The 60,948-nt window shown below is 34.9% G+C and overlaps 5 protein-coding genes and 1 long non-coding RNA gene across 7 annotated transcripts; 5 read left to right on the top strand and 1 right to left on the bottom strand.

Annotated features, from left to right (window-relative positions):
- The first annotated feature begins 2,107 nt into the window (after positions 1-2,107).
- On the top strand, positions 2,108-4,770 carry LOC140015055 (uncharacterized). Its single transcript, XR_011821815.1, has 2 exons — positions 2,108-2,584; positions 2,723-4,770. It is a non-coding gene; the product is annotated as an uncharacterized lncRNA (long non-coding RNA).
- Positions 4,771-8,978: 4,208 nt separating this feature from the next.
- On the top strand, positions 8,979-22,152 carry LOC113713929 (protein TIC 40, chloroplastic-like). Of its 2 annotated transcripts, none has more exons than XM_072066880.1 (14): positions 8,979-9,471; positions 10,788-10,899; positions 11,044-11,101; positions 11,207-11,224; positions 13,807-14,086; positions 15,018-15,124; positions 15,234-15,297; positions 15,688-15,766; positions 17,340-17,380; positions 17,887-17,932; positions 18,939-19,033; positions 21,071-21,174; positions 21,345-21,392; positions 21,693-22,152. In XM_072066880.1, exons 1-14 carry the CDS (start codon positions 9,276-9,278, stop codon positions 21,750-21,752), a joined length of 1,308 nt encoding a protein of 435 aa, XP_071922981.1. In that variant the 5' UTR covers positions 8,979-9,275; the 3' UTR covers positions 21,753-22,152. The 2 variants fall into 2 exon arrangements, with proteins under 2 accessions (XP_071922981.1, XP_071922982.1); XM_072066881.1 differs by having other exon boundaries at positions 9,015-9,459.
- A 14,969-nt stretch (positions 22,153-37,121) lies between these two features.
- Positions 37,122-41,934, top strand: LOC113713041 (receptor protein-tyrosine kinase CEPR2-like). Its single transcript, XM_027236741.2, has 3 exons — positions 37,122-37,417; positions 38,275-40,969; positions 41,288-41,934. Exons 2-3 carry the CDS (start codon positions 38,413-38,415, stop codon positions 41,653-41,655), a joined length of 2,925 nt encoding a protein of 974 aa, XP_027092542.1. The 5' UTR covers positions 37,122-37,417; positions 38,275-38,412; the 3' UTR covers positions 41,656-41,934.
- A 5,076-nt stretch (positions 41,935-47,010) lies between these two features.
- Positions 47,011-47,836, top strand: LOC140015112 (uncharacterized). Its single transcript, XM_072066998.1, has 2 exons — positions 47,011-47,459; positions 47,548-47,836. The coding sequence occupies exons 1-2, from the start codon at positions 47,011-47,013 to the stop codon at positions 47,834-47,836; spliced, it is 738 nt and encodes a 245-aa protein (XP_071923099.1).
- Positions 47,837-48,079: 243 nt separating this feature from the next.
- LOC113711293 (uncharacterized) lies at positions 48,080-49,337 on the top strand. The gene is made up of 2 exons (XM_027234456.1): positions 48,080-48,677; positions 48,826-49,337. Exons 1-2 carry the CDS (start codon positions 48,080-48,082, stop codon positions 49,335-49,337), a joined length of 1,110 nt encoding a protein of 369 aa, XP_027090257.1.
- Positions 49,338-50,730: 1,393 nt separating this feature from the next.
- On the bottom strand, positions 50,731-56,826 carry LOC140015113 (uncharacterized). The gene is made up of 6 exons (XM_072067000.1): positions 56,164-56,826; positions 55,336-55,484; positions 54,697-54,909; positions 53,705-54,204; positions 52,854-52,910; positions 50,731-50,936 (listed from the first exon to the last, which is right to left on the bottom strand). Exons 1-6 carry the CDS (start codon positions 56,824-56,826, stop codon positions 50,731-50,733), a joined length of 1,788 nt encoding a protein of 595 aa, XP_071923101.1.
- Between the last annotated feature and the right edge of the window lie 4,122 nt (positions 56,827-60,948).

The raw sequence follows: 60,948 nt of genomic DNA on the forward strand, positions 1-60,948 counted from the left end.
AATGCTTTTTCCTCCAAAATCTCTTCACTCAAGCCTTTAATCTTCCTTAGTGATCAACTTTTGTGGAGTAATTAGCAAAATGGTTGGCTAAACTCAAGATTCAAGCAAATTTTTGAGGTTGAAGATGAAGTTTCTTCACTTGTTTTCCTTCTCAAAGTTTTGGCTAAAGCAAGGTGCAAAGTGAAGAAATTTTGGTCAATTTTTTGTTAATTAAAGAGGTAAGATAGTCTTAGTCAAAGTCCAACTTCCAAAGGTTTCGCGACACATGGCATCTCTAAGGTTTATTCTTATCTCTTTGTCTTCCAAAGCTAATCTATCTAGTTAACTTCTAATTATTCTTTAGCACCTTATAAAATAATATCCTTTTATGCAAACTCCTCCTAGTTGTCAAAAATTTATCACACTTACCGCATTAGCGGGTCCCACATCCATAATGCAATTCAAACTTAACATGAACCAACTTATACAAGAAAAATGATTTAAAAACTTAACTCACTTATAAAAATATCTAATAAATTAAGGTAATAAAGTAAAGTAAAGAAAATGTATTCAAAGAAATAAAATGAAGTAGAAAATTTTTTCCGGGTCCTCACAGAATGAGAATTGATGAATTGGAATAAAAAAAGAGAAGGAAGTAAGTTGAAGTAAACGTCATAAGATTCCCATTACTAATGTTTGAGGATAGTACAGAAGTTATGGTATCATATCTGCAATTATTACCTACCAAATTCTCAGAGTTTCATGTGTAGCTACCAAAGCTACAAGCTGTATTTGAGCTTTAAGTAATCTCAGTTTCCAAGATGAAACTCAGTTTAACCATGAAAGAAATAGTTTTTTAGCAGAATATGTTTACACATGAACATTTTTCACCTAAACAAGCAATCAATGCAAGACAATCTGGAATTAGCAATAATTTAGAGAAAGAAAAAAAAAGATGCAAACCTGCACTATCATGATTGTCATTAAACCTATTGTACACTTTGGCCCCTTGTTTGGGTCCCTATTTTCTTCTCATCCCTATCAAAGTTTGTTTGTACAAATTTAAATTTCAACTTTACAACCTTTAATCCAAAACAAAAGGGAACCAAAAGACATAAAAAGTACTCTATTAAAAAGTACAAATGAGTCAAGTAAATCAAGTGATGAATTTTGCTTCTTGTGTCAATATAGAAAGATCCAAAAAAGAAAAGAACAAAAGTTGCGTCAGAAGCGCAAATAATACAACTTCAAAGTAGAAGTTATAGTCTTGAAATGCCAATTAGTTGAATAAATACATGGAAATTTGTTAGTTGCAGGCTCATAAAAACTTGTAGATTTTATGGATTCACTAATGCTTGTTTGAAAGACCTTAGCCAACGCATTGTCATAAATTCACATTTCATAGGCCAAGATTGTAATTGTTTATTCAAATAGCATGTTTGTCTACACAATTCATCCAGTAACAATAGTTTAAACCAAAGGCGCCTTTAGGAAGAAGAAGAGATCTTAAGGATTAACCATAGCTGAGCATTTTAGTAGTTCGAAAATGAATATTAGATAGAGAGAAAATAGCACACCTTAAAGTACCATATATGCCTTTGCAAGACCAATGATAGAGCCGAAGATAAGTACAATTTTTCTACACAAAAAAAAAAATTCAAACTTTACATGAACCAATATAAGTTGAAATCAGGGGAATAACAACTTCAAAATAGCTCATTATCATATGGTTGTCATGCAAAACATGCACCCTTAAATTTAAGGATAAAATACAAAAAAAACCCCTTGTGATCTGAGATGTGATCATGATACCTTCTTATTATTTAAAAACACTTATATAACACTCCTGTGCTTTGGACTTGTTTGGATCTTGGATGAAAATCATCCAATTTAGTGGAGTGGGAGTTACATTCGTGTATCAAGCGAGTATTAAGTTACACTATGAAGGATAATTTAGTATTTTGCAATTTTTTATCCTTTTCATTTGTTTTTTACTTTATTTTTTCCTTCCATTTATTTTTTCCTTCTCTTTTTTTTTCTTTCATTTTTTACTTCTTTTTTCCATTCCTTTTTCCTTTCTTTAGTTTACGAGTTTATATGTTTCTTTTTTCCTTTGATGCACCCTTATTTCAAATCTAGAAGCCAGAAACATTTTCTTTAGTTTACAAGTTTTTTTTCTTTTCCTTCTCTCTTGCTCCAAAACCAAAATCTAGAAATTTTAGCAGCAAAGAGGAATAAAAAATTCCCCCAAAATTAGTCTATGGACTCTTCAGAAAAAGAAAAAGGAAAATTCCTTCATGAATATGAAAATTCCTCCATGAATATCAAAACCAAAAACTAAAATTTTGATATGAAAATAAGATATGGACTTCATGAATCGGCATCCAAGATTAGGGTCTAGATTTGAAGTTCATAGAAGACAAAGGATGAAGTGAAGTTCATAGAAGACAAAGGATGAAGGGCTTATAATTGTTCCTCTTTCTTGTGGCTGTTGCAGAGAACGATAATGACGATGATTGTTCTTTTAGCTTGTCGCTGCTGCAAAGAACAATAAGACAATGATGAAACCTTGACACTGGCGGCGTCGGTTCCAGTAGTACCGCAAGTGAGTATGAATTTGTTGAGGGATTTGGGATTTGTTTTATTCATTTATGGAGTTTTCAGATTTTGGGTGATAACAATGATATATTTCGGATTAAGAAACCCAATGTTGGATCTTGTCTTGATTTGGATTTTTGAACAGTGGCAGTGGTATTGGTAGAGATGGCGGTGGTGTTAGGGTGTGGTGCACTGATTTCAAACTCGGACCGAATCTGTCAATTCAACTGGTTTTATCGAAAACTGATCAGGCATCCAGTCCGAGCTCCCTTGTAAAATCCGCCAATTAAAACTCGGTCAAATCTAGCCAAAAATCAGGGTTGACCACGAACCTGCAGAATAGGTAAGAACTTGGTTTTTCATTTTTTGCCTTTTTTTTGGGCTTTCTTCCTTCTTCTACACCATGTCCGAGCACCAATGAATAGAATTCACATATCTACAAAGCTCAATTTTCTCATTGAATTAGCCAATCTCAAATCCATTAAAATCACCCTTAAAATGCATTTGCTAAACAATATCTAATCACAAATCTCATTTTTAAAATTTTAAAAAGAGAGAGAGAAAAAAAGAAGAAGGGGAGATTGAGAAGAGAGAAGTTGAAAACGTGCAAGAATAAAAGTTCAAATTTTGTGAGTTTGAGAAAAAAGTTAACAAAAATGAAACTTAAAAAAAGGAGAAAAGAAAAGAAAAAAAAGATGTTAAGAATTGAGAAGTTGGGGAAGGAGAGACTAGGAAACAAGATGGGGCGGGTGTAGTGTAAGTAAGGAGCGGAAAAGGAGGAGAAAACCTATGAAAGTTAGTTTAGGGTTTCAATGTTTTGCCATTTTCATGTTTTGACCCTAGAGTGCTAGAAAACTATCAGCACACTTAGAAACATTTTACAACTTATAGTATCAGTCCAAAATTCAACTGCTATTTTCAAATAAGTCCTCAAATTTATTTTTAAACTTGTTAATATAGATTAAAGTCTATGGATAGCTACTTGATTATTTTATTTTATTTATATTTTCTTGTAAAATATCTTTGAAACATCAAACAAACATGAACAAATCTTTCTTGACACTAACATGTTTTTGGGTAACTTACATGTACGTTTATTTTTAATCAAATTATATTAATGACATCATGCTGATGTCATCTAGTTTTTATACCGGTCTAATCCTGATTGAACCCTTTAACCCCTGATCCATAACCTAAACCAAGTTGATATCCAGTCCGAGTTTCAAAACACTGTGTGGTAGAGACGGTATTAGTGTTGGAGTTTTGAACTGTGGTAGTGGGTAGTGGCCCTGGTTGTGTTTTGGGCTATCTTTTGTCATCAAAAAAAAAAAAGAGAAGGAGAAGATGACAAGTCTTTAAAATTTTCAAATGAGCCACTTAATTTTTCTTTCTTCTTAAATGAAACAAGAAAGTTTTTAATATCTTAACTAAACACTGAACTAATTTTTAGTATAGTTTAAAAGCCAGGTTAATATAGGAATTTTGCATTCTTCTGTTAAATTGGATGATTTTCATCCAAGAACCAAACAAATCCAAAGTACAGGGGGTTATGTGGGAGTTTTTAAACAATGAAGAGGTATCATGACCGAACCCAAACCAAAAGGGGGATTTTTGTATTTTACCCTAAATTCAACTATGAAGGTTATATGAAAAAATAGAAGTTTCACCTCATTTTCTTTCTACACATGAATAACTAAAACCAATACGGGTTGAATTCAGACAAACAAAAACTTCACATAAAAGGTCTCAAATGAAATACATTATACACAGACCGATGTATAACCTACTAAAATGCCTAGCCTGATCAGAAACAAAGACAATACACCTAGCCATGCAGTGAGCAAATCTAAGACATAGAGTTGAGAGATAACTTGAACCAGGCAATGTAAAATAGATACATATACTCACACTAATTTATATTCTAAGCTGTATAATAAAAGGCCTAAAAGTTAAGTTACTGATGATCCTTTTTTTTTGTCACCGTGAGCTTCTTTCATAAGCCACACAGGGAAGAAAGGCTTCCACCTAGTATCTTCAACAAGGTTAACGGTGAATTTTGCCAAACCATGACTTGTGCGATTATATTCCTTTCCAATATATATGAAGCTAGAATTCAATAATTTTGTTTCTTGAGTCATACGAAGAGAAAACTTCCTGTACATTTCTAGGAGAGGTATTGTTCATCTACATCTATCTCAATGAGTTGTCTTTTGAATTGTTGCAATTGGTGTTTAGTCCCAAAGACAAGGAAAAGATCTACAGAAAGTGGGTTTTTATGATCCGATAAAGAATCAAACTTATTTAAACGTTACTGCACAAAATGGGTTGGGGCACAGTAGTTTACTGGACATTTAGCAGTAAAGCACTATTTTGGTGCGAGCAGCAAAAGTGGAAAATCGAGGCAAACTTTAAATACTAGATATAACCTCAAATAATAGGGGTTAAGGTCGCCAGTGAGATGATGAGGGATAAGATTCATCATCGAGAGGAAAACAGCCCAAATCACAAGTTAAGGCTCCTAAATGACCGCTTAGAGATAAAGAAGGTAGGGATGCAAAGACAGCCATGAGGTTTCGCCAAAAGGACTTATTTAAGTGTAGATTATCTTCTACCATGACATCTTACCGAGAAATTTCTTTACATCCCATATTGATTCTATCAACTAAAATTTTAAGGTCAAACTGGATTAAGATTGAAATCCATTACAATATTTTTGTGTATTGTTGGTAGAAGCTTTTCCTTTATTTTCATTGTAGTTTAACTTGTGATTTGATGTAAGTTACTTGTATATGTACTTTTCTTACTTCTCATCTTTCATTTGTTTTAAAAAATAGTAGTTTTTCTTTGTTTTTTTGTTCTCTTTTTAATCTTTGATTTTTTTTCGTAAGCTATTGTTCTAAGTAATGTTTGTGTTTTTTTAAATTCAAATTTTATAAAAGCTATTTTTACTTTTTAGTTATCGGAACATAGATTTTGCTTTTACATTTTTCTGTATTAGTCATGGTTTTCCTAACACACCTATTGAAAAATAGCTCCCTTTGTCTATTCCATGGGTGTTTAGGTAACTTAAAAAAGCTTTTTATTTGAAAGTTACAATATTCCGGCTCATAACTCTCCTAGGCTTTTGGTCTTTTCTCAAAGTTCCATTATTGAGATTTAATAGAAGTTATATTCAAGGGGTAATTGTTGTTTGGTGAAATAAAACTATCCATTTGATAGTTTTGCCGAAGTTCAGGAAGGTAGATGTAATGAGCCCTTTTGTATTTGGTCTCAAAAGTATCCACTTTAACTGAATTTTTTTTACCAAAATAACATACCTATCAAAAAAATCCACAAAATGATTCATTTGCAAATTATATTCCCTTTTTAATATATATTGCCATATAGACTCCAAATCACCCAAGGAAAATTAATCATGTTGATTTTTTTTTCAGTCTTAACATTCTCATTATTCCTGTTTTTCATCATTGTGATTTTTCATCTCTATTTTCTAGTCTCTCTTCTATAGAGCTGTTAATCGAGTCGAGTCAAGGTCGAGCACATGATAATTGCATGGTTCACATTAGCAAAATTTTTCATTTTAAATAATAGTAAACAACCAAGGTAAGATGCATGCATTTCCAAATAAAAAGCTTCAAAGTTTTAGATTATCTTAATTGGGTATTTCTCTAGTGGGCCTTTTTTTAGTTTAATCATTGCAAATAGGACGTGATAAGGCAAGAAAAAAAATCATAATGGAAATAAATTATGGAAGTGCATTACATGGGTAATATTTTTTGAAAAGAATATTACTTTGGCAAAACTTCTCTTTAACTTCTTGTTAGTTTTGTCATGTAGCCACACAATCGCAACCAATCCTACTGTCTCGCAAAATCATGGTTAATTGGATGGTTCGCATTTAATTTTATAAAAGATGCATCAATCGTGATTCGCATATTACCTATGATTTTAAACTCGGACCGTACTAGTCGGTCCAACCAATCAAATCGAGAACCGACCAACCATCCAGTTCGAGTCTTTTTAAAAAACCGCTAGTCAAAGACTAGATCAAACTCAGTCAAAGAGGTTTGATGGGGAACTGGTAAAACTGATTAGAATTGAGTTTTTTTCCAACTTTTCCATTCTGATGATTTTTTTTTTTTTTTTTTTTGGAAAAACAAGCAATACAAAATAGATTAATCAAAAGCAAAGTAGAATCAAGTTAATGAGAAGGCATTGTGTTTTGTTAGAATCTCATGCGACATCCTCTATACTAAATTGAGGGAATTTTTTTTAAAAGTCACTGAGAAAGCATATAACTTCAAAATACCCAAATTTTAAAAAAGAAAAGAAAAGAAGAAACCGGACTCATTGCCATTCTGATGGATTCTTTTTCTCTTTTTTTTTTTGTCATTCTTTTAATCTTTGAACAGCGCCAAGAATAAGTGTCAAATGAACTTAGAAACCCAGATTATGAGGAAATTTTCATTCTCCAAATTCACTAAGCCTGATTTCATGCAACTAAGTTTTGAATTTGAAATCAAATAGGAGGGAAAAAAGGAAAAGAACAAGGAAGGGAAGAGAATAGAGAGGAGGGAAAAAGGAAAATAATGAAGAAGAAAAGAGTTTTCATATGTGTGAGATAAAAGAAAAGAAGAGAGTTATGGACCTTATAGTGAAGAGAAAGAAAAAGGAACAAAGAAGAAGAAGCAAAGACAAGATGAAAAAGAAAGGAAGAGATAGATGGCTAACAAAAAGGAAACATTAGGTTTAGCATTTGTTAGCTTTAGATGCCCTAAAATTTTTTAATAAGTTCATTTTGACCCTATATTGTTTTAATAAAATATAAAATTAATCTGTTACCTTTCCTAAATTTCATTTTTTACCTATAACTTTTAAGTTTTTAAAAGTGAAATCCTTTGGGGCTAAATCTGAACTCATCAAATATGTATGCAAAAAACCACCAATTTCAAGGGCATTTTTATATATTATATTGATTATAGAGTAAATCTTATATGCACTGATAGTATACACACTATCATCATTGGATTCATGACATGTGTGCAAAAGTTGAATTTCAAATTCAAATTTTGTATAGTTGTCATTCATCCAATGCTGATAGTGTATACACTGTCAGTGTAGGAAAGATTAATCCTTGATTATATGTTATTTATATATATTTATGATGTATTTATGATGTTATCCGGTTTGAGTCCCGATCTAACAGGTTGAACCCATCGACTTCTAAATTCTACCAAGTCATTGCCCAGTTCGAGTTTCAAAACATAGCATATTACTAATCTGAAATGTTGGTTTTTCAAAATAAAAATGAGCGATTTTAACTATAATAAATAAAAATGCTCACTTTTAGGCCCTATTCACAATAATACTTGAATTTTGATTGACTTTAGTCATAGATACATCACGTGGTCAATTTTTAAGGTATAAACTTGACAACTCACTCAATTGCTGACCCAAAAATTTAGAAAAAAAATCCTAAAATCTTTCCCTCTTCTACCACCATCCTTCTCCACCATGCCCACTTCTACTACTAGCATACCTCACACTTCTCCCTTGTTACCTCTTTCCCTTCTCCCTTCCACATCCTTTTCTTTCCTTAACTTCCCTATATTCTTCCTTCCCCTTTTTACCCACCACCACCCCTCTTTCTCCCATCCCTTATTGGTGTTATTCCTTCCTCCTCTTTCTATCTCTATCACCACCTTACCCCTTTCTCTTTCTTCTCTCCTCTATTACCTCTTTAATCCCAACCCACCTACTTGCTTTCTCCTCATCCTAATTTGGTCTAGTGACCAAACTGGAGGGAGGAGAGTGGGCAGGAGAGTTGGAGAGAATAGGTGAGAGAGGGGGAAAAGAGAGGTGGGTGGTGATAGGGAAAAGAGAGAGAGGGAGAAGAAGGAAAAATTGGGGGAAGAAGAGGATGAGGGAAAAAGAAGAGAACGAGATAGTAAAAGAGTAGATTAGAGGTGGTGATGCCGGTGGTGGGAGTGGGAATAGTGGTGGAGGCTAGTGGTGGAAAGGGAAACGAATGTACGTGTTTTTGGAATTTCTTTTAAATATTTTTTAATATTTCTTGTAAATAATTTTGATATTGTTTGGTGTTTTCAATTCAATAATTAAGTGAGTTGTCAAATTTGATCTTTAAAAATTAACCACTTGATGTGTTTGTGATCAATTCCAACCAAAATTCAATTGAAAAAATGACCAAGAACCAAAAGCGAGTGTTTTTTATGTGTTCAGGGATTAAAATCGTTCATTTTAATTTTGAAAGTCTAAAATTTTATATGAATAATAATGTGTGAGACACTATTGGGGTAATTTTTCTTTAATTTTTACTAGTAGGATAGAATGCTGTATACTTCGTGTGCCATACAAGCATCCTGGTGTCTATTACATCTCACCAAATGCTTTACCTCCATTTTTTATCCCAAAAAAAAAAGGCCAAGTGCCCATTTACGCCCAATAAACTGAATTCCCGGAAGACCCACTAACCCGGCCCGTTTCGATCCTTAGCTTGCCCTGCGGATCAATATCATCAAATCACTAATGCCTTTGACTACTCCCTTCTGTCCTGTCTCCTCTCCTCTTCTTCTTCTTCTCTTCAATTCAAATAAATTCAACGAACAATCCCCCTCTGATATAAATAGAGTAAATTTAGTTCCTTTGGGAGGTGGGTTTTCATTTTTCTCCTTAAAACGATGGAAAATCCGAGCTTGGTGTGTTCACCTAAAATGGTTCTTGGCCTCTCCCAAAACCCCAAAAATTCAATCTTTAACAAACCCTTTCTGGGTTTTCCTCAAAAACCTAGTAGTATCAGCAGCAATCCCAGAAAGCCCTCAACTTCCCTTCTGCCTTTTCCTCATCTGCCGGTTTCGAGAAGAGGTAAAACACTTGGTAAATTCCTTTTTTTTTTCTTTTTCCTTTTTGTGAACTTCCCTCCAGTTTTATCTTTATGTTGTGCTTGCACATTTTATCAATTTTCCATATACTTAAAATGCTAAGATAAACTCAATATATTAAGGATTGTTGTGGTTTGTTTGCATTTAGCAGTATTAGAGCACTTTTTGGAGTGCTGGCATGGTTGTCTGGTTGAATTATGCCTTGTGTTTTTGTTTGGCACAGTGTCTTTCAATTATTGAGAAGTTGATGCTAATATGGTAGTAGGGTAGAAGTATATATTATGGCTTTGTCGGAAGTTCAGAAGAATGTTTTCTTTAATGGACTGTTGTCTGTTATCGGTTTTTTGAAGTGCTTTTATTTGCCATCTGTATATGCTCGGCTGGCATTATACCTAAAATTGTTCACTTCTGGGAAAGATTTATCTGGTGGGGCGTGAAAAATAAGCAAAGATTATGTGGGAGACATAGCATTTGGACTTTGTATGATGAATTTTTGGGGACTGTGATGTATAATTGTGACTAGCTGTAAGTTTATGTTGTTTTTGTTGCTCTTTTGAATCTTCTTGTGCCTAGAGCTAAGTGTAGGATGGTAAAAGTTCACTGATGAGTAACAAAGTGCAGAGGATCATTAATTGGAAAGATTGAGGAAGGGCTAAAGGTATTCTTTTCAACCTAATAATTTGGGCAAAGATGAATGATCTATGGTGGTTGTAGGAATTTTTAGCTTTTCAACTTAACTGCAAAGATAGCCAAGATTAGACATTATGCATTGTAACAAGCTGGCCCTTGAGGACTGGAATGCATCTGATGGAATATGATACAAATATTAGGCAACGAGAGTGAACATGTAGTCTCTATAATGGTATGGAAACTTAGCGGGTTGAAGTATTTATGCATGCATGAAATCTTGGCGTGAAGTTGCATTGACAAATGTGCTGAAAATAGCCAAAGAGAAAAAGAAAGAAAAGATACTGAATCTTTGGGATGAACCATGCTATCTGTTACTTCTGAATTGCATTTGAGAGTGCTTTTTCTTTCTTTGTTCTGATTTTACTGTATAAACAATTTCATCTTGCTTGTGATTTCTTTTTGAGAAGATAAATTTAAGCATAATTTGTAGTATAAAAGCATTCATAATATATGTACTTGACTGACTGTAGACATCATGTCTTACTATATTTACATTTGGTGGTTTTGCTTGAAATTCTTAGGGTTGTTGTTCCACATTTTTGGGGTATTATCAATTTCTGTTACTTCAACTTCGCCACTTTTAAGCAGCTTTTAACACTTCCTAATGCATGTTCCTTTCAGTGCTTGTGAAACTAAAAGGAGACTGTTTTGCAAGCACTACTTCTTCAAGTAACCAACAAACATCTTCTGTTGGTGTAAATCCACTGCCTGTGCAACCGCCTCCTTCTAGTGTGTAAGTACATACTTAGATGTGACACTTGTTTTTCGCTGAGTTGCAGTTTTCTTTTTTAAGCCTTTTACTTTTTCTAGGTTTTGAATCCTATGAAATTGCTTTCTGATGTGTGGGAACAATGTTAACATGGATCTTTGTGAGTAGGGGGTCTCCTCTTTTTTGGATTGGAGTTGGTGTTGGGTTCTCGGCACTTTTCTCATGGGTGAGTACATGGATCACTTGGATTCTTTCCATGACAGTTAGCGTGGTTCAAAATTTTTCTTTTTGCTCTCCCTATTGTTGTCTAATTATTTAAATTGAATGACAGGTGGCAACGAATCTAAAGGTGAGTTCTGTTCTTTACAGGTGCAGGTACATGTTATGCAGTTTAATTTATTCCAATAGACTGTGGTTTTTTTTTTTTTAAAGATTGTTCTTTTGCCATAGACTCTAAGCCTAGATTGCAGAAGAATCCTATAAGCTATAAAATTTATTTCTGTGTGCATATTGAAATGGCAAGCAAATGTTTTTCCAACTGGTAGGTTCTTGTTTTCCTATACTGGGGTGTTGTGTGCTTTTTATGGATGAAATCCAAGACAGACAGGTAAGTAATAATTTGAAACCACTCTAAAAGTCTGCATTGACAATTCTGTCAATCTAATTGAACTAAAGTGTATTCTTAAGAAAGGCTTCAAAGGATTCTTGAACTTATTTGATGAGAATTATATGTGCCAACAAAGTTCTAGCTGTAAGTAGTGTAAGTCTACCTTCAATTTGATGTGTTCTGATGAAGTATATTGTTCTGGTTACTGTAATGCTTGTGAAAAAAAGTATATCTTGTTTTTGCCAACTCACCATGCTACTTTGATAGAAATGTAATTAAGGTTGGATTTCTCTCCCTGTCTGTAGTCTTGTCCCATTTCCTTGAGCTGCCAGGATTAGCTTGAGGTCACTGGATGTGATTCTGCAATGAAAATACAAGTTTTGAGAACTCAAACTCTTCTCCATGATAAAAGCAATATCTGTTGATTGAGTCCCATCTAGTGTCTGTTTTTAAAAGATAGTTTTTAAATAGTGTAACAGGTTGCCTGTACAGTTCCTACACTTTTTTTTTTAAAACTGGAATCTGTGTCTCTGGAAAATCTCAAATGAATATCAATATGTAACTAGGATCATATAGATGCAATAGAAACATGTTATTGAAGGTACATATGTGGGTGCTCACCTGGACTTGAATTTGAGCCAGAAAAACAAGGGTCTTCCACTGATGTTTGTTGCAACAATGGGTGTGAGACCTTTGGATTGTTCTCGTTGCAATAAATGCCAAATATAGGGAAAATGTGGCTCATTCTGATGTCAGGTAGTTTTATTTGGACTCAAAATGATGAAAAATTTGAAGAGCTTTGTTATTTGGACTCAAAATGGTAATTGAAGACTGGAGACTGGGGACGAAGGTCGCAAGTGTTGCACTACTTTTGGATCCATTTGGTTAAAGAAATGTGTTCCTGCTATTTGCTCTCTGTTCTAGACTGCTTGCACTTCATTTGGATTGTGATTATTTGACGATTGAGGTCATCCAGCTATGTAACCCTGGGCAGTTTAATTGTCTGGTTTAATTCACAAAGTTGTCTGGGTGTAGGCATGTGAAAGTGCAAAAGTTATCCAGGGCTAAGCACATAGTGCAATATTTTGGTATACTAGATTGAAGTGATGTGCCAGAATGCTTGATTGCAATCACAAATCAGTGCAGTTGAACAATCACAAAAAGAGTTGCTGCAATGAATAAGTTTTGTGTTTCTTGCAATCAAAGAACTATTTATAGAAATGCTAATTTTGTATAAGAACGCTAAACTTATTGGTTATTGAAAGAGACAAAATTAGCAATTAGCAAGAATCACCGAAGTGCACAGTTCAAGATTTATGTGAATTAAGGCTCCAAGTTCCTGCAAAAGAGCACTACACAAGTTAGTGTAGAAGGGGACATTTCAATAAGCAAGGCAACCAAAAATAGTAAAGTAATATTAGGTATTAATCTTCTTAAAATGGCAAAATATATTTAAAAGAAACCAATGATTAAGTTAAGAATAAAATGCTCGACAAAAGCAGGAGTCTTTTTGATCTAATGAACAAATGAATAAATTTTTGTAGAAATCCTTTCCATTAAATTACTTGGACTGTTCCTTTACTTCATGATGTACTGGTCGTAAATCATTTTATTGCCATTGTCTTATCTCCATGCCTGTATAAGGGCCTCTTTCGTTCTTATTCTTCATTCAATGTTTTGTTAAAATTTTCTGAGTCTTTTTAATTGTGCAATTTTAAGCTCTATGAAATCCAAAAGGTAGTTCACTCATTCAGCTTGTTGAGAAATGAAACTTCTGTTTGGAACCGAAACCTTTCCTAATATGAAAACATATCAATAGTCTGTTTAAATTTCTTTGCAGTTGTTGATGGTGAAGAAGGATCCTGTAATTAACCCATTGGAAGTTCTGCTTAATGTGCAAATAACAAAACCTATTGTGATGCTTAATTATTTTTTCCTGGAATTTATAGGTGTTATCAGGTGAATCTCTCAGTGTAGGCGTCTGTGCATATACATGCATTTATTAATTTTTTAATGAGGTCGTGTAGAAATAGCTGCACATATTTGTATTACCATGAATGTTTTTATTAAGTTTTACCAAGTTTAAAATGGACATAGAAATGTTTTTTGCTTGGCAAGTATGTGGCTGATTTCAAATGTTTAACCTGCAGACGTGGTTACTGGTTGTACTAGTTTTACATTTTATTATTGTCACATTCCATCAAGAAAGGAAAAACAGAATCTTTTGGAGAATGACTTGTAGTAAAAACTGTAATTAAAGTGAAGCCAAGTGCACTTTTTCATGCTTTTGATGTTGTCTGGATATCATGGTCTTATTCCTGCAGAAATATGCAATGCAACAAGCCTTCAAGACAATGATGGGACAGATGAATACACAGAGTAATCAATTTGGTAATGATGGCTTTCCTTTCCCTTTCCCTTATGCATCTTCAGCAGCATCTGCTACAGCAAGCTCGCCACCAACAGCATCTGGTACAGCAACATCACCATCACAAGTAGCATCTCAAGCAGTGACTGTTGATGTCTCTGCCTCCAATGTTGAGGAACCTCCAGCAACAGATATAAAAGATGATTCAGAACCCAGGAAAGAAGCAAAAAGATATGGTATTTTACGTTTTCGTAAAGTTTAGCAGTGCAAATAACACATGCCTTGTGTCAATAGAAGATGCCTGTGAAAAAGTTTAATTGATGCATTATGATAAGCATCTACATATGACAAATATATGCTGTCACAAATTTTGTTTTGGAGACTTTTGAACTGTAACAGATTGGATTATAGCCTCAACAAGCAGCAACGTATGTGATGGCAAATAGTATACTGGCTATAATTGCCAGAAATTAACCACTCTTTATTGGCCTAACCTCCTTCATTTACTGTGCCATAGGCAAATTTTTGCTGTATGCTTATAGTCAATCTGTTTCCCATGATGTGCCTCACTTCCTTCTAGAGGTTGCACCATCTTCTTGGGATGGTCACTCTGAAGTTATAGAAATTGTCTCCTCCTCTTTATTGATCAACCTGATAGCCCTAAATTCTCGAGGATGAGTACTTAAGGATGCCATAAGCATCTTCTGAAGGCTGTTGCCTGTGGGCTTCCTACCTCTAATGGATTTATGTTGTATTCTTTAATACCAGTTTATGAGGAATTTCCATTGCTTACCTCATCATTGATGTTAGTTATTCCCTAGGAGTAGATTGCCAGGGTGCACAAGATTGCTAAGTTTAAGAAGAGTTTAGAAGACTATTGTGCATTTGGTATCAGAAATTTGGAATTCTTTTTTGGGACTCAGTAGAGCTTATTGCTGTTCAAGTTCTGTTGATTTGTGTTGAATGTATGAGTTCTTGTTTAGGTAGGTGGCAGTTCATGCTGCACAAATTTGCACTAGCTTCCCCATGGTGGCATTTTATAATATTTGCATTTATTTCATGGACTAAATAATGATGCTATGTTCTTAAGGAGCCACTGGTTTGGACTATTCCGTTTAAAATGAATGTGAATATTCTGAATCTCTTGGTTCGAATTTTTGGTTGCAGCATTTGTAGATGTCTCTCCAGAAGAAACATTCCAGAAGAATGCTTTCGAAAGTTACAAGGAATCAGCTGAGGCAGACTCATTTAAGGAGCCTGTTGTTATTGATTACGTGAGTTGGCCTTTCATTTGCTCGCTCACTCTGTCGTTTCTATTTTTCTATTTCTTATTCTTTGTCCTTGTGAGATTGAGATTGCTAACTTATACAAATGGTTATGAAGGGTACACAAAATGGTGCTGCTTCAAAGCCGGAAGAAGGTGCCTCTCAAGCATCTTCCTCAAACCGTAAGTGAAGGATTTGCCTTTACTTCCCATTTTAGATTTGTGAACCGCACAAGTGCTTTGAGTTTCTTGTATTCTCTTTTTTGCTTTCTATTTTAGATGTGAGAAACTGCTCAACTGCTTTTAGCTTCTTGTATTCTCTTTTTCTATTGAAAGAGAATGGTTATTGTCATCTAGGCAGTAGAGATAACATTTATCGGCTTAAAGCTCATTCTATGGCTGAGATTTTAGTTGAATGACTGTAATTTGTCGCAGTTAGTTTTGTTGAATATTGATGCTGAGTTTTATACATGTGTAGCCCTCAAATTGGATGTTTTGTTCCTTGTAGATACTGTCTTATAAACGATCATGTTTTCCTTTGTTCTTTACGCAAAAAACCTAAATATTGGACAGGACAAGCAAACCCTTTGTTATCAGTGGATGCTTTGGAGCAAATGATGGAAGATCCAACAGTACAAAAGATGATTTTCCCGTAAGACAGACTTCACTCTGTGGTTTGCAGTTTATGATTTATACTTTTGTCCTGCTATAGCGGGTGTAGTTCTCTACTTCTGATATTTTTCCCGGTAAAGTGATTTATTTAAGCTCTTATATGGTTTTAGAGTAGAATGTAACAACACTGAGATATAATTTTTAATTCCATACGCATGCATACTAATCACTTTGAGAAAAGTGATTTGCAGCTCTAAGCTGTTGTGTGTTCTTCAAGTTTGAGAAAGCCTACTTCAGTTTCAAGTTTCTGTTATCTCTATTCAAAGCTTAAAGACATAGGCACATAGATTGATCAAGAAGATTGTTTTAGTTGTCATGAACTCAAACTGATTATGAAAATATGCTTCTTTTGGGGTGTCAGGGCACAAATCTGGGACGGTTAAGCAGAAGCACAAGCTGATTTTACTAGATGGTCTGTCTGATAGATCTTGTGATGGGGCTTAGTAATGAAGTTGTACTCTTATACTTCTGCTTTTATATCAACTTGGCTGTTAAAAACTTGATAAAGTCAATTTTGTGACAGGATTAGTTCTTTTGCTTTTCCCCCACTTCTTGATAATTCAACTCTCATCAAATTCCTTAAAACATGGTTTGGTTGATTTCTTTCTTTGTTATGACAACAAACTGGTTACTTACATGGGGGTCAACCGTGAATATTTGCAATAACACATAGAATGATTTTGAAATTTGATGAAAGGACCTATTAAGCCCGTCTGTTGGTATAGTTCACTGTAATAGCATGAATGCAGAGTCAATGGGCTGGTTAAGCGAAGACTGGAACCGTGTTCATATCTGTTGCTAAATTTGTGTTTAATGTAGTCTGTCAAATTAGATGATTGTTAAAAGAGAGGTAGAGAGGAAAAAATGCATTAAGGAGTGAAAGTAGAACAGGTAAAAATAGGATTGGAAGAACTACTGAGAATATACTTGTTTGCAACAGTTATTTAATTCTGGTTTTTTGGGAAATTACCTCTCTGATTAGTGTGAACTTGCTTGTAACGAGTATATTATCCAAACACAAAAATAGAATGTTAAGGATAACTGCATCTAACCTCAGGCGTGGGTTTGTGCCTTCTCTGGAGAATGGTTAAGAGTACTTCTCTAGTGAATTTTAATGCTTCTTGGTTTAAATATTGTCATTTGGCCATTTTATGTCCAACCTTTCCTCATGTTTCTCCTTTGGTCTGTCAAGTTTTGTTCTCAATTGTGACTTATCTAACCTTATGTAACCATTAGTTCCCTTTAGAATGTTGCTTCTTGGATGATTTTTAGATAATACTACATGCATCTAGAGCTCTTAGATTTGGTTACATGCCCAAGGTAAAACTTTTGTATGATATTGGATGTTTGGTAGACTACTGGCATTTTACCTCTTCCTCTCTTAAATGGCACCATTGGTGATGCCAAGCATCGCACAGCAGAGATTTCCTTGTCCCTCAATGTCACAGTTCTTGTGAAGTCATCTTTTGCTAAATCAACCTTTCTGTCTGCCTAAATAGGACAAAATCTAACATAGGAAATTTCTTGTTCTTCTTGTTGCAACATGTTTCCAGCTATCTGCCCAAGGAGATGAGGGAGCCTGCTACCTTCAAATGTGAGTGCAAAATTGCATTTTCACATGATATAGCTGATTTTTTTCTATATAATTTAAGAAGTCTCAGCTTCCCCTTCCCCAACACCCCCACCCTCAACACCACCCCCCCAACAAAACCCCCAACCCAAAAAAAAAAAAAAAACACCAAAGTCCTAAAGGACCTTCATACCCTTATGTTGAATGCATTCTGGCAAACTAAAATTATTGATACACTTTCGTCCCTTGGATGGATTAAGACTATAAGATTTATTAACATTTATGTATGGAAATCCTTGCTAGGATCCTATGAATTTTCTGCTTTGCTAAAATTTTTTGGTTTCCCTATAGTTTCTATATCATCCAAACTCATTTGTAGAGCTTTTTATTTTGTTTCAGGGATTCAGATATTTAGTCATATTATGCTAATAGTTACCTTATCCTGTTATCACCTTAGCCATAGAAATAGATGTGAAACTTGCATCAAGTTATTTATGTTGAGCCCGAATGCTGTTGCATTTTTGTGGCAGGGATGCTACAGAATCCAGCATATCGTCAGCAACTACAAGACATGCTGTAAGTGATTTTCTGCTTAACTGACGTTCTATAGATGTGCCTTATTATTTTGCATCGAATACTTGTCTACATTTGCTTGATTTTTAAAGTCTAGAACTTGGGTTCGTTGGTTTTGTTATTAATTTTTATTTAAACCTTTACAATTCACTGACTGCAGTAAACCTGTATCTTTTGTCACAACTTAAGCTAAAATAATGTCTAGTATAGTAATAGGATTTTTTTTGGTCGACATTGTATTTCATTGGGTTAATACTATTTACAACCTTAAATGCCCGACCCTACAACTGTGCATGGAAGCCTTAATTTAAAGCATGATGGATTTGTCTGGGCCATTGTGCCAGTGGAGTTAACTTTTGGTTTAGTGAAGCGTCTATCAAATGGGAGATAGGAACATTTGCTTTTGAAGATTTGTTTTAAATGCCTATTCTTACTCATGAAGTGTATTTCTTTGGTTACTGTTTTTGGGGCTACTCGTTTGATACTTTCCACTTCCTATTGCCACCATAGCAATGACAGAACTGGTCTGTTGGTGGTTTTTTTTTCCTTCTTTGTTTGTTTTTGGGGGGGGCGGGCGGGGATGGGACTTACGTTTCCCTCAAAAGTTTAGTTATTTTCATATAGATCATTAACAAAATTAAATGTTGGCCCCTCAAGACTTCTCTCAATTGAATTTAGGCCCCCAATGTTGTACAGATATAAGTTTTGCCACCTTGCCCCAAATCCACTATTTCTTGGTTTTTAGTGTTCTCACTTTTCCTGTTTTCAGTTTGTAGGCTAATTGCGTATTTTTGTGTGTGTGTGTTTGTGTGTTATAATTTGGGGGCATGGGGGCCGGGTTTGATTGACCTACACTATTTTTTGCATTAACCTACAGTTGCCTCTGACATTTGTTTGGATGGTATATAATTTACAGTGTACCTTTTTATATGCCAATGCCTGCCTATCTTTTTCCATTTCTATTTCTCCTAATAGGAGCAACATTTTCTGTTTCTATTTCTCCTAATAGGAACAAGATGGGTGGAAGTCCTGAATGGGACAACCAGATGGTGGACACCTTGAAAAATTTTGATCTTAACAGTCCTGAGGTCAAGCAGCAGTTTGGTAAGTGTCTTTGATGTTTTCTTTTGCTGCATTACTTACATATGCATCTTCCATGTACAGTGTCTTTTGAGGTATTGTTATATTTGTATTGTGTACTTCAAATCTTAACTTGATTATATGAATGAATGCTTGGTGAACTATATCGATAGACTAGGTATAAAGGTCTTGACCTTTAGTAGGTTTACTTGGTTCTCACCAGTAGCATCCCATCTCCTACTTCCATCGGCCCACCACTTCCAGAGTTTGAAATACACAAACTTGCATTTGTGTACTGCTTGTTTAGATTAATGTCATCTTTCTAGACTTGTTATCTCAGTGCTTAAGTGAGATACTTTTGGTTGGGGGGAGCATCTTTTAATCTGGCTGCAGAAACAATCGAAAAGCTTTAGCATCTTGTAAAATTGTGGACACACATGGGCCACATGTTTGTCAAAAGAACAAAGATGGAAGGCATAATTAGATATGAAGTGTTTTGCTTCTCAATTCACTTAAGTACCTTTTACAGCGAAAATTTTTCTCCTGAATGATGTCAAGTAAATGTTGGAGCATATTCAACAATTCTTTGTAAGTGAAGCATTTAAAAGTGATTTCAGGTCTGATGTTGGGAGCTGTTATATGAATTACTATCCTGAATGGAATGGAGTAAGTTATGCTCTGATGTTTAAGGAGATGATTTCTTTTCTTGACACGTAGTTAAAATAACAAAACTGTTAAAAGGTGATGGATTGACAAGCATGTAAGCATTTGGGTTGCTCCAGTTTAAGCTGAAGCTCTTTTAGAAAATGCTAGAGAAGCCATTCAAGTTGTTGAGGTCAAGGGCATGGGAGCTAAAGCTTCTGTGATTGATAGACCTGAGAGTGTTAGTGTCGTTCAAGAACTGCTTTCTTTGAGAAGGTAAAGTCATTTCTAGGAGGTGCCATTGTTGTGCAACCAAAGTATATAAGTGCTGATTATGTGGTTACACATGCTCTTTTCATTTTTATGAAAACTTGAAGCATAATCCTACTGCCCAAAAGTTCTGTCTCTACAACCTTGATGGTCAAAACTAGTAAAGGTGGAATGCAAGGTACTGATCCAAAGCCATTTTCTCGAGGAAAGTTCTGCAAAACTGCTGTTGGGAGTGAAAGAATTTCCTGGATGGGCTTCAGTTGCAAAGATTGAGCAGAGTTTATGTTTGAGATGAGCCTGACCGGTAAAGATGATCTGTTAGATATTATCCTGGGTGGTGATTGATGGTAGGAATGTTATGTCACTATCTAACAGGATGGGTTTGGGAAGTGTACAAGTGGATACTTGCATCCCCTTGGTAAGGGTGCCCTATGGGTTTCTATATGTTGGCCAGTACCCACCTAATGGGCTGGGCTTTTTAAGCAGTTTGCTTGTGATAGAGATGGTATTCATATGAATTCCATTTGCCTTTTTGGCTCTTCCTGATAGAGTGAGGTTGGTCCTATGATGAGGAGGCATGAAATTGTTTCTGGAAGATTTTAAAGTAGCTGTATGTGGGCTTTTATGCTCAGTAGCTACTTGATATGTCTGTAGAAATACTGGATTGAGCAAGGACAGGAACTCTAGAGGCTTCAAAGTTGAATCAGCCTTGAGGGTCGAAGAAGATGGGAGGCTTGCTACTGGAACTCCTCCCTAGCAATTAATGGAAAAATAATACAATTATATTTTAGATGTTATATCAATTGGTCTTTGATGTCAATAAACTGGTGGTTGCCTACACCATCATGATTTCAGGAATCAATTGCTTTGAGCTTTTGCTGTCGATTCAATTTCATAGTTTGCCCTAGTGCTTTGTATTTGTGCTTGCGGTTTCCATACACTTGTAATTCTGAAGCTCGCTAGCTCGTGTACATGGGGAGTGATATCCTTTTTCAACTTCATTTTCTTCAGTAAAATCTAGCTGTGAAACATTTGTATTTGACAAGCAAAATCTCGTGTCAATTTATTGACTCTCTACCTGATATAATCATGGTAGATATTACCTTTAACATTTCACCCTCTTATTTGGTTGATTACGTACATATGCAGATCAAATAGGACTTACTCCTGAGGAAGTCATTTCAAAAATTATGGCCAATCCTGATGTTGCTATGGCATTTCAAAATCCCAGAATTCAAGCTGCTATCATGGATGTATGTGCTTCTTGTACCATTTTCTCATTCTGCTTATTAGTTCCACATAGTTCTAATTTTATTTTTGGGTTTGCTTGAGTTTTATACCCCGGTTTATGTATTTTCTGATTCTAATTTTCCTTTTGGGTGCTTAAGTTTTACTCCCTGGCTTAACGTAATTTCTGATACAGTGCTCTCAAAATCCACTCAGTATTGCCAAATATCAAAATGATAAGGAGGTAAGCGGAAAATTTTCTCTTTGGGCACTTCAATTTCATGTTGTCCCCTGCCATTTTTGTTTTTTGTCCACTTCCTGCAAGATAAACAGTAATTGTTGGCTAGGTTTGTCCATCTCTCAATTGCTGGAGGCAAATAGATGGGGTCATTATTAAGGCCTAGTGAATTGTTGACCTTTCCACTAATATCTATTCTGGAATGGTGTGTGTGAAGCTATCGTGGGCTTCATTTAGCACATCCATCGACATATGACGATGTTTGCTTCTGCAAATTTGGATTGATGTGTTGCTATTTATGCTCAGGTTATGGATGTTTTCAACAAGATATCAGAACTCTTTCCTGGGGTGACAGGTTCACAGTGACTTCATAGTTCTGACTGTGTCCCCTAAACAGTTAAAAGATGCAAATTGAGGAGAAGCTATAAAGCATATTGCAGCTCTTTTACCTAAAGATTGCCAAAATAGTCATGAGCGTAGTTCATGAGCCTAAAGAATACCAGCTTTGTTCACGAGCCTAAAGATTGCCAAAATAGTCGAGCATCAGCCATTTGTGGTCAAAAGTCACCAAAAGCTTAGTATTTTTTGCTATAGTTTTGATCATCTCACCTCTTGAATAGATCTTTGGAGCTGTTGTCTGCTGTAAATTTTGGTGCAATTTGTTTTAATTATTAATCCGGCCAAACTTTATTATGTATTGTGTCACAACTATATGTTATTGCCTCTTGCTTTTGCCTTTTTATATCCTATAGCAGCATGTTTGAAACTTGATGAGCATTCCACCAAGCGCATCATCTAACTTTTGGTCTTCTGTTTTTCTTTTGATTGATTGAAAGCAGTTCTTATTTTATTTTATTTGTGGGTTTTGGTTTTCTGAGAGGCTATTTGATTTGATAATTAATGTTTATCAGATCAAATCATGTGGTGGGGCTAAATTATATCTTAATATATCGTTTTAGAATTGATAATGACAAACATTAGACTCTCATTGTGACCACAAACTCATAAACTTATCTTGTGGAAATCTGACTGCAACATTCCATTGGCCTAATGTCCCTAGGCCGGCTTTGTTTTTAGTCGACAAGACAAAGCCTGCTACTGATATTACCAAGTGGAAAATGGCCTTTTAATCCTTGTTTATTCCCATGTTCCATTATCTTCTTGGGTGATGAGTATCCTCTGGGAATCTTTTAGAGGATCGTTCAACTAATCTTTCCATCTTCTTGTAGTATATATGTGATCCCATTAGATTTGCTTATGTTTTTCTGGCCCCATACTAAGCATCATATGGTTGGTTGAAAAGTTGCTTAAACAACTAATAGCACTCTAGCTTTTTTATAATGACACTCCTTTGAAAACTATAGTGACAGTGTTAATATAAAAACAGTGGGGTGGCGTGGCAGTAATATTTCCAGACTTTCCAGATTGGTGATTGAAATAGCTGTCTGAAAAAAAAAAAAAAAAATTGCAAGGTTCTTGTAAGAGTTTCAAAGAGGCAACAGTTTTTATAAATGTATCAATGGTTTTCTTATAATCGGTATGTCACATCTTACATGGTATGGTAATGTGGATTTTAGTTTATTTCTTCCGTTTTTATTGAGTAATGATGTGGAAATCATAATATGGTATAATTATTATTTGAAAAAATTACAATGCTTTACTATTCTTGCCAAACTTACCGTAAATGCATACTATAAACCTCAATTTAGAAATGATATCACCAATTGTTCATGAATTTTTTAAAAAACAATATTCTGCCATTCATGAAGATAGTGTACTTTGCTTGCTAACTTTGGCTTGTCAATGAATTTGCTCCTTCCAATCCTTTTTCATAGCATTCATAAGACAACAATCGAACCAGTAGACAATTGTAAACAATTTTGATCGGTACCAATCCTTGGAATTTTTAATAAACATTATTAGGAACACACCTATGCAGAAACCATGCTTTTTCATGATCAAATTTGCATGGCAAAAACCAGTTATAGTACTCGGGACTTTGTTTTCTCGTTTTTAAATAAATTGAGGTGTTCTCAATACCAAGTAAAGCATACAATGCAATGATGCTTCTTTTATGATCTAGAAGTAAGTTTTTCTCCTTCAAGCCCCTCAATACTAGGTAAAGCATACAATGCAATTTCGATCATAGATCGGGGGATCAAATCCTTGCATTTATAATAAAATCTAAAAGGTGAGCAATAATGCTTCTCTTATGATCTAGAAGTACGTTCTCTCCCTCAAGCCCCTCAATAGCCTAGTTAGACCCTTTCCTAATATAGGGTAGAATTGGAGTGCATAGATGTTGCTGATTTAACCAAAAAAAAAAAAAAAAAGAGGTGGTTTCAAGGTGCAAGAAGTTGTTTTTGCTGTTGTAAAGTATTTTGACTAATATTTACTAGTTTTGTGAATAATTAAGAATTTATATGTTTAATATTTCTTGTCTAGACTGATGATGAGAAAATTAATCAAGTTTATTTTAAATACCCCATTAACAACTTGTAGTTTTCCATTAAAGAACTACACTGGACACAATTTCTAAAGTTAGTTTTTTGTAACGCCTAAGAGATCGCAAGAAAAGGGCAATTTTAGAATGAAATTATCTTCTGTCTTCCAAAATGAATGTTTTAACATTATATTTTAAAGTGATTGACAATGCTATAAAATGATATAAGCAGGGGAGGTCACTAATATTTCTCAAAGTTCAAGGGTGCTAAAATAATACTATCAAAAACCTTTCTGAAATTATCTCAAAAAATAGTTCCTTTAAAGTTAGAAATAAGTAAGAATCAATTATTTTGACTATATGATTGTCATATACAATCTTTGTTCTTGCCATGAGTTAGGATGCGTTTGACAAAATTGAAATTTGGAAACTAAAATATAAAATATAAATCTAAAATTTGAATCCATTAGACTACTAAACTGTTAAATACTAAATTTGATACGTTTGAATGTATATCACATTAAGTAATAAGTGAATAGCTTATCACTTAGTTTTTGGAACAAATTTTGCCTAGAAAATTCAGTTCTATTTAATTATTCAGATGTTCTATTTTTTATTAACACAAATGCATCTGAACATGTTAAGATCTGAACCCATTAAATTTAAATATTGAATAGGTTATCAAATAGGACATAGTCTTATTTTCCCTAGCCAAATAGAAAAAAAATATATTGGGATAATTTCAGAAACCTCCACTAAAGTTTCTAATAGTTGTAGGAGCCTCCTTTGAGGTTTTAAATATTGCACGTACCTCCCTTCATGTAAACTTGCATAAATAACCCTCACATACTAGTTAGACCCATTTATACAAAAAAAATCATATGGGAATGGAACATCAACTGTAACCATCCATCTTGCTTTCCCACTAATTAAAAATCTTAGCTCCTATTCTAAAAACTACATTCCAACCATCAATCTTTCATTTTCACGTCAATTTATACAACTTTTAATTACCATCATTCACCAACTACAACTTCATGATCTCTTTTTCTTCTTGGATGAATCCTAGATTTTCTTCCTTATTCTTGTGGCTTAACAAAATAGCTTCTTCTACTCTCTAAGTCATATCCCAATTCTTCCTCTTACTTTTTTTTTCATTGAAAAAAATAAACAAAGGGCAAAAGTTGCATGATAGTCGTGGGAAAAATAAGGGGAAAATGATAAAACAAATATCAAGCACTTCATCTCTATCAATTTGATATTGAGACCATTAATCATATATTAAAAAAGTTTCGTGGCACTAAACCTACATTTGGCAGTTTGGGAAGAACTTCCGGAGTAACAGATTTTTCTTTTTAAATTAAGAGAAGGGTATTATAGGATATTCAAATGTAAATTTGGCATGTATCAGCATTTTGGGCCTATTTTATTACCTAAACCATTAAAAGAGGGGAGGTTTGTGTAATTTTTAGAACTTTAAGGGAGCTTCCTATAATTGTTAGAAGCCTCAGGAAGTTTTCTAAAATTATCCCAAAAAGATCGCCATAAAGTTCTTTCTCCCTTTCATAACTCACAGTTTTTTGTATGAGTGTTTCGATAAATGGACTCTGCGAAGACACTTCAAAAGCCGGCAACTTTTGAAGTGCTCCGCAGCACTTAACTACTAAACCCCCCAAACCCCCCCAAGCGATGTGGGAACTTAACCCCACAGGGTGCCCCGCTGCTAAGAGATAAAGACCCCCCATAAAGTTCTTTCTGGATTGGAAAGTCTCGGTCATTTTTCTTTCTGACCACTTTTGGTCAGTAAAAGCAAGGTTGTAAGATTGAAATTGACTCGTGGTCAACTCAGCACGCTATCGTTGGTCCCTGCTAGTAAAGTTTTTCATAGAAAACATGAAAGGTTCACATAGTTCGTCAATGGAACTGATGGAATTCTAGTCACTAGGCAATATTAAAGCCAACTATTTTGTGTACAGAACCACCACTTACTCTCTCAAGTATGGCCGACAATATTCTTCCATAACACTTGAAAACACTAATAAAATACGTCAATGGGAAATTATATTAAATTAACGCACTATATACAAACATATATACATACATATTATACGCACACACACACACAAACTATCTAGACTTGGGGCAATATGGTTGTGGTTTGAGCTGGCTCCTTATAGTTATTGTATTAATTGTAGTATTTTTTTTGGATCAACAATCTAATATTTCATTTACTATAATTCATCATTATAGTTTTGGAAAATTTAAAATGTCGTACATGATTATAATGTGATTGTATACCATACGGTGTAAGAAATACATCAAGTGGTGTATCAAACTGCACAAATGTCGACCGTATTTGCCCATGTCCCACCTATATTTCCATCCTTTTTTTTTTGTCAAAAATATTTCTATCCGTTGTATGTAGCCATTCCATGTAATATGTACCTCAAAGCTTTCTGTAGAAGAAAGGGAATAGGGTTTTGGAATGAAGTTGAAGTACAATAAGTAGTAGAAGACAAATAGTATCCCACATAGTATTTATTGTGAATTGTGATATATGTTTGGTCATATTGAAGCATGTAACATGTGCAGTCCCACTGCTTTAAAATACAAGTGTTAACAAGTCAGAAAAATTGGAAGGAGCTAAAGCAAAACTCGTCTTGAAACAAGTTATATACACAAAAAAACAGGTCATATTTTGTGCAAAAATATTAATCTACATCATTAATAGTATCTCATATGAGCAAAGATATATCCTGAGCCCTATTGTCACATGGTATATTAAATGAATCTGCTCCTAGACCGCTTTGTTTTGATTGTTTGTTTCCGTCGGAAAATATTGTTGTTTTTCGTTATCACATTTCCCTATCACTTTTTTCCCTCACATATATCAAATCGCTACAGTAATTTTTCCATAAAAAATGATGAAAAATGCAATCCAAACACAGCCAAAAGTTGTCTTGATTATGAAACTATTTTTATCGCAATTGAAACATCTTTATCAGAATCAGAACAAAAATTTCTTTGTACGTACAAAATTTTGCTCTGACATATACGCATAAATGTTCATTGATATCCAGTCAAAGCTCGCTGGCCAATAATTGGATTGAGAGAAGGGATTTTTTGAGCTAGTTGCATCTAGGTGTAAAGCATTTTGGTAGCACTGTCACATTGATTATGTGTCGTTTCATTGATACTCTTTTGCTAGTACTGTTTTTGCTCAAGTTCTTTAGATTCACCATTTCCCTAACAGAACATCACGTTCTCATGGTATATCACGCTTTCATGGTAGAATATGAGGCTACAAAGTGATCACACATGAGTTCAACGTTCGAAATATGAGATGGCTTGAAGTGGATTGCAAGGCTAGGTTTTAGCACCGACACATTGAGTGAGAAGCTTCGGTGGTTTAATTGAGGAAAAAAAATAGCCACAGTATACCCAATTTATACCCATATTTTTAGGTTATTTTTATTGGACAATTACATGAATTTCCTTCCATCTTTATACATCATTCGTTATCCCTGATTCATCGGGTTACAAATGAGTCTAAACAAACCAAATACTATTGTGTTCAAACTTATTTAATTATTTATTGAGTTTGAAATTATGTTCAAACTTGACTTTATTACTTCTTGAGTCGAGTTCGAAGGAGTTTTTGTCAAGTCTAGTTCAAGTCGAATTCGAGTAGTTTGAATATTTTACATGTAAAATTTTACCTTTATGCTAATCACATTGAGCTCAAGTCAAATTTCAAAATTTATCAAACACAAAATGCTGTTCAAGTTTGGTTTAATTAGTTAGCGAATCAAATTCTAACGAACTCCTACTGAGTCGAGCTCAATTCGAATATCGAATAATTTGATTCGTCTTTTAACTCTACACATATGCTATATATTATCACAATTATGTGACTACAAAATATACCTTGTTATTTGCATTCATCTATTTCTAGTACGCACTATATTACGTGTCATGTTCGCTTGACCCAAAAGGCAAAAGGGCATTAGTTTCTCCCAGTAAACTAATCAGACTAGCTAGATTTAAAAGAATTTACTAGGTGAAAAATAAGAACTCAGAGAAATTAATTCTAGATGTGAAAGTGAACAGAATTATCTCTCTTTTCACTACATGTAAACATAAATAGAATGGATAATAGAGAAATCAATCAAATAGTATTCAGCCTTTGGACTACGGAGACATCTAAACCTAAGCCAGATTCAGTGTGAACGGTGGACGAGAAAAATGTCATATTCATAGGCCTAAAGAGCAGAAAAAGTCTCCCACCTTGTCGGCTATGGTTGTGGCTGTCCTGGTCCTGCAATAACCAAATACGTGTAGGTACTCTCCTACCTAATCTTGATTTTTTAAACTTGTATTTTATATCGTAGAAAATGATTTTGTAAAATAAAAAATGTTATTCACAATTGTTGCTGCATTGATGTTAGTTATTGAAGAACTTTTTTTTTTAATTCAGGCACGCAAAGAAGACAAGTAGTAATGATCATTTTTTTTCCTAACTAATATCAATGATTAGACGATAATGACAAAAATTTCCATCCCTATAAAAAATCCTTAAAACTAATTAGGAACACAGTGGAGACGAAAAAACTCTTTTTGTTTACATACAATGCTTAAATATAATATTGTCTAGTAACGTAGTTGGATTGCCTTCCTCTATGACATTTGTTTTGATTTTTTTTTAAAAGTTGCTTATATATAATTAGAGGATAGTGACATTTTACAAGTAAGCTCTTTTAGTTATTATTTCTAATGACTCCTCTCTTTGATTTTTCGTGCAGTGCAAGTTAAAAAAAGTTTTTTTTTTTCAAAATAACCCAAGAAATGCATTTAGAAAGGGCCTTTGCTGCTGAAAGGCAAAATTTCGTGAAATTTTTTGATCACTTTTTTCTATGAAATTGTTAACACTGCGTAAAAACTTTCTCATGATTGAGCCCCCTTTCGCCTCCGTCCCCATAGATAACATGTATAATTTGGCTTCTTTAAGTAATTCTAATAGAGTTGATACAAAAACCCCACTTATCATTCACAAACTTCGTCGCTACAGTAATAGAAATCCATATATTATGCAAAGAAAAAAGACAGAAATTAAATTCTACATGATTGAACTTGATTGAATTGAGTTTGAAGAAATTAACGTACATGTCCTCTATCAAGTTAGCATTAACCACTAGGATTGGTCCGATGATCAAATGAGAGCTTTTAGAATCTTTCCCATTACTAAGTTCAAACCTGATAATTATGGAAGGGAAGGATGTGCGGAGGAGTGGGAGGATTAATTTAAAAAAACAAAACAAAAAAGAAGCTAGCATCTTTTATTTGTTTCAAATAAATTACGAAAATGCAGGTTAAGTAGTAAATCCCAGTGATAAACTGTTGCTAATCTATAAATTATTTAATAACAGAAAACAGAAAAATTCAGGCTTAGTTTCTATGGCAAAAAATATGATTAAGACTTTGAAGTGGTTATTAGAAAATAATTTCTAAGATATGCATTGATCCCTAAAGCAAGCTGTCCTAACAGGAATGCGACAAAACTGTAACCTTCAATTCATTTAATCAGTTGTTGTGGCATCATGTTATCTGTATCCCTTGTTTATTTGATTGCTACGTGATTGTGAAATCGACTTCCAGAAATGCCACCATCAAAAACCAACAGAAAGCGAATTAAATATTCCCCACTCTGCTGTAATCGTATCTTCCTTAGATTTTAATAGGAACCGAACAAAATATATAAATTAAAAAAATTTATACTAAATGACATACGACTTAAGTGATAGAAACAAATTAAAAGATGAAATGTCTCCTTGATTTTAGGGATTTTCATATTTATATTTATCATTTAAAAATGTCGTGATAGAAACAGATTAAAAAATAACGCAGCTCTTTGATTGTAGGAATTCCCATATTTCTATCTATTATTTAGAAATATTGCGACTTTTATTCTCTTTTTATAGGTGAATTCCTAAAAAACAAGGTAGACCTACTTTTATTTACTAAGCTAGGACTGGTGTAAAAATTGAGCAAACTACTTATAAGCTTTAAAGGAATTTACATGGAGGACCATTAACTTGCGAAACTTTTTGAAATGATTTTTGTTTTTACTTCATTATGTTTTTTAATATTTATATATACAATTACAAGAAAAAAAATAAAGAAGATTATGTTGAAACTTCCTTTGGTGGAAAATTTTGAGTTTTTTTTTTCTTTTTTAAAAAGGATTACGCTGCCCATGTAGGGTGGGTGGAAATTTTCGAGTTTGTCAAAATATTAAGAGAACAGTCTTGTTGTATAATTGAATGAACTTAACCCCGTATCTATAGTTTTCTTGTTACATAAACATGCTCTTGTATTAGTTTTCAAAGAATTTCTAGTAAGTTTATGACTTACTAATAACAACTTTGGACTATTAATCCTCCATTAATAGGTAATTGATTTTTCATAAGCAAGATCATTTTCATTTTCGTGGTACGAGAGATAAGCTTTGAATTTGTTTCGGTTTTTAAGTTACTTTTGTTCTTCCTCGCATTCACCTTAGTTTTCACATGAATCATTCTGTATTATTTTTCAAAATGCTCCTAGAAACTTATAAAGATCTTATGTAGCAATTTATTTTTTTTTTTCTGAGTAGGTTCCTCAGGCTATATGCTCTTTAGGTATGTGATTTAATTATTGACACACTAATGTAAAACTAGATTATAGAACACAAAATGGATTCCTGCTCCGTTGACTGAATTCAGTTTTGAAGAATATTCTGCTGTTGTTAGGTGATCTAACGACATAAGTCAATCCAAATCAAGAATACGTGGTCAATAAACACCTGGACTTCTAGGCGATTTGTCTGCAATGAATCTTTTGTTCAAGTTCTCGTGCCACTTTCTATCCCATTTTTTATTATATTATTATTTCTTCTCCATAAATATCATGTTTTAGTTTTTTTTTTTATTTTCTTAAGATTCAATAACTATTAACCGTCTAAAAAATAAATACAATAGTCTCAAAAAAATAATATATAATAGAAAATTAAAAAATGTAGTAGAAAAATTGTAAATTTTTTTTTATGATTCTGATTTTTCGAGTTTGTTAACTTTTATATATTACTTAATTAATAGTTATTGGATTTTAACAAAACAAAAAAAAACTAAAATATAATGTTTGTGAAGGAGAAATAACAATATAATAAAAAGCGGGACAGATAGTGGCACAATGAGTGCGATAGAGGATCCGTTGCACAATTTGTTATCCACAAAGGGTTTGGTTAGTTGGAGATTGGTTTGAAATAAGTTGAATTTGCTAGATAAGACATGGCCATTCCAGATAAATGGTGTAGCTTATTTTAAAAAAGGGAAAAAAACTTATTGGCAACCAAAATAACTCTTCATAAATCATTTTATATATTTTTAATGCAGTATTTTAACTCCCATAAATAGTCTAATCAAATAGAGGTACCTTCTCTTGTCATTCGTTATAAGGTTTTACAAGTTGGGTGCCATAGCCATCTCATAAAGTTACATTTCAAATGATAAGCATGATCGTCTTCACGTTGCATAAATCTCCTAGCTTTCGGTCCTTAATTAACTGGCCACACAAAATGTTTAAGCAAAGTTATCAATGGACACCAAATTTGTCATCACACACACACACACACAATTTTGGATTTGGAATGGTTCAATTCATTTTCTTTCTTATAGTAGTCAAATACCTTTTTGGACCTTCTTTTTAGATTTTGCAAAACAATTAGTGCTGCACAATGTCCAACAAGTTTAATAATAATAATAATAATAATAATATTTTATCCTCATTTAAAAAGAATACTACCTTTTTTTTGTATTGAAGTATATTCTATTTACTTGAAGGGGCAAACTTTTAATGACCACTAGGTCACAACCTAGGTTTTTTTTTTTTTTTTTTTTTTTAAGGACAAACTAGGGTCAACAGCTTCAAAAATCGACAGAATAGACTAATGTTGGAACCAGTTAGCAAAATCTCAGTGTCTTATTCTACAGTTGGGTCATAGAGTCTGTTAATATTAAACTATCAAGCATGATTGCAGTTAAATATTTGAAGCTTCCAAACAACTTAATACTTGTGCTTAACAAGAGAAGTTACAAATATAAAAACCATTCACATTTGACTTTTTACAGCATAGTTCAAATTATGCAATAACCTACAAATGAACAACTGAATAAACGTATGAGTGAGCTTTATGCCAAAAATATACGATAATTTAAACTATTTTTGAGTTTTCTTAAATATTTAAGGAGTCTATATATTTGGAGAATTCCTTTGAAAGTTGATATCTCCAAAAACACACACACGCAATAAAGATTCAAGCAAGACATAATCTTAGGAGAAAAAATTTCTTTTTTAAATGTCCATGCACAAAGGAGAGCAAAATTGAAAGGAAATTTTTTTTTTTTAAGATAAAAGGATAGAATGACAATGAATTGCCAATATGAATTTTCACCGGCCTATATACTATTTCTTATCTCAAGTAGTCGATCCAGTAAAGTACAATTTTTTTTTCTTCTTTTCAGTTTGAGGGAAACTCTTGGCCAAAGAAAAGGAGATGGAAGCTCATGGTTGCCTGATTAATAGCCCTAAGTAAAAGTATAAACTCTAAATACTTTCTTAGTTTTTGACTCTTAAATTTAAAGCGGTTTCGGTCCATATGCTACTGTTATAGTTGAGTGGTCCAAAGTGTTAGATCTTTGCATTTGCCTCTTTTTTAAGGTCAACATCCTAGGATAGATTATGTTAGATTTACATTTAATTACAACCAACTGTTACTTGTCACCTTTGATGTGTGTGTATGTATATGTATATGTGTGTATATGTATGTATGTGTGTCTATATATATATATATGCAACTTGTATCATATGTGTCACCTGTGCAATCAAGATTCATATCAATATAGCAATCGAGAAATATGCCATCTTCTAATAATTACAATGGAGTCTGCACAGGAACTTATACTCAACAATATTGGTGTTTTTTAGGAAAGAAAAAAAAAATTTTGTTGACAAGAATTGCTAAGGATTGATTTTTATTTTTTATTTTTGGAAGGAAGGGATTGATTACCTAACAAAAAGTTATATAGCTCTGATCGTCTTCGTACAATAGTTGAGGTGACCATTGATTATATATCTGAAAAAGAACAAATGTATACAAAACAAAATAAACCACAAATTATTGTACTGTCCCTTGTCTTCATCCTGTGGAATACCAAATTATCCAAGTGCAATGAATTGAAATGACTGAAGGCTGTAGACACTAAAGTCACTTGCTCATGAATTCCATTTTCTGCTTTTTTCTTTGTCCAATAAAATAAATAGGTCACTTGTTAGTTACATATTAATAACAATATAGTTGTCTTGATCCTCAAACTTGCTTCAATCAGACATTTCATACATTCAATCGTGATAATGTATATATTGTCAATATATATAAGATTAACTCAATTCTAAATATTTTTCTACTTTTAGATTTTATGGTTGCATTAGCATGTTAAATGTATTTGAATTCTAGGTTTATTACATTTGAGTCCTACGTATCTTCCTATTTTATGAAAAGTAAATAGGAATGCTAAAGAGCGATTGTGATTTTATAAGTTATAAACTACTCTAAACCTAGATTTTTCAACTCTATTGCCATTTTATTTTCTTATCTCTACATTTAGGCATTTCCATCCTCGACTTTTAAGCTCTTTCACCAATCTTTAGAATTCCAATTCACACAATATAGAGTTTTATATATATCTAAGTTATGTGTCTACTAGAATCCTTTACAAAATTTATGTATATGTTAACTCATATCCCACATCCAATTTCACATTATCTAAATTATTAAAAAAGAAAAAGCTAAATTATTATGAACAAATATTCATTTGGTACTCAATTATGATTGAAATTTACTTGTTAATATACTTACACATAAGTTATGGTTCAATGACATATGTCCAGATTTATTCCCTCTTTATATTTAAACACTTTATTCATTTAATTTCTTTTTTTTTCTAATAATTTATCATACAAGACCCTTATCTATGTGTTCACACAGGACTACAACTGAAAAATGTCGGCATGGTCGAAATTTGGCTGTAGCAATTAAATAGGTGAATGAATTCTAGATAAATAAGCCTTTTTTTTTTTCCAACACAGGTGGTGTCGGGGCCTTCGGCCCGACTAATCCTCCTGCAGCCGGGGAGAGGGCCCTCCAACCCACTCCAAGCAAGTTAACAACGGGACTCGAACACGGGTCAATGACTTAAAGAAGCACTACATGACTGCCCGAACTATGGAGCCTTGTTTGGAAGCCCAGTTTTTTGCCAAGTTTATCTGCTACAAGTTTTTTAAAAACTTTAGCTACAGACACAGTAACCTCAAAAAACTTTTTAAAGTTTTTAAACTATACATTTCAAAATATTAAAAAAAAACACACTTTAAAAATTTTTTTAAAAACTTCTACAGTAAAGTTTTAGACAAATACCCAAAAAATTAACCTTCCAAACGAGAAAGTTTTAATCAATAACACCTCTCTCTGTCTCTTCTCTTCTCTAACATCTCTTTACTTGTTCTCCTTTTTTCAAAGTCTTCCCTTGGGAAGGGATATCACACCATGGTATCCCTCACATGACCTCGTTTCTTTTTTAATAATAAAGTCATTCCTATATTTTTTTAGTGAGAGTTTTCTGTTTCTTCTAGAGATTGCTAGTGAGAATTTTCTATTCTCCTAGAGATTCCTGCAGAGGTTTATGTGTTTTTATTTTTATTTTTATTTGTTTGTTAGATCTGATTTATTTTATAGCTGGTTATCAAATCTGAAAATTTTTTTGAATCTTGAATCTATTTCGACAGGTGTGAACATTAGTATTGGAGTTTAAAACCGTTGATTAATAAATCTAACGATTACAATAGCGTAGAAGGAAACTGCAACGATCTATTTGTTAGAAGACAACTTAAAATATTTTGTATTTTTTAGATTTATTCATAATTTTTCAAATCTATTGTATATGTTAAATTGCAGATCTATAATTTCTAGTACATGTTTAACCTATCATTGGACAATGATGTAGTCAAATTAACCTACCATTAGGATAGTGACGTAGGTCGAATAGTACAGCGGATCTTCTATCCCATATTTTGTGTCACTCTCTGTCTTATTTTTTTATTATATTGCTATTTCTTCTGCATAAACATCATGTTTTAGTTCTTTTTTGTTCCCTTAAGATCCAATAACTATTAATTGAGTAATATACAAAATTTAACAAACTCAAAAAATCAAAATGCATAAAAAATGAGATTTTTTATGAATTTTCTGCTATATTTTTTAATTTTCTATTATATATTACTTTTTTGAAGCTGCTGTATTTATTTTTTACTCAATTGATAGTTATTGAATTTTAAGAAAACAAAAAAGAACTAAAACATGATATTTATGTAGAAGAAATAGCAATATAATAAAAAATGAGACAGAGAATGGCACATGGTGTATGACAGAAGATCCGTTGCGGTCACATAGTGTCGGATAATTTTCAGCAATTTGTTAATAAAATTTACCTTTTATTTAAAAAAAATTGAATTCCAGATAGGCTGTTTGCTTGAATTCTGTCCCATATCATTCACTCCATGTCACATAACACCAAAAAAAAAAAAAAAAAAACTGTCTTATCAAAGTCAAGCAAATTGTGTATTTTTCAATTTTTTCTTATCAACGTCAATAATTTGGTTGACTCGGGTCAGCTGCGTGCTCTTGCGGCTACAGAATTAAAAAAAATAAAATATTGCACGACCGACCGATACTGTATCAGATGACTCTGACACAGAATTAATGTACTTCCTATTATTTGCACAATCATCAGTTTTTTTTTTTTTACTTTTTAACAATTTAATTGAGCATATATAGATTTTATTTACCTTGCTTTTTTATTCATATTTCAGTATATTCGGTACGGCCCTGTTTCGATTGTGATTTTTTTTCGAAAAAAAATTTTACATTGTCCATGAATATTCCTTTTACACAATTTTCAATCCTTTTTTTTTTTTTTTTTTACCTTTTTTCCTTTTTTTTACCCTCACATACATCACATTCTAAAAAAGTATTATGATTAATTTTTCTTAGAAACTCTCCAAAAAATGTAATCCAAAAGGGATTTTAATATTTTAGCCTAGCCATCAATTTTAGCAATAAACTCTAATGGAACGTGCCCTGAAACCACGCTGTTTTGAAACCACGCTATTTTTGGTGAAACTTAATTTGCTCTGCTCAAATAAATTATGAATGGCTGTAAAATCAATTATTTAGTAGTAATATTCTTTTATCATTTATTCAGTAATATAACATAAGACAATTACTTACACCAATATTGTAATAAATTGTAATTGAAATTATATTTGTCAAGATTATCAACTAATATAATGTAAATATTTTAAGCCAAATTACGAGTATTCATTTGTATTTGTACAAAGAACAACGCAATATGTAACTGAGGTTGAAATCCTAATATTTAAAGGTCTTGAATTCAAATTCTGTTATCTTTTTCTCACTTTTTTTTTTAAAAAAAAGAGGGTTAGCCAAGCGAGCCAACCCTACCGCGCTCCACAAATTATGTCGGCCACAAATTATGTCACGCTTCTTAAATCTTACTCTTTCTTGGTAGGATATTTAAAAAAAAAAAAAGAAAAGAAAGCAAAGCAATAGGCAGTCGTTAGTTTCTTTTGGCAAAAGTATAAATGATCTGAGAAAATGTCTAAATACAAGAATATAATATATATAGATGTGTATATCCATATACTAAATTTATTGTAAATGAAATGTACAGATTAGCGTTTATTGGATACATTTTGAAAAACAATTAAATCATGAGCATATTTAGCCTGAACAATAAATAATTATTTTTCAGGATTTCAAAAGAAAATGTTTTGGTGAATTTGGTAGTAGTTGTGAGTTGAGATATATGGAGGAGTGAAAACCAAAGGAAAACTTAGAAAAGTCTCAATCAAGTGTCCCCTTTTTGGCTTTTTGGCAGTTTAGGATCATGGTTCACATAAATGGTTTTTTAAAACCATATATTTTTTTGTCACCTTCTCCTCCATGATATGGTGAGTGATCTCAGGTACTCTCTTTTGTAATCATCATTTCCAATGCAAACTCTCCTTCTCTTCCCTTCCTTATCATCTTCTTCTTCCTGTACAGTTTTATTTCGCCTTTCCTTGTCTTTTCTTTGAGCATTTTCTTCCGTTAACAACACCTTTAATCTCCATTTCCTCAAGTTTACTCTGTTCTATTCTATTCATCTTCATACACTACTAGTATTTCTTAATCAGATACCAACCCCAGCTAGAAGCCTAGGACACTCCCCTTCTTTTGATCAGGTTTCTCAATATTCTGGAATTCTATTCAAATCCCTCCTAGGAGTCTTCATGCTTTTATTCTTTCTGGAACTTTTGGCTAGAAGGGAAGTTTGGTGAAGAATATACTCAATATAGCAATCTGCAGCCTGCAAGTCTATCAGCCATTGTCCTGCTTATGTGAGAATTAGACTACTGGTACTTCTCAGAAGTTCTGGTAATTAGCAACTCTCCTTCCTGCTTTCTTAACTGATCTTGGTTTTGTATAAAATAATTCTGCAAGCTTATCTTATGGTGGTGTTAGAAATTACTAATGATTTTTTATGGTTGTTTGGTATAGGCAGACTATGATAGGTATGAATATGTGTCCTGTTTTGACCTTTTCTTTGGCACATATAATCATTATAATTGAAATTACACTCAATGATTATGAATATGTATGGAAATAATCTTCTCTTATGGAAATCTTCAATTGTGAATATTTTCATGTTGTGAATCTACATGCATGTATATTTGAGAAGGATTTTCTTATTATACGTTTCCAATCCTAGACCACGAAATCTTTCTTGGAACCTTGTCTAAGTCATTCCTCATCAAAACCGGCTATTTCTTGTGTTCAACAATTGCCTGGAGATTTGGACAGAGCATTCTAATTGAGTTTCTTGAAAGGAAGATATCTTGCTTCAATTAGTTATGTATATTGTAATCCACAACTAAAAACAAATTGACGTTTTAACTCTTCAAAATCAGTAATCTCCCTCTCTCTCTCTCTCTCTCTCTCTCTCTCTCTCTCTCTCACACACACACACACTGTCACACACTCAATCACGGTCTTGAATTTTGGGATTCCAATTAATGAAGTGATTTCTTTTTAATCCAAAAAAGAGCTTCAGTTACTCTTTTTGGTTCTCATTTAATGCATAGAATTGAATTTGTTTGGATTACCAATATGAACTGTTTTATTGGAGCACCACAAGGTTGCTTTTGTGAAACATAATTGTACTTCAATTTGTTAATAGACAAATAATTGTAGTATGGTTTTATCCAATTCTGCTGGCACCATTCTATTTGCAGTTGGTATTTTGCACAACGGCTGTCTGTTTGTCTTCAGCTACTCCAACCAAAGATGGAAGCCCATGTCAATAATGGAGATCCTTTCTGGCTTTGTCCCCCTCTTCTCTAATAACTATTTTGTCCTCTCCTATTTCCAATATGACCTCAAGAAAAATTTCTCTGTCCCTCCAAATTTTAACCACATTCTTGGTTTTCTGTTTACTTTTTCTCCCTTCTCTGCCCCAAAGTGTAGAAATTCAAGCCCTTCTTGATTTCAAGGATCATCTGGATGACCCCTTCAATCATTTGGAGTCTTGGAAAGATTCTAACTCTCCTTGTCAATTTCATGGAGTTTCTTGTGATCAAAATACTGGTCTGGTCACAGAAATTTCACTTGATGGCAAGTCCTTATCAGGGGTGATATCTCCATCAATATCTCAGCTCCAAAGCCTCACTTCTCTACGGCTGCCATCAAATATGCTATCAGGCAGTCTTCCAAGTGAACTCACCAACTGTACCAATCTCAAAGTCCTGAATGTTACTGGGAACAACATGAATGGCAGCCTTCCTGATTTGTCCAGGTTGACAAAAATGGAGGTTCTTGATTTGTCCATAAACTACTTCTCTGGGAAATTTCCAACTTGGTTTGGGAATTTGACTGGATTGGTTTCATTAGGCCTCGGTGATAATTCGTATGATGTGGGTGAAATACCGGATACCTTTGGAAACTTGAAAAACTTGACATGGCTTTACCTTGCTGGTTCAAATTTAATAGGAGAAATCCCTGAATCAATATTTGAACTTGAGGCTTTGGGAACACTGGATATTTGCAGGAATCAGATTTCTGGGAATTTCCCAAAGTTGATAAGTAAGCTTCGAAATCTGTGGAAGATTGAGTTGTTTCACAACAATTTGACTGGAGAACTCCCAGTAGAATTGGCAGAGCTCAACCTTTTACAGGAATTTGATATTTCTGCAAACCAAATGTATGGAACACTGCCTCCAGAAATTGGCAAACTGAAAAAATTAACAGTGTTCCATTTGCATATCAATAACTTCTCTGGAGAATTCCCTGCTGGTTTTGGAGATATGCAATTTCTCACAGCCTTATCCATCTACACGAACAGATTCTCAGGGCCATTTCCAGAAAATCTTGGCCGGTACTCGCCACTGAATAGCATAGACATATCTGAAAATCAATTCTCTGGTGGATTCCCCAAATACTTGTGTCAAAATGGAAATTTACAGTATTTGCTTGCTTTACAGAACAATTTTTCTGGAGAACTACCTGACACTTATGATGATTGCAAGCCTTTACAGAGGTTGAGGGTCAATCTCAATAGGCTGTCAGGGAAGGTCCCGGATGGCTTTTGGGGACTTCCTTCTTTACAGATGTTGGATTTCAGTGATAATGATTTCAGAGGTGGAATATCTCCAGCTGTTGGATTTGCTACCCGCTTGAATGAGTTGGTACTAACAAATAATAGATTTTCTGGTGATCTCCCGAAAGAACTTGGCAAATTGGGACTACTGGAAAGGCTTTATTTGAATAACAACAACTTTTCTGGCCTCATACCATCTGAACTTGGAGCCCTGAAGCAGATTTCGTTTTTACATTTGGAAGAAAACTCCCTTGGGGGTTCTGTACCAGCAGAGTTGAGTCAATGCTCAAGGCTGGTTGACATGAATTTGGCATTGAATGTTTTATCTGGAGTTATACCTAATACTTTGGGCTCTATGATCTCCTTGAACTCCCTGAATCTTTCAAGTAACAAACTAACTGGCATGATTCCAAGAAATTTGGAGAAACTGAAGCTTTCCTTGATAGATCTATCTGATAACCAGTTGGTTGGAGTCGTCCCATCTGACTTGTTGAGAATGGGAGGGGACAATGCATTTACTGGAAATGCTGGTCTTTGCATTGATGAAAGCTCCAGAATCTCAGTGAACTCGAGGTTGAACATTTGCAGCAGAAAGATGGAGCAGCAAAAATTTATCAAAAACAAGTTATTTATTACCTGTTTCATACTATTTGGAATAGTTATAATTTTAGCTGGCTTATTGCTTATAAGTTACTGGAATTTTAAGCAGAATCAAACTGACATTGAGAGCCCTTTGGGGGATGGAAAGAAACTGGATTCAAGATGGAAGCTAGAAAGTTTCCATCAAATTGAGATTGATGCAGATGAAATATGTCAGTTGGATGAGGAAAATTTGATTGGAACTGGAGGTACAGGAAAAGTTTACCGTCTTGATTTGAAGAAAGGCTCTGGTACAGTGGCTGTGAAGCAACTGTGGAAGGGTAATGCAGTGAAGGTCTTGACCAGGGAAATGGAAATATTGGGAAAGATCAGGCACAAGAATATAGTAAAGCTCTATGCAAGTATGACTAGAGGGTGTTCAAATTACTTGGTACTTGAGTACATGGAAAATGGTAATCTCTTCCAGGCACTTCATCGGGAAATTAAGATTGGGCGGTCAGAATTGGATTGGTACCAGAGGTACAGAATTGCCCTTGGAGCTGCAAAAGGGTTAGCATATCTACATCATGATTGTTCCCCTAGTATCATTCACAGGGATATAAAATCAACCAACATTCTACTTGATGAGGATTATGAAGCGAAAATTGCTGACTTTGGTGTTGCCAAAACTTCTGATGCTTCACAGGCATCTGAATTCAGTTGTTTTGCAGGCACTCACGGTTACCTTGCTCCAGGTGAGTCTCAACTAACTGCATACTAATCAATTTTCTGTCTTTTTTAAATCTTTGGGCATTCCATTCATCAAGTACTAGTAAAAGGACTATGAGGCTCATTTTACACCTTTGATCATTAAGTTTCTGATTTTGTAGCCTAACTCACAGGACATCAATGCTAATTGCTACAAGGTCAAAAATCAAAATGAGAGACCTCGTGTTAGACTCTCAGCATTTTCATGCATTTACGAATTGATAGATCATAGTAGTTATAAAAAGGGAATGAGTTGATATACTGATGTATGTTTCATTTCATCTGTCTGTGCTACAACTTCACAGAAACGGCGTATACACTCAAAGTCACTGAAAAGAGCGACGTATACAGCTTTGGCGTAGTGTTACTAGAACTGGTAACAGGTAGAAAGCCGATTGAGGATGCCTATGGGGAAGGGAAAAACATAGTTTACTGGGTGGCAACTCATCTGAGTGATCGTGAAAATGTGCTCAGAGTACTTGATCCTAAGATAGTTTGTGACCTTGTTAAGGATGATATGATAAAGGTCTTGAAGACAGCAACACTTTGCACCGACAAGCTGCCAAATCTGCGGCCGAGTATGAGAGAAGTTGTCAAAATGCTTATTGATGCTGAACCTATCACCTTTAGGTCTCCAGACAACTGCGAAAAGAATGCAAAGATTTTGCTGTAAGTTTCAAGCAATATGTCAAGTATAGTGTAAGTAGGATAGATGTCAGTAGATTGTAAAAGGTCTTATGAACTTTGGATGTTTCAAATATGGTGAAAACAAAGTAGTTAATGAGTTCTTTCCTCGTCTCTAGAGTCTCTCTTTATTTCTGGGGATTTTGAAACATTATGCTAAAAAGCTAGTAATTCTTGACGCTGTATTGTTTGTGGTACATGGTATAAAGGTTGTAATTTATTGTTTTGTGCCTAATCAAATTACTTTCTTATAAGTTTTGACTGAAAACCACCATGTATTGGTCTACTTTTAACATGTACATCTCCTCTCTTTTTTTTTTTGGCGGCAGAAATGTATATCTCTACGATTTTATGAAGAAGTGTTTCACTCACACAAAAGATCAGTATGAATGGATCTTTATTTTCACTGGTATTGTTTCTGCATGAATTTAACTATAATTTTCATGAGCTTTTCTAGTGGATGCACATTGGTTACTCAACTTAGTAGTAAGTAATAATACACACCGTCATCTAATTCTTGTTAGTCCTCAACTTAACATTTGAATAAGCACCCTCATATTATAATAACTAGTGAGACGGCTTGCGCGTTGTGCAGATGGGCTAATATTTCCCGTGTTAACTGTTTTTTATTGTGTGGGTTTATTAGTATATATTTATGTTATTATCTAATTCATGCAGATCATTAGAGAATTATCGTTTTTATTAAAGGTTGATAATTATGAAATATATAGAATACATGAGAACAATAATATATAGAATGCATGAGGGCGCTTACATAGAATGCATAAGCGTAAATTAAAAAATTGTATAAGGTTATTTTGCATTTGAATTAAGATAATTAGAAAATTATAAAGTGAATCATTCCCAAAAAAGTATTAATCATTGTTGACACAAAAAAGAGGGGACCTGGCTAGTCAATTAAGCACTTAAACCATAGTACTTGGCATTGTTAAATTAATCACCACATATCACAGTACTAAAACCCATTTTTTAAAGTTACTAAAGCCAACAATGGTTTATTAATTGTTTCCTCAATAATTGTGCATTTACAAAACACTTAACAATTTTATTTCATGTCAAGCCAACAATAATTTATTAATTGTTTCCTCAATAATTGTGCATTTATAGAACATTTAACAATTTTATTTCATGTTACAGTAATAAAAGCCATTTTTAAAGTCACTAAAGCTAGCAATAATTTATCAATTCTTTCCTAGGTAATTTTGCATTTACAGGACACTTTAAAAGCAAATAATTAATCACAAAAAATCAACTTTCAAAAGTTTCACTTTTTACACCACCAATTACCAATTCAATCAATATGTCCTGTAAATGCACCAAAACTATACCTGCTTTAAACAAACAGAACAGGCAATTTGACGAAAACAGTCCTGACATCCAATAATAATTGCAGGATAACCACTTGACAAAAAAACACTACTCATAGGGCAACTCTCCCTTTTATATTGTTAGATAATTGCAGGATAACTACTTAACCAAAAATACCATTCATAGGGCAACTCTCCCTTTTGTATTATATATATAATTATATTATTTTTTTTTTGAAATTTAGAGTACTTTAGTTTTCTAATGTAAGAAACAATCTAATTAATGTTACATGTTTGACTAAAATAATAAAAAAAAAATAGCACACCATATTGCTTTTCAGTTTAGAGTCATTAGGAAAAATGAATGTGTTAAAAACATTTATAATAATTATATATATTAAATACGAATATGTTAGTAAAATAAGAAATTAATTCTTTTAAAAGGAAGTTAGTTAACAATCTAACTCACATACAAGGCGGAAATAACTTTATGTTTATAAAATGGAAAAATAACAATAAAGATAAGGCCATCAAAAAATTTGTAATAATTGTATACATTTAATATGGATTAATAGACTAATATTTTTTTTTAATTGCGCGTCTTAAATAGTAGAAGGATTATAAACCATTTTTAGTTCCAAATCTTGACACGTTAGCCAATTTTCGTTACCTGTGATGACAATGTTAGACTTCTATTTTTTTTTTCGGTTCAATTTTTGGAAATCATGCAATTAGAAGCTTCTTGTCAACATGGTAGATAACTACCCCACCCAATGCAATGAGTAATAAATTGCATAGAAAGAGAGGCACGCATAACCAAAATAGCCAATTGACAAAAATAGCCTCCACATCCAACAATAATTGCAGCATAATCGCTTGACCAAAAAGCACTATTCATAACCCAACTCTCCCCTTTCATATTGTTAGATATTATCTTTTATAAAGAGAAAATAAGCTCATAAATTAGCACACACATATAAATAGAATGAAAACTATAATAATAAAAATAAGGGCACTAAAAATGGCTTAGCACACACATATAAATAGAATGAAAACTATAATAATAAAAATAAGGGCACTAAAAAGCATATATATATATATATATATAATAAAGTCGTATTCTCATCCTTATCCTTTTAGTTTATCTCTTTCCTACGTGGCTTATCGACATAGCAAGAAGGTGCAACGCCGGTTTATGAGTTAACCCCCTAATAACCTACGCTATTTTATCCCTCTTTTTTTTTCTTGACTTTACAATTTTAGATAATCCTTCTATAATTATCTCTTCTATTCTCTCACCTTTTTTTTTTCCTTAACCCTAATCGTCAAGCCTAAATTTTCAGGGGATTAGTATAAATAATTTTGAATTATATTTTTAACTCTCTCTCATCTTCAACTCAAAAGTTCGAAATATCAATTCAAATATTAGATTATTTTTATCAGATTATCGCTATCGAAAATGCTCTACATTTTTACTCATATATATGATTATGGATCTATTACTCATCACTTTATCAAGCAGTGCAGATGTTTACACTTTTCCACAATGTTTTTGGAAAGTTTTTTTTTTTTTTACTTCAATGCAAGGACCGGATTTGGAATTTCGTTTTTGTTCCCTTCAATGCAAGGACCGCATTGGACTTTGTTTATGCTCGCTGTATGTGGTTTGTAATTTCCTACACCTTCTTCATAGTTAGGTCATTGAATTTGAATTTTCGAAGTCTTCAAAAGTTACAGTTTGATTTTTATTTCTGGCAAGGTTTTTGTAATTAATTTGTTACTTCAATTTATGGATTCACTCTTCAATTCAAGTAGAACACATATTGCTTTTTTGGTTAGTAATTTAAAAGTGGCCTTTTAAACTATGTGTTTTCACATGATTTTTTAATTGCCTTTGACAATTTATTAATTGTCTTCAACAACGTATTAATTTTTTTTATTTTCTAGGTTTCTGGGGTTAAAAAAATTTTGTGCACTTTTCAATGTTTTTTTTAAGACTTTGGTAGAAAGTTTCTAAAGAACAAGAAGGTGTCATTGATTACATAAATGACAAGGCATCAAGTTCATTGTCATACAGCAGTTCACGTCATGCAATATACATCAGACTATTTAGATTTTTATGTTTTCGACTTAATAGCAAAATACATCTTATATTTTCGTTTTGGGTTCCATTAGCCATGAACAAATTTAGAAGGTTGCTGTGTTCCTATGACTTGATTGATTCTGAATTGATAGGTTGCAATTTTATCATTTATTTGATTTTCAATTTCCCCTATTACCTGGGCCGACGTGGATTAATTGTTAGATTCTACTCACTTTTGACAATTTGCATTTATTTCAGGGAGTAGAACGAAAATATCATAACAAGTGCCAATTTGAAAGTCATCAGGAAAGAGTTCAAGTAACAGACATCCAGGGGCATTTTTGGAATATCAAGATTGGACCCCTTTTTCGTAATTTGCAGAAGACAACATTGAAAAAGAAGAAAAGACTGGAGTCTTCGGCTTCATGGGGGGCCGCCGCACAGTAGCAGTAGGCTACTTAGATAGGAAATAGAAATAGCAAAGAACTAGCACTACTTGGACCTTTAGCTTAGCTTTTCTTTTGACTTTTCCTTCGTGGCTTTGAGTAGTAATGCTCCCTGTTATGTCAGGAGCCATAGAAGGATTCCATCAGTCTCTGTGACTTCCGTTTCCCTTTCATTTGTGCGGACGAATTGAGCTTTCCTAAACGCAGACAATGGCCGCGATTCTTGCTTCAGTTTTGTATGGGTTTTTCTCATCAACAATGAGCTAAACCCATTTGTCTAGTCAAGAAACAACGGATGTTTTGGTTCGCCTAAAAATTGTGAGATCGATTTAATTTTATCTTTTTCGCTTATTTATTGGTATTTGCAATTTCCTGATTGTGGTGCTTATGGTTATTTAATTAATTGATTGTTTTGGATCCGGATAATTAGTTAATTTGGTAACCCATTGTCAATTAGAGAGTTAAATCCGTAATTGTTTAATTGTATTGAAATAGTGACAACTGGCATGATTAGATTTGTATCAGGGGAATACGCAGGCTAATCTAAAATAACCCTGGTAGTGCGTTATTTGATTAGAATAGGGCTCCTCTAATACGTAAGGCAATTAGGGAATTAAATCTTACGGGCGTACCTAAGATTATTTCTCAATTAGAGCAGTGATTAACGGACGTACCTTAATCACCGACACAGTAAGGAGAGGTTGACTGTCATCGCTTGTTTGGCAGTTATAACCTATTTATTAATAAATAATTGAAATTGCTTGTGCATCGATGATCAATTAGGTGAACCATTGCTGAAATTATTTCTTGGCTAGACTTTTAATTATTGTCACTCTAATTTTAGAGAATTGTCATTTAATTTCTAGTTAGCTATTCATTTTTATTTTTATTTGAATTTCTTTGATTGTCATCATTTATACAAGAACACCCCCTGTGTTATTTTAGATTTCTAAAGAGACAAATATCCCCAATCCTTGAGAATACGACCCTACTTGCCCTGTCTACAAATTCATAATTATTTGTGAAAAGAACCATCTCATTCGGATATATCGGATCAAACAAATTCTTCGGGAATAGGGTGAATCAAGTAACCCATTGCACACCTAGAGTCCCTGCTCCAGTACTTGGAATCGAGTTTTGGTTACTTTAACTGGCAATTAGGTTTATTTTTATTATTGTACAGGCTTCGACACCCTGTCAATTTTTGACGCCGTTGCCGGGAATTGGCGTTAATTATTTGTTTCTTTTTAAATTCTATTTTATTTTAATTTTCTGGTATTTTTTTCTAGTTTATGCCTCGTTCTTTTCTTACAGGCGAATTGATTTTCGACCATGAAGTAGGGAAGACTGCATGCCAAACTAGAAAAAAAACTAGACAGCTCAGAGAGGAGCAATCCAGTGCTGCACCTCAGGGACTTAATCCAGAGGTGGAGTCGACAAATTTGCATGGTGATAATTCAAGTGATACAAACCAAGAGGAAGTCACCATGGCGAATGCACGAACATTAAGGGAGTTGACCGCACCTAATTTAAATCAACAACCCTTATGCATCATTTTTCCTAATTTGAATGATAATATCCCCTTTGAATTAAAGTCCGGATTGATTCACCTTTTACCTTCTTTTCATGGTCTTCCAGGTGAGGAGCCGCACAAGCACTTGCAAGAATTTGATGTGGTCTGCACTAGTATGAAACCCTCTGAAATTACTAAAGAACAGATCAAAATGAGAGCGTTCCCTTTTTCTCTTAAGGACGTGGCGAAGGATTGGTTATACTACCTACCTCAAGGCAATATCACCACCTGTGAGCAGTTGCAGAAAAAATTTCTAGAAAAGTACTTCCCTGCATCTCGGGCTGCCAGCTTAAGGAAAGAGATATGCGGCATCAAGCAACACCCAGGCGAGTCTCTTTATGAGTACTGGGAAAGATTCAAAAAGTTGTGCATCAAGTGTCCTCAGCATCAGATAAGTGTCCTCAGCATCAAGTGTGCTCATCCAATATTTTTATGAAAGGCTACTCTTCAGGGACAGAGGCATAATCGATGCTGCAAGTGGAGGAGCGTTGGTAAACAAAACCTCTCGAGAAGCATGGGAGTTGATCGAAGGGATGGCTGAGAATTCACAGCAGTTCAGTTCAAGAGAGGATGTCCCGACGCGTAGAGTGAATGAGATAGAAACATCCTCCATCCAACAACAACTCTCTGAATTGACGTCCTTCGTGCGACAACTGGATGTGAGAAATGCCCCACAAGCCAAAGTATGTGGGGTATGCACTGCCCTGGGGCATTCTACGGAGATGTGTCCACTGGTTTAAGAGGAAAATGCGGAACAAGTAAACATGGCTGGCCACGCGCTTGCACCAAGAAATCAATATGACCCGTATACGGACACCTATAATCCTGATTGGAGGGACCATCCCAACTTCAGTTATGGAGGAAATAGACAGTCCAATTTTTTGCCAAGTAGACAACAAGGGTACCAGTAGCAGTATCAATTTCGACCACCACCACCTCCACCGTGCGCCAGTCCATCTTTGGAAGATATGATGAAACAATTGATGGCTAATACTGCACAACACCAACAAAAGACGGACTCCAAACTGCGGAACATAAGAAATCAGATGGGTCAGATGCAAGCGATGCAGAGTCAGATAAGTCAGATGGCAATATCAATCAACCGTCTGGAGTCTCAAGTAAACGGAAAATTGCCATCCCAACCTGAACTAAACCTGAAGAACGTAAGTGCAACGACCTTAAGGAGCGGGAAGGAAATCCAAGAACCTGACCTCACTATTTCAAAGGACAAGGATGAGGAAAAGATCGAAAGCGAGCTTGAAAAGGAGGGCAGCAATGACACAGATCCAAAGGTACTCACAGACCCAACCATTACAGTAAAAACTAACTCGCCTCTCTTTCCTATCAGGTTAGAGAAATCGAGGAAGCAGGATAAGGAGAAGGAGATCTTGGAGGTGTTCCACAAGGTGGAGATCAATATTCTCCTATTAGACGCTATCAAACAAGTGCCGAAATATGCAAAGTTTTTGAGGGATCTGTGTGTCAATCGAAGGAGGCTAAGGGGAGATGAAAGAGTCATCGTAAGGGAGAATGTGTCCGCAGTTTTGCAGAGGAATCTCCCACCGAAGTGCGGGGATCCAGGTAGGTTTACTGTCCCATGTAGGATAGGTAATACTTTGATTAGGAATACCCTGCTGGACTGGGGAGCATCGATCAACATAATGGGGAGCATCGATCAACATAATGCCTAAATCTATGTATGCTTTTCTGAATCTCGGTTCATTAAAAGAAATCGAAATAATAATTCAATTAGCTGACCGAACAAATGCATACCCAGATGGGTTGATCGAGGATATGCTGGTTAAAATTAATGAATTGGTATTTTCAGCTGACTTATATGTACTTGACATGGATGATGACCATTCCCCTGACCCCTCACCTTTACTACTAGGTAGACCTTTTTTGAGTACAGCACAGACAAAAATTGACTTTAATAAGGGTACATTGTCCATGGAATTTGAGGGAGAACTAGTCCACTTTAATATTTTTGATACAATGGAACATCCTGTTAATTCTCACTCTGTGTTTGTTATTCAAGCTATTAATCCCTCTGTGCAAGAATTTTCTGAGTTTGCTTGTAAGGGCAAATTCAAATTTACTGAGAACAAGTATAAGGGGATGAAAGCAATGTATGAGGTGAAAAGGAATAGAAAATTAAGAAAGAATGCTGCACTCAAAAGCTATTTGGATCCTGGAGAAGGGCCACCGATTATAAGGAAAATTGAGTTACACCCAAATTGAAGAGTGGTGTTTAATGTCTAGCCAAATATATTAAAGAAATGCGCTCATTGGGAGGCAACTCAATTTTTATTTTTTTTAGTTGTTTGTTTAGTTTTGCTTGATAATTTAAATATGTTTTCCTTGAGTTTGACTGATTTCGGTCTTCAATTTTCGTTTTTGATGATTCGTAGGTGTCTCTCTGACATGACGGGCCCGCGTCAAGTCGTATGGAGAGCTCATGGTCAGAAGGGTTCCTGCCCTCTTGACGTGCCCACGTCACGTTCGCGGGAAAGGTAAGTATTCAAAATTCAAAAACAGATTTCGATTTCCTGTTACTCTCTAATTTTGAATTTCGACAATAAGTATTGTTCATAATAATAATATTCAAAAAAAATTTAAAAAAATTTAACAAAATTTTTTTTTTAAAAAATTTTAATTATAAAAAAAAGGGTCTTTCCATTTAGCTATAACTTCTGATTTCCAAAATTAGAATTTACAAAAAATCTAAAAATGAAAAAAATGAAAAAAAAAAAGAAAAAACAAAAAAAAACTATTTTGTTTTTGTTTTTCTCTTTTGTTTTTTCTTTCTTTTCTTTTTCTTTCTTCCTCTTTTCTTTCTTTCTTCTTTCCTGTTTCTTCTCTTGTTCGACCGAAGCTTGCTGCCCGCCGCCAATTCCACCTCGCTCGCAGCGCCGCCGTTCTCCCCTCTCCGCGCGCCGCCGTTGTGCGCCTCGCGACCTCAGTCTCTCTCTCTCTCTCTCTCTCCTGCACCTCCACCTCTAGGGGTTGCTGAATGGCAACAACTCCGGACGCAGGTTCAGAATTTGGAGGCTCGGATGACCAACATTGATGCTAACGTGCATAGCATGGCGCAGAATTTAGCAGCATTCATGCATCATGCAGGGTTTACGCCTTAATTTGGTTATCACCCACCACTTTGACCCGACTTCAGGGAAGTTTTGTTGCTCTTTCTTCTACTTTTGATGTTTATTTGTTACATTGAGGGTAATGTATCGTTTAGGTGTGGGGGGGATTAGTTGTGGTTCTAGTTTTTAGTAGTTTTTAGTTTTTAGGTGTTTTTTCTTTATTTCTAGTTTGTTATTTGCTTATTTTCGTTTGGTCTCTTTCTTTCTTTTTTAGTGATTAGCTCTCATGTGAATGCCGGAGTTTGATATTGGATTGTTGACTCTAATTCTACTATTGCCAAGTTTTAATAATAAAAGTGTATCGAGTTAATGTGGTTGAATCCAAGAACATCTTTTTGGTGAATATCGGTGATTGTTTGGCTCTTGTAATTTCTTTGTTAACTTTTCTGGGTATAGGGAATGATTGTTGGCATTTGAATGTGTCAGGATCAAGTCCTTACCATTGCACCAAAAGCTATAGCTGTTAGCGAAGGCGCAACTTTATTTCCTTAACCACAATGGCAGCGCAAAGCACCGTACCACGCTCGGCCAGCATGAGGGGCTGCACCCCTGGGTGCCACGGGCTGGGCGGTTAGTCCCTTCAAGCCGGGATCTGAGGGATGTTGCTGATTAGGCCAACAATCCCTCCCCCAGCAACAGCCAGGGAGACTCGAACCCGCGACCTCGCTCTGATACCACTTGTCAGGATCAAGCCCTTACCATTGCACCAAAAGCTATAGCTGTTAGCGAAGGCGCAACTTTATTTCCTTAACCACAATGGCAGCGCAAAGCACCGTACCACGCTCGGCCAGCATGAGGGGCTGCACCCCTGGGTGCCACGGGCTGGGCGATTAGTCCCTTCAAGCCGGGATCTGAGGGATGTTGCTGATTAGGCCAACAGAATGTGAATTGGTCCAATATTGACTTTAGTTCACCATGTTTGGCAATAATGAGGCTAGTTACACCTATTTTTATTTTTAGCGGTATTATTCTGCGTTATTGTGTTATTTGGCTGTAAATGAGGTTGACTGTACTCCGCTATTTGTTACTACTGAGTAACCGGAGATCTTCACCGAAAGTGTCGATTCTCACATCAAAAAGTAGTAATTTCTATGAATACGTGGTCGTATAACGATAGGAGTTGAGTAACCGGGCTCCTTCATCTGAAAAATGTCGGAGTTCGCGTCAAAAGGCTCCAATTGCTAGAGACTAAGTCTTTTGTGCTGTTTTAAAAACAAAAAAAAAGAAAAAAAGAAAGAGAAAATAAATAATAGAAACATGAAAACAAAGTGTAGGTTGTGTGTGATAGAAGTCAGCTTGCCAATTTGTGAATTTAATGTTGAAATTTTGGTTAATATTTGGACCATTTGCTGATAAATGTTGTGCGCCATTTCTTTTTCTTAGATTAGTTAACCTCGAATTGAAGGAGTTTGTGGTTTAGAAACTAACTGGGGTGATGTTTCTTGGATCTTGATCACTGATGCTTGGTCTATGTTTTTCTTAATATCTTGGCAATATGGTAGATGGAGCAATAGCCATTGTCCAATATTGGTGTTTGTTTGCTATTCTTATGTTTGAGGACAAGCATGGTTTAGGTGTGGGGAGAATTGATAGGTTACAATTTTATCATTTATTTTATTATTAATTTTTCCTATTACCTGGTCCGACGTGAATTAATTATTAGATTCTACTCACTTTTGACAATTTGCATTTATTTCAGGGAGTAGAACGAAAATATCATAACAAGTGCCAATTTGGCAGTCATCAGGAAAAAGTTCAAGTAGCAGACATCCAGGGGCATTTTTGGAATATCAAGATTGGACCCCTTTTTCGTAATTTGCAGAAGACAACATCGAAAAAGAAGAAAAGGCTGGAGTCTTCGGCTTCATGGGGGGCCGCCGCACAGTAGCTGATATAGGCAACCCTAGGAGAAGACCCTCCTAGAACCTCCTAACTTTGTAATTATCAGAGTTGGATCTTTTCTCCCAATAGAAATTGAACTCGATTGTTCTCATGAACTCAAGACCTCTGACACACAAAGGTAATCAGCAACCTTAAGCAAATAAAGATGGATGAAGAGACACCACGATTAGGGAACAAACTAATCGATAAAGTCAGATTTGAATCCTAAATCATGAACTCAAGAATTCAAGAGTAAGTTCGATTAAGAACTTGAAGGAAAATTCCTCACAATTTCTGGTTGTAATAATCTGTCCTTTCCTCTTACAAGAGGTGCCTTTTATAGGCTAAAACTGGGGCAAAATCCGGCCCACATAAACCTGGAAGAGATTCGGTCCGCATAAAAGAGTTTAAAGAGCTAGCTCTTTAAGGCTTTCCGATAAGGCCCAATAAGTAATAAAATACTCAACGCCTAACAACTACTAAACTAGACAGTCTTAAAACAACTACCAACTAAGCTAACAAGTATGAGATCATTCATTCACTTCAAACGTACAAGTGAACAAAGTAACTTCATGGTCCATCAACTCTTCAAACCTAGTTTGCTCCTTGCTTGTATGGTGAATGATCAAGGCTCGTAAAGCTTCCTTCACCTTCTTGGTTCTTGATCTTGTCATCGGACCACTAATGTTGATCAAAGGGTCCCTGACCCAAGGTTGGAGTTGTTGCGCACCCGTATCCGCATCATTCCCTCCCTCCTCGAAAGGATTCTTCCTCGAATCTTCAAAGTCTGTATTAAAGTCAAAAGAGGATAGGTCAGACACATTAAAAGATGCGCTTATGCCATACTCACTTGGAAGTTCCAATTTATATGCATTGTCGTTGATTCTCTCTAGTACACGAAAAGGTCCATCTCCTCTTGATGTAACTTGGTCCGTCGAGATGCTGGAAACCTTTCCTTCCTCATGTGCACCCAGACCCAATCACCGGGTTCGAATACAACATGTTTTCTCCCCTTATTCGCATGGTGTGCATATTGCGCATTTTTCTTCTGAATTTGACCTCAAACTCTCTCATGCAAGGTCCGAACAGCCTCTGCCTTTTTGACACCATCTGCGCTTAAACACTCATCAACAGGAATAGGTGATAAATCTAGAGGGGTTAGCGGCTGAAACCCATAAACAATTTCAAAAGGAGAATGATTAGTAGTAGAATGAGTGGTTCGGTTATATGCAAACTCGGCAATAGGCAAACATTCTTCCCACTTTTTCAAGTTCTTTTGAACAATGGCTCGAAGTAAAGCACCAAGGGTTCGATTGGTTACCTCAGTCTGACCATCCGTTTGGGGATGACTAGAAGTAGAAAACAGCAACTTAGTTCCCAACTTTCCCCAAAGTGATTTCCAGAAATAGCTTAAGAATTTCACATCCCTATTACTTACAATAGTACGCGGTACTCCATGCAATCTAACCACATCCTTGAAGAATAAATCAGCAACATGGCGTGCATCATTTGTTTTCCTACAAGGGATAAAATGAGCCATTTTAGAAAATCTATCCACTACAACAAAGATACTGTCCATACCTCTATAAGATCTTGGTAAATCAAGCACAAAATCCATGGATAAGTCTGTCCAAGGAGCATGAGGTACGGGTAGAGGAGTATACAATCCATGAGGGTTACTCCTTGACTTTGCCTGCTTACACTTTAAACACTTATCACAAATGTTAGCAATGTCACGCCTCATTTTAGGCCAATAAAAATGTTCATGCAAAATGTCAAGAATTTTATCAATACCGAAATGTCCCATCAACCCTCCACCATGGGTTTCTTTAACAAGTAATTCCCTAAGCGAACAATTGGGAATACATAGGCAATTTTCCTTGAACAAGAAACCTTTATGCCTATAGTACTTTTGAAATGCAGCATGTTCACAAGCTTGAAACACATTACAAAAATCGTCATCATGTGCATACATACTTTTAATGTGCTCAAAACCAAGTAGCTTAGTACTCATGTTAGTGATCAAAGTATACCTCCTAGACAATGCATCCGCAACGACATTATCTTTCCCCTTCTTACACCTAATGATGTATGGAAAGGAATCAATAAATGCAATCCACTTCGCATGTCTTTTATGCAACTTTCACTGACCCTTAAGGAATTTAATTGATTCATGATCAGTATGTATCACAAATTCCTTAGGCATAAGATAATGCTGCCACACTTCAAGAGCACGCATAACAGCATACAATTCTTTATCATAAGTAGGGTAATTAAGAGTTCCCCCACTCAACTTTTCACTGAAATATGCCAAGGGTCTATTATTTTGATGTAAGACAGCCCCTATGCCGATCCCACTAGCATCACATTCAACTTCAAACGCCACATCAAAATTAGGCAAAGCAAGAATGGGTGTTGAAGTTAACAAATCATTAAGTTTATTAAATGACTCTTCTTGCTCTTTTCCCCATTGAAACCCCACATTCTTTTTAATTGTTTCATTCAAAGGTGCTGCAATAGTACTAAAGTCTTTAACAAATCTCCTATAAAAACTTGCAAGACCATGAAAAGACCTTACTTGAGACACATTGGTTGGAGTCGGCCACTCTAAGATGGCTTTTACTTTGGCGAGATCAACACTTATACCATTTGCACCAACAATATATCCAAGGAAATTAACCTCAGGAGTGCAGAAGACACATTTTTCCATGTTAGCAAACAACCTATTTTCACGCAAAGCACTTAAAACAAGTCGCAAATGCTCAACATATTCATCCAAAGACTTGCTAAAGATCAATATATCATCAAAATAAACAACAACAAACTTTCCAAGAAAATGCCTTAAAACATGGTTCATTAACCTCATGAAAGTACTTGGAGCATTTGTTAAGCCGAAAGGCATCACAAGCCACTCATAAAGACCATACTTTGTTTTGAAAGCAGTTTTCCATTCGTCTCCTTCCTTTATCCTTATTTGATGATAACCAGATCTTAAGTCAATTTTAGTGAAAATGATTGCCCCATGCAATTCTTCTAACATATCATCTAACCTAGGAATAGGATGACGATACTTAACAGTAATTTTATTAATTGCACGACAATCTGTACACATTCTCCAAGTCCCTTCTTTCTTAGGCACTAAAATGACTGGAACTGTACAAGGACTAAGAGATTCACGTACCTGGTCCTTTTCAAGGAGGGAATCGACTTGCCTTTGGATTTCCTTTGTTTCCTCCGAATTTGCTCTATAGGCTGGTCGATTTGGTAGAATTGCTCCAGGAACAAAGTCAATTTGATGTTCGATATCTCGAATTGGAGGTAATCCTTTTGGTAGTTCCTCTGGAAACACATCCTTGAATTCCTGCAAAAGAGAGTAGATTGCACTAGGAAGAGAATCGGTTATGCCTAGTGTGTAAAAAGAAGAATAATCAGCTTCCCTGTACAGAAGTACTATGAGAAGACTTTGTGCATTCAAAACCCTATCTACCTCACGCACACTTGCATAGAAGCTCTTTTTGTTCACTTTCAAGCTCTCGGCCTCACTAAGTTTTTTTTCACTCGAACTTTCTTTTTCACTCAACTCGGCCTCTACTTTCTTTTTTTCCTCATCCTCAGGCACATTCGGCTTTTTCTTTGCCTCTCTCAGTTGCCTTTTCTGTCGCTCTTTTCTTAGATGCAATTGTTCCTCATACACTTGTGTAGGTGTCAAGGGTGAGAGAGTGATCCTGAGGTTGTCCATAATGAATTTATACTTATTAGTGAGTCCAATATGATCAGCCTGCCGATCATACTCCCACGGACGCCCTAACAAAACATGACTAGCTTGCATAGGAATTACATCACATAAAACTTGGTCCTTGTATCGACCAATAGAAAAAGCGATTAAAACTTGTTTGGTCACCTTGACCTACCCCCCCATCATTTAACCAAGATAGTCTATAGGGTTTAGGGTGGTAAGTCCATGGAAGGTGCTTTCGCTCGACAAAGTCAGCAGCTACGCAATTAGTACAAGAGCCACTATCAATGATCATGAGACATACCTCATCACCAATTTTGCATCTCGTATGAAAAATGTTGGTCCGTTGGAGATCATCTTCTTGAGTTTGGGCATTTAACACTCTCATAGTCACCATAGTTCGAGCTACGGGGTCCTCTTCTATTTCAACCAGGTCATCATCCTTCCCCTCTTCTTCAAGTGGTGGCATGTCCGCATATTCCTCCTCTCCTTCGCTTTGCCACATTCCCTCTTCATTCATGTACATGATGTTTCGGTTAGGGCATTGAGCCATGAGGTGGCCAATTCCCTTGCATTTGAAATATGCCTTTGGCTGGTTAGTAGACGTATTTGCCCTTGGAAGAGTCGGCCGCGGGGTTGATTTAGAAGGAGTTGCACTCGGATGGAACGGTTGCTCCATTCGCCTATTTTCCCTTTCTTTATTGCCTTGCCTCGGCCAAGCATTGGATCTTGGCAGTTGATCTCTTCTCCAAGGTGTGGAAGAAGATGTAGTGGTTCGGCCACTAGGTGTCTTTATAGGTAAGGCTTGCTTTTCCACCTTCTCTGCATAAGACACCATTTGTTGTAGCTCAAAGTGGTCTTGAAACTCAACCTTCTTCCTAATTTCAGGATTTAATCCATTAAGGAATCTTGCCATGGTTGCTTCCGAATCCTCTTGTATATTGGCCCTTATCATTGCTACCTCCATTTGTTTGTGGTACTCATCAACCGAACCGGACCCTTGGGTGAGTCGTTGGAGCCGATTGTACAAGTCCGTAGTGTAATGGAAGGGTACAAATCGTTTCCTCATCACTTGCTTCATTTCAACCCAAGAGTCAATTGATTGTTCCCTAGTTCTCCTCCTTGTGGCACATACTTGCTCCCACCAAATGAATGCATAATCTTCAAATTCAATAGCCGCAGGTTTCACCTTTTTCTCTTCAGAGTAATTGTGGACTTCAAACACTTGCTCAACTCTCCTAACCCAATCTAAATAAGCTTTAGGATCATTTTTCCCATGAAAGGTAGGCATCTTAGTCTTGATGGAACCAAGATTGTCATCGGTTCTCCTAGGTCGGTCTCGACCTTTCCTCGCTCCCTCTTGGCTTCTCCTTGATCGAAATGAGGTGTGAGAATGATACTCCTCATCATCCGCATCATGATCAGCACTCTGAACACTCGAAACCCTATGGTGTGTATCTCCGGTACCTCGCATCTCAATTGCAGCCAAACTGTCGGATATTTGTGCCATCGCAAATTCATGTCTCTTCGCTTGTTTTTGAAGAGTTTGGAGCACCAGTTTGAGTGACACGTCGGTCTCAGACGGCTCAGGCATGTTTTCCTCTTGAGACATATTGTCCAACCTGCAAAACAAGTGTATCCTAGTCTACCTTGCAAAGCACTTGTGTATCACTCAAGAAAATACACTCACTCTCAATTTTCCTTCTCGAAATTCTTAAGACAACTCAACTCTAAAAAATTCCAGAATTAATTACCCTATAAGTAATAAGACACAAAGCAGAATTTTTGCGAATCCTAGAAAACAAAAACTCTACCTGAAGCTGGAACTTTTTTTTTTTTCCAGCTGTTGCTTTGCTGAGTTTCTGGTCAGTATTTTGGAGTATAAATTGTGCTTTTGAGGTGCTCAAATAATGTACGAACCAGTCCTCAAATTTCAGTCAAATCGGATTGCAAAACTAGCTCAACCGATTTTAGAAACTCAAGAACTCCCAAGGCGGTTTGGGCTAAGGTGTTTGGTTTGGTTTTGAAAACAGAATTGGGTGTGTTTGGGGCTGGTGAGGTCGTTTGGGATCTTTGGAATTCAATCAAGATTGGAACTCAAGAGTTGGAAACCAATCAAGATTAGGAAACTCAAGTTTTGGGAAATCAACCAAGATTTGGAGATTAACCAAGATTTGGGAACCCACCAAGAATTGGAAACTCACGATTTTTTTGGAAATTTGATTTCCTTTGTATGAGAGCCAATCCCTTCTCTTCTTCCTTTTTTTTTTCTCTTTCATTTTTTTTTCCTTTTTTTTCCCGGCTCTTCAAGGAACACAAATTCAGATCACACCAACAAGTTCAAGAAAACGGATGAAAGGTTATGCCAATTCCAAGAAAATCCTAGTTCTTGGTTTATTGTTCAAGAATTTTCAACACAAGACTTGGTGGTCCAAGAACTTCAAGAATTTGTTCAAGAAACACAAGAATTTTCCCAAATTATGTTGTGGTGTTTAGGGTTTGCAAGAACAACAACCAATACTCAAGAAATAGGCAAAACAGAATTTCAGCAATACTCAAAAGAAAATTCCAGCAATACTCTAGCAACTTAAACAATAAAACAATATAAGGTACGTGACTCTTTTTTTTTTTTTTTAAACCCTAACAACCCAAACACAAGTATAACAAACCCAAGAACTTGGACAGAAAAACACAAAAAGACAACACCCAAACCGTTTTTTTTTTTGACTCGGATGAACAGTACGCTACCGTACAATGAACAGTATTTCGGAATAGTAACGATGAATAGTAATCGCTACAGTTTTTTTTTTTTTTTGGGAAAAAGACAAACTAGCAAGATATGAACAACTTCAATTAAAAGAGAATTAACCTGATGCTCTGATACCAACTGATATAGGCAACCCTAGGGGAAGACCCTCCTATAACCTCCCAACCTTGTAATTATCAGAGTTGGATCTTTTCTCCCAACAGAAATTGAATTCGATTGTTCTCATGAACTCAAGACCTCTGACACACAAAGATAATCAGCAACCTTAAGCAAATAAAGATGGATGAAGAGACACCACGATTAGGGAACAAACTAATCGATAAAGTCAGATTTGAATCCTAAGTCATGAACTCAAGAATTCAAGAGTAAGTTCGATTAAGAACTTGAAGAAAAATTCCTCACAATTTCTGGTTGTAATAATCTGTCCTTTACTCTTACAAGAGGTGCCTTTTTATAGGCTAAAACTAGGGCAAAATCCGGCCCACATAAACTTGGAAGAGATTCGGTCCACATTAAAGAGCTTAAAGAGCTAGCTCTTTAAGGCTTTCCGATAAGGCCCAATAAGTAATAAAATACTCAACGCCTAACAACTACTAAACCAGACAGTCTTAAAGCAACTACCAACTAAGCTAATAAGTATGAGATCATTCCTTCACTTCAAACATACAAGTGAACAAAGTAACTTCATGGTCCATCAACTCTTCAAACCTAGCTTGCTCCTTGCTTGTATGGTGAATGATCAAGGCTCGTAAAACTTCCTTCACCTTCTTGGTTCTTGATCTTGTCATCGGACCACCAATGTTGATCAAAGGGTCCCTGACCCAAGGCTGGAGTTGTTGCGCACCCGTATCAGCATCAGTAGCAGTAGGCTACTTAGATAGGAAATAGAAATATAGCAGAGAACTAGCACTACTTGGAGGTTTTTAGTTTTTGATTTTTCTTTAGTAGCTTTCCTTCATCGTAATTAGGACCTTTAGCTTAGCTTTTCTTTTGACTTTTCCTTCGTGGCTTTGAGTAGTAATGCTCCCTGTTATGTCAGGAGCCATAGAAGGATTCCATCAGTCTTTGTGACTTCCGTTTCCCTTTCATTTGTGCGGACGAATTGAGCTTTCCTAAACGCAGACAATGGCCGCGATTCTTGCTTCAGTTTTGTATGGGTTTTTCTCATCAACAATGAGCTAAACCCATTTGTCTAGTCAAGAAACAACGGATGTTTTGGTTCGCCTAAAAATTGTGAGATCGATTTAATTTTATCTTTTTCGCTTATTTATTGGTATTTGCAATTTCCTGATTGTGGTGCTTATGGTTATTTAATTAATTGATTGTCTTGGATCTGGATAATTAGTTAATTTGGTAACCCATTGTCAATTAGAGAGTTAAATCCGTAATTGTTTAATTGTATTGAAATAGTGACAACTGACATGATTAGATTTGTATCAGGGGAATACGCAGGCTAATCTAAAATAACCCTGATAGTGCGTTATTTGATTAGAATAGGGCTCCTCTAATACGTAAGGCAATTGGGGAATTAAATCTTACGGGCGTACCTAAGATTATTTCTCAATTAGAGCAGTGATTAACGGACGTACCTTAATCACCGATACAGTAAGGAGGGGTTGAGTGCCATCGCTTGCTTGGCAGTTATAAGCTATTTATTAATAAATAATTGGAATTGCTTGTGCATCGATGATCAATTAGGTGAACCATTGCTGAAGTTATTTCTTGGCTAGACTTTTAATTATTGTCACTCTAATTTTAGTGAATTGTCATTTAATTTCTAGTTAGCTATTTATTTTTATTTTTATTTGAATTTATTTGATTGTCATCATTTATACAAGAACACCCCCTGTGTTATTTTGGATTTCTAAAGAGACAAATATCCCAAATTCCTGAGGATACAATCCTACTTGCCCTGTCTACAAATTCATAATTATTTGTGAAAAGAACCATCCATTCGGGTATATCGGATCAGGTAAACTCTTCGGGAACAGGGTAAATCAAGTAACCCATTGCACACCTAAAGTTCATACTCTAGTACTTGGAATCAGGTTTTGGTTACTTTAACTGGCAATTAGGTTTATTTTTATTATTGTACAGGTTTCAACACTCTGTCTTGAATTCTTATCTTTTATTAATATTTCATTTGACTTCTTTTCTTTTCACATTAACCTTTAAGCCATTTATATTAAATACCAAAATTGATATTTTGGTAACGGGTTGGCTATTCTTTTGTTTACAGAAGATCAGCCAAGATTTGATCTTCCCTATTCTCAAGTTTTTGAATGTCATTATATTGTCGATTTTTTTTTTTTTGCATTTTTG

This window comes from Coffea arabica, chromosome 10e (assembly GCF_036785885.1).
Source record: "Coffea arabica cultivar ET-39 chromosome 10e, Coffea Arabica ET-39 HiFi, whole genome shotgun sequence".
Taxonomy (NCBI): domain Eukaryota; kingdom Viridiplantae; phylum Streptophyta; class Magnoliopsida; order Gentianales; family Rubiaceae; genus Coffea; species Coffea arabica.

What these genes read in the sequence shown, in the direction of transcription:
- LOC113711293 (XM_027234456.1), top strand. Translation starts at nt 48,080, where the DNA reads ATGGCTAATACTGCACAACACCAACAAAAGACGGACTCCAAACTGCGG. An exon ending in ACCGAAGTGCGGGGATCCAG is followed by an intron (nt 48,678 to 48,825) that starts GTAGGTTTACTG and finishes GTTCATTAAAAG; the next exon opens with AAATCGAAATAATAATTCAA.
- LOC113713041 (XM_027236741.2), top strand. Translation starts at nt 38,413, where the DNA reads ATGACCTCAAGAAAAATTTCTCTGTCCCTCCAAATTTTAACCACATTC. An exon ending in TCACGGTTACCTTGCTCCAG is followed by an intron (nt 40,970 to 41,287) that starts GTGAGTCTCAAC and finishes ACAACTTCACAG; the next exon opens with AAACGGCGTATACACTCAAA.
- LOC140015113 (XM_072067000.1), bottom strand. Translation starts at nt 56,826, where the DNA reads ATGGAGGTAGCAATGATAAGGGCCAATATACAAGAGGATTCGGAAGCA. An exon ending in GATGCAAAATTGGTGATGAG is followed by an intron (nt 55,485 to 56,163) that starts GTATGTCTCATG and finishes TCTCTTTTGCAG; the next exon opens with GAATTCAAGGATGTGTTTCC. An exon ending in TTTACCAAGATCTTATAGAG is followed by an intron (nt 52,911 to 53,704) that starts GTATGGACAGTA and finishes ACTTTAATACAG; the next exon opens with ACTTTGAAGATTCGAGGAAG.
- LOC140015112 (XM_072066998.1), top strand. Translation starts at nt 47,011, where the DNA reads ATGGCGAATGCACGAACATTAAGGGAGTTGACCGCACCTAATTTAAAT. An exon ending in TACTGGGAAAGATTCAAAAA is followed by an intron (nt 47,460 to 47,547) that starts GTTGTGCATCAA and finishes GCTACTCTTCAG; the next exon opens with GGACAGAGGCATAATCGATG.
- LOC113713929 (XM_072066880.1), top strand. Translation starts at nt 9,276, where the DNA reads ATGGAAAATCCGAGCTTGGTGTGTTCACCTAAAATGGTTCTTGGCCTC. An exon ending in GAGAAGAGGTAAAACACTTG is followed by an intron (nt 9,472 to 10,787) that starts GTAAATTCCTTT and finishes TGTTCCTTTCAG; the next exon opens with TGCTTGTGAAACTAAAAGGA. An exon ending in GAAAGAAGCAAAAAGATATG is followed by an intron (nt 14,087 to 15,017) that starts GTATTTTACGTT and finishes TTTTGGTTGCAG; the next exon opens with CATTTGTAGATGTCTCTCCA.